We start from the raw sequence: 71,001 nt of genomic DNA on the forward strand, positions 1-71,001 counted from the left end.
GCTCCCACTCACTTTCTTGTAAACACAGGCTTCTCCATAAGTCTGCGTAAACCCAAACGCTTTGATCATCTCATCAAAGCGAATGTTCCAACTCCGAGACGCTTGCACCAGCCCATAAATAGAGCGTTGGAGCTTGCACACCTTGTTAGCATTCTTAGGATCGACAAAACCTTCCGGCTGCATCATATACAATTCTTCCTTAAGTAAACCATTAAGAATGTCGTTTTGACGTCCATTTGCCATATTTCATAATCATAGAATGCGGCAATCGCTAACATGATTCGGACGGACTTCACCTTCACTACCGGTGAGTAAGTCTCATCGTAGTCAACCCCTTGAACTTGTCGATAACCCTTAGCGACAAGCCGAGCTTTATAGATGGTCACATTACCATCCGCGTCTGTCTTCTTCTTAAAGATCCATTTATTTTCTATGGCTCGCCATTCAATGGGCAAGTCAGTCAAAGTCCATACTTCGTTTTCATACATGGATCCTATCTCGGATTTCATGGCTTCTAGCCATTTGTCGGAATCCGGGCCTGCCATCGCTTCTTCATAGTTCGAAGGTTCATCGTTGTCTAACAACATAATTTCCAAGACAGGGTTGCCGTACCACTCTGGTGCGGAACGTGTCCTTGTGGACCTTCGAATTTCAGTAGGAGCTTGATCAGAAGTATCTTGATCATCATCATTAACTTCCTCTCTAGTCGGTGCAGGCACCTCAGGGACATTTTCTTGAGTTGCGCCATTTTCCGGTTCAAGAGGTAATACTTCATCAAGTTCTACTTTCCTCCCACTTACTTCTTTCGAGAGAAGCTCCTTCTCTAGAAAGGATCCATTCTTGGCAGCAAAAATCTTGCCTTCGGATCTGAGGTAGAAGGTATACCCAATAGTTTCTTTAGGGTATCCTATGAAGACGCATTTTTCTGATTTGGCTTCGAGCTTTTCAGGTTGAAGTTTCTTGACATAAGCATCGCATCCCCAAACTTTTAGAAATGACAGCTTAGGTTTCTTCCCAAACCATAATTCAAACGGTGTCGTCTCAACGGATTTCGATGGAGCCCTATTTAAAGTGAATGCGGCAGTCTCTAAAGCATAGCCCCAAAAAGATAGCGGTAAATCGGCAAGAGACATCATAGATCGCACCATATCTAATAGACTGCGATTACGACGTTCGGACACACCATTACGCTGAGGTGTTCCAGGCGGCGTGAGCTGTGAAACTATTCCACATTTTCTTAAGTGTGTGCCAAACTCGTGACTCAAGTATTCTCCTCCACGATCTGATCGTAGAAACTTGATTTTCCTGTCACGTTGATTCTCAACCTCACTCTGAAATTCCTTGAACTTTTCAAAGGTTTCAGACTTGTGTTTCATTAAGTAGATATACCCATATCTACTCAAGTCATCAGTGAGGGTGAGAACATACCGATAGCCACCGCGAGCCTCAACACTCATTGGACCGCACACATTAGTATGTATGATTTCCAATAAGCTGGTTGCTCACTCCATTGTTCCTGAGAACGGAGTCTTGGTCATTTTACCCATGAGGCATGGTTCGCACGTGTCAAATGATTCATAATCAAGAGACTCTAAAAGTCCATCAGCATGGAGCTTCTTCATGCGTTTGACACCTATGTGACCAAGGCGGCAATGCCACAAGTATGTGGGACTATCATTATCAATCTTACATCTTTTGGTACTCACACTATGAACATGTGTAGCATTACGCTCGAGATTCATTAAGAATAAACCATTCACCATCGGAGCATGACCATAAAACATCTCTCATATAAATAGAACAACCATTATTCTCGGATTTAAATGAGTAGCCATCTTGAATTAAATGAGATCCTGATACAATGTTCATGCTCAAACTTGGCACTAAATAACAATTATTGAGGTTCAAAACTAATCCCGTAGGTAAATGTAGAGGTAGCGTGCCGACGGCGATCACATCGACCTTGGAACCATTCCCGACGCGCATCGTCACCTCGTCCTTTGCCAGTCTCCGCTTATTCCGCAGCTCCTGCTTTGAGTTACAAATGTGAGCAACTACATCGGTATCAAATACCCAGGAGCTACTACGAGTACTGGTAAGGTACACATCAATTACATGTATATCACATATACCTTTCGTTTTGCCGGCCTTCTTGTCCGCTAAGTATTTGGGGCAGTTCCGCTTCCAGTGACCACTTTCCTTGCAATAAATGCACTGAGTCTCGGGCTTAGGTCCATTCTTTGGCTTCTTCCCGGCAGCTTGCTTGCCGGGTGCGGCAACTCCCTTGCCGTCTTTCTTGAAGGTTTTCTTACCCTTGCCTTTCTTTAACTTAGTGGTTTTATTCACCATCAACACTTGATGTTCCTTTTTGACTTCTACCTCTGCTGATTTCAGCATTGCAAATACTTCAGGAATGGTCTTTTCCATCCCCTGCATATTGAAGTTCATCACAAAGCTCTTGTAGCTCGGTGGAAGCGACTGGAGGATTCTGTCAATGACCGCGTCATCCGGGAGATTAACTCCCAGCTGAGTCAAGCGGTTATGTAACCCAGACATTGTGAGTATGTGCTCACTGAGAGAACTATTTTCCTCCATCTTACAGCTGAAGAATTTGTCGGAGACTTCATATCTCTCGACTCGGGCATGAGCTTGAAAAACCATTTTCAGCTCTTCGAACATCTCATATGCTCCGTGTCTCTCAAAACGCTTTTGGAGCCCCGGCTCTAAGCTGTAAAGCATGCCGCACTGAACGAGGGAGTAGTGATCGGTGCGTGCCTGCCAGGCGTTCATAACGTCTTGTTCTGCAGGGAGAACAGGTGCATCACCTAGCGGTGCTTGTAGGACATAATCTTTCTTGGCAGCTATGAGGATGATCCTCAGGTTCCGGACCCAGTCTGTGTAGTTGCTGCCATCGTCTTTCAGCTTGGTTTTCTCTAGGAACGCGTTGAAGTTGAGGACTACGTTCGCCATTTGATCTACAAGACATATTGTAAAGATTTTAGACTAAGTTCATGATAATTAAGTTCATCTAATCAAATTATTCAATGAACTCCCACTTAGATAGACATCCCTCCAGTCATCTAAGTATAACATGATCCGAGTTAACTAGGCCGTGTCCAATCATCACGTGAGACGGACTAGTCAACGTCGGTGAACATCTTCATGATGATCGTATCTTCTATACGACTCATGCTCGACATTTCGGTCTTCTGTGTTCCGAGGCCATGTCTGTACATGCTAGGCTCGTCAAGTCAACCTAAGTGTTTTGCATGTGTAAATCTGTCTTACACCCGTTGTATGTGAACGTTAGAATCTATCACACCCGATCATCACGTGGTGCTTCGAAACAACGAACTGTCGCAACGGTGCACAGTTAGGGGGAACACTTTCTTGAAATTATTATGAGGGATTATCTTATTTACTACCATCATTCTAAGCAAACAAGATGAAAAACATGATAAACATCACATGCAATCAAATAATAATAGTGACATGATATGGCCAATATCACATAGCTCCTTTGATCTCCATCTTGGGGCTCCATGATCATCTTGTCACCGGCATGGCACCATGATCTCCATCATCATGATCTCCATCATTGTGTCTCCATGAAGTTGCTCGCCAACTATTACTTCTACTACTATGGCTAACGCATTTAGCAATAAAGTAAAGTAATTTACATGGCGTTTCTCAATGACACGCAGGTCATACAAAAATATAGACAACTCCTATGGCTCCTGCCGGTTGTCATACTCATCGACATGCAAGTCGTGATTCCTATTACAATAGCATGAACATCTCATACATCACATATACATCATTCATCATTCATCACAACTTTGGCCATATCATATCTCAAAGAACTTGCTGCAAAAAAAAGTTAGACGTCCTCTAATTGTTGTTGCAAGTTTTACGTGGCTGAAGTAGGGTTCTAGCAAGAACATTTTCTTACCTACATGAAAGCCACAACGTGATTTGTCAACTTCTATTTACCCTTCATAAGGACCCTTTTCATCGAATCCGCTCCAACTAAAGTAGGAGAGACAGACACCCGCCAGCCACCTTATGCAACTTGTGCATGTTAGTCGGTGGAACCGGTCTCACGTAAGCGTACGTGTAAGGTTGGTCCGGGCCGCTTCATCCCACAATATCGTTGAAGCAAGATAAGACTAGTAGCGGCAAGAAAGTTGACAACATCAACGCCCACAACAAATTGTGTTCTACTCGTGCAAAAGAACTACGCATAAACCTGGCTCTGATACCACTGTTGGGAAACGTTGCAGAAAACAAAAAATTTCCTATGGTTTCACCAAGATCCATCTAGGAGCTCATCTAGCAACGAGTGATCGGATTGCATCTACATACCTTTGTAGATCACGCGCGGAAGCGTTCAAAGAATGGGGATGAGGAAGGCGTACTCGACGTGATCCAAATCACCAGAGATCCTAGCGCCGAACGGACGGTACCTCCGCGTTCAACACACGTACGGTCAGCGTAACGTCTCCTTCTTCTTGATCCAGCAAGGGGGAAGGAGAGGTTGAGGGAGATGGCTCCAACAGTAGCACGACGGCGTGGTGTTGATGGAGCTGCAGTACTCCGGCAGGGCTTCGCCAAGCACTATGGAGGAGGAGGAGGTGTTGGAGAGGGAGAGGGAGGCACCAAAGATCAAGGTAAGAAGTCCTCCATCTCCCCACTATATATAGGAGGGCCAAGGGGGGGGGCGCCGGCCCTAGGAGATCTAATCTCCTAGGGGGGTGCGGCCAAGGGAAGGAATCCCTCCTCCCCAAGGCACCTAGGAGGTGCCTTCCCCTCCTAGGACTCTTCCCTCCTTGAAACCCTAGGCGCATGGGCCTCTTGGGGCTGGTGCCCTTGGCCCATGTAGGCCAAGGCGCATCCCCTACAGCCCATGTGCCCCCCTGGGACAGGTGGCCCCACCCGGTGGACCCCCGGGACCCTTCCGGTGGTCCCGGTACAATACCGGTGACCCCGAAACTTGTCCCGATGCCCGAAATAGCACTTTCTATATATAATTCTTTACCTCCGGACCATTTCGGAACTCCTCGTGACGTCCGGGATCTCATCCGGGACTCCGAACAACATTCGGGTTACCTGCATATACATATCCCTACAACCCTAGGGTCACTGAACCTTAAGTGTGTAGACCCTACGGGTTCGGGAGACATGTAGACATGACCGAGACGACTCTCCGGCCAATAACCAACAGCGGGATCTGGATATCCATGTTGGCTCCCACATGCTCCTCGATGATCTCATCGGATGAACCACGATGTCGAGGATTCAAGCAACCCCGTATACAATTCCCTTTGTCAATCGGTATGTTACTTGCCCGAGATCTGATCGTCGGTATCCCAATACCTCGTTCAATCTCGTTACCGGCAAGTCACTTTACTCGTACCTTAATGCATGATCCCGTGACCAGACACTTGGTTACTTTGAGCTCATTATGATGATGCATTACCGAGTGGGCCCAGTGATACCTCTCCGTCATACGGAGTGACAAATCCCAGTCTTGATCCGTGTCAACCCAACAGAACTTTCAGAGATACCCGTAGTATACCTTTATAGTCACCCAGTTACGTTGTGACGTTTGGCACACCCAAAGCACTCCTACGGTATCCGGGAGTTACACGATCTCATGGTCTAAGGAAAAGATACTTGACATTGGAAAACTCTAGCAAACGAACTATACGATCTTATGCTATGTTTAGGATTGGGTCTTGTCCATCACATCATTCTCCTAATTATGTGATCTCGTTATCAATGACATCCAATGTCCATAGTCAGGAAACCATGACTATCCGTTGATCAACGAGCTAGTCAACTAGAGGCTTACTAGGGACATGTTGGTGTCTATTATTCACATGTATTACGATTTCCGGATAATACAATTATAGCATGAATAAAGACAATTATCATGAACAAGAAAATATAATAATAATGATTTTATTATTGCCTCTAGGGCATATTTCCAACACTAGGTGCCTTGGGGAGGATGGACTCCTCCCTGGCCGCACCCTTCCTTGGAGGAAGGGCCAAGGCTGCGCCCCCCTCTCCCTTGGCCCTATATATAGTGGGGGGAAGGGAGGGCAGCCACACCTAAGCCCTGGCGCCTCCCTCTCCCTCCCATGACACATCTCCCTCCTCCTGCAGCGCTTGGCGAAGCCCTGTTGGAATCCCGCTACTTCCACCACCACGCCGTCGTGCTGCTAGATCTCCATCAACCTCTCCTCCCCTTGCTAGATCAAGAAGGAGGAGACGTCACTGCTCCGTACGTGTGTTGAACGCGGAGGTGCCGTCCGTTCGGCGCTAGAATCATCGGTGATTTGGATCACGACGAGTACGACTCCATCAACCCCGTTCTCTTGAATGCTTCCGCCCGCGATCTACAAGGGTATGTAGATCCACTCCTCCCTCGTTGCTAGATGACTCCATAGATAGATCTTGGTGACACGTAGGAAAATTTTGAATTTATGCTATGTTCCCCAACAGCAACTCCACCACTGCCATCTGAGCATCAGCGATCTTCGAACCTTTCTGAAAACATTCTTCCGCTTTTTTCCGATTGCCCGTAATAGTGATCACACCTTTGGGGCCAGGCATCTTCAATTTGAGATACACATAACATGGTCAGGCCATGAAGCGTGCATAAGCCGGCCTGCCCAAAATAGCGTGGTAGGCACTTTGGATGTCTACAACTTCAAATGTCAACCTTTCCTTGCGGTAATTCTTGGAATCACCGAAAACCACATCAAGAGCAATCTGGCCGAGTGATCCAGCCTTCTTCCCAGGAATGACTCCATGGAAACTCATGTTGCCGGCACTGAGTCTGGACATCGAAATGCCCATCCCTTTCAACGTCTCAGCATATAATATGTTCAAACCACTGCCACCATCCATCAAGACTTTGGTCAGTCGAGTGCCTTCAACCACTAGGTCGACCACGAGAGCTTGCCTCCCAGGGGTGGCAATATGCGTTGGGTGATCGGACTAGTCAAATGTGATGGCAGTCTGAGACCATTTCAAATAACTTGGTGTTGCCGAAGCAACCATATTCACCTCTCGCTTGATGACTTTCAGTCAACTTTTGCTCTCAACATCAGCAAAAATCATCAGGGTGGAATTGACTTGGGGGTATCCATCGTCGCTATCTTCTTTGTCCTCAATTTTGTTTGACTCCTTTTCTTTATCTTTGGGCTGCTTGCCCTGAAACTGCTGGATCAAGAGTCGACACTGTCGAGTGGTATGTTTCGGGTAAATGAAATTACCCTCTTCATCTTTCTTTGTGTCGATGAGGCATGGCAAGTCCAACACATCATTTCCTCCTGGTCTTTAACCTTTTTAGGTTTCCAAGGCCCTTTAGGTTTCCCTTTAAACTTTCCTTGGGTTAAAGCCAAGGCTTCCCCGGGAGCCGCTGGCTCGGCTTTCCGCTTCTGTTTCCGATTGGAATTGCCCCCGGGTTCTTGGGCGACTGACTTGAGTTTGCCACTCCTGAGCCGATCTTCATCTTCGCCATTAGCGTACTTGGTGGCAATCTCCATCATCCGATTCAGGGACATATCCCTAGTTCGACCGAATTTCAAATTCAGTTCTCTGTACTTGACGCCTTCCTTAAAGGCACAAACTGCTTGGTGGTCAGGCACATTCTCCACCGAGTGATGTAACGTGATCCACCTCTGGATGTAATCCCTCAAAGTTTCATTTGGCTTCTGTACACAAGACCGCAGTTCCGTTAGTCCTGCCGGCCGCTTGCACGTACCTTCAAATGTGGTGACGAACACTCGGGAGAGATCCTCCCAAGTGTAAATGCTGCTAGTGCTAACTGGTTCAGCCACACTCTGGCTGAGCCCTCCAACATGAGAGGGAGGTGCTTCATGGCCACTTCATCATTGCCGCCGCCAATCTGGACGACCACTCGGTAATCTTCAAGCCAAGTATCGGTCTTGGACTCGCCAGTGAACTTACTGACTCCAGTCGCCAACCTGAAGTTGGGAGGAATCACAGCGGCCCTGATGGCCCTACTAAAGCATTCTGGTCCCGAAACATGCACTCTGCTGCTGGTAGGTGCATCTCTGTCGTGAGCTTCTCGGTGAGCCCTGTTCCTGTCGACCAAACCCTGGACGAGAATGGATCTCGCGTCAAAGCCTGGCCCTCTGGGGTCGACTGGAATCCTTCGCCCACCACTATGAGGGTGCCTGTCATCCTGCTGGCGAGGCACATACGACCCGCTCCTCGGGGGAGGCGTGGGCACTCGACGTCGACCGTCACGATCGACTCGGTGATCATACTGCTCATGGTTCCCATACTGGTCACGCCGGTCCCCACGTCCCTCACGCCTCGAGGGTGATCTCGGGCTGTGAGCCGACTGGACTGTGTCCGCGGCAACGGATCTACTGTGAACCCTGTTCCGCGACTGAGAAACAGCGGAATTCTGATCTCCTGCTGCCCGGAGTAATGCTCTGATCTGCAGCAAGCCTCTGCCAGCCTCCGACTGGGAAGGCTGAATCGACTCTGCTATGCGAGCTGCAGCTGCTAAATTCTAAATCGGAGTTCGATATACCTGCGGGGGCGGGAAGAGCTGACATCGACTGGATTCGGGAATCCGTTGTCGCGCACGCTCGTCGAGTGCTCGCTGGAGGTTCTCCAGTCGAGTGCACTCGGCTAAGTTTGCCAGGCGCGCGTCCTCCAAGGCGCGAGCCTCGGGGGTCTCTCCAACGATAGGAGTGTGCAGTGCATCCATGTTCTGGCGGCGAAGTTCTTCTCTCTGCAGCGATGTGAGAGGCTCGGGAAGATACTCCTCATGGAGACGCGACGGGTCGCCTCCACCCGCGCCTCCGTCGGTACGGGGAAAACCGAGAGGACTGGGCGGTCCATCGACCATCAGAACCTCCGCCGCCGGATCGCTGCTGTCGCACTCGGATGCGGTCTCTGCGGAGCCAGTCGACAGGTTGAACAGGCCATAGAGGGATTCGTCGGGCTCGATCGCCGTGACCTAGGGGGTGCCGACTGACGCGCCACCGCGTGCCTCACCCACCGCTGAAGTCTCGACCGACCGAAACGCTTGCGCTGGCGGGAAACGGGGAGTGAGGACAACACAGGAGCCGACCGATAGGGGTCGACGGTTGCCGCAGGAGAACGCCGCAGACGCACGCGCTAAAGTGCGTTGCCCCGCGAGCAGGGAGTGCGTCCATGTCTAGCGGAGCCTCCTAGAGCCAAGCAGAGTCGTCGACGATGAACGTGAGTGCGCCGAGACGGATCTCGCGGCCCTCCACCGAAACTCCGCCGAAAACCATGATGATTCGGGTCGGAAAAAGTCGCAACTTATCCAACAAACGCTAAAACACCTCCCCACGGTGGGCGCCAACTGTCGTGGTTCTAAGTCTGACAGTAGTGTAGGGGGGTAAGTATGGAGAGGCAAGATCTTAGCTGTGGGGAAGTTGTAAGCACGCAAGGTTTACGAGTTCAGGCCCTTCTCGGAGGAAGTAATAGCCCTACGTCTCGGAGCCCGGAGGCGGTCGACTGGATTATATGAATATGGGTTACAGAGGTGCGAACCCTTGTCTCGGAGGAGGGGGTGGCTTATATAGAGCGCGCCAAGACCCCGGCCAGCCCACGTTACAAAGGGTTCAATGTACATTAAGGCAGAGCGTTATTGGTAACGCTAGTAATAAAGTGCTATGATGACCATAAAAGCTACTTAATGACCGACCGTTAGCGTGTGGAGTGACTTCAGGTCTCCTGGCCGTCGAGTGGTTGGATCTTGGTCGAGTGATTATTTCTTGGTCAAGCGTCTTCGAGTCTGTCGAGTGGAACACCTCCAAGTCGATTGAAAGGTGGTTTCTTCTAGAGATGTCCTTGGGTAGAGCAGTTAGGACAGGCCCATGACCCTACCCTAGATACATAGCTTCATCATTAGCCTCCGAATGGATCGAGGTTTGAGTGGGGAAGGAGTTGAGAACCCCTCCGACTCGTTTTTCATGCCGTGAGCATATCTTGTTCCGGATCAATGGACCTGAGTGATGACAGCAACTTCCTTTTCAGTCGCCTTGATCCATTCTTAATTCTTCGTCGAGTGAGTTTCTTCGCTTGTAAGGCTCCGAGTGACGGTGCGAAGGAGATCTTTGGTCTGACCAGTTGTTTGCTGCGCGCAGATTTCGCGGGATTCGAATTTTGGGAAGTGCGCGGGACGGGGGAGGCCGCAGTAATCGGATGGGATAGAGCGGAGCCACCTCGATCCCCGCGCCACCTTTTTCACCATGTATCGTGCGCGCGGTCGTTACGGGATTTGACAGAGCCGCCTGGGCCTACCCGTCAGCCACTCGGAAGCAGCCTGATATAAAGCACCGGACCGGAGTCTCCCGAACAGTGCATCTCATTTCCTCTTCTCTTCCTGACGCCCCTCCGCTGCGCTCGCTCTCGCCCCAGCGCCACCGCACCGTACGCACCTCGCCGGTGACAATGGGGAAGGAGAAGACGGCGGCTCTAGAGCGGGCAAAGAAGGCGACAGCGAGGTCGAAGGGGAAGGCGACCAGCCGGGGCGGATCTTCCTCGCGGTCCGGCCTGCCGAGGGGCTGGATCCAGGGTGACTGGATCCACTCGAGGATCTCCCAAGAAGACCTCGACGACTTGGCCGAAGGGGGGCTGATCCCCTACGACTCGGCGCGGCTTCCGAGGAAGGAATCTGAGCCGCAGCCTCGGGAGGGTGAGCGTGTCCTTCTTGCCACCCACGTCGGCCGTGGATTTTCCTTGCCCCCTCACCCCTTCTTCCGAGGGTTTCTGAACTTCTTTGGGGCACAACTCCATCATTTTACCCCCAACTCAATCGTTTATCTTGCCGCTTTCATTTCTTTGTGTGAGAACTTCCTGGGTTGCCGGCCTCACTGGGGTCTCTTCAAGCATATTTTCACTTGTCGCTCCTAGAGTGTTGAAAATTGCCTAAGCTCTAACTGTTGGAAATATGCCCTAGAGGCAATAATAAATTGGTTATTATTATATTTCCTTGTTCATGATAATCGTTTATTATCCATGCTAGAATTGTATTGATAGGAAACTCAGATACATGTGTGGATACATAGACAACACCATGTCCCTAGTAAGCCTCTAGTTGACTAGCTCGTTGGTCAATAGATGGTTACGGTTTCCTGACCATGGACATTGGATGTCGTTGATAACGGGATCACATCATTAGGAGAATAATGTGATGGACAAGACCCAATCCTAAGCCTAGCACAAAGATCGTGTAGTTCGTATGCTAAAGGTTTTCTAATGTCAGGTATCATTTCCTTATACCATGAGATTGTGCAACTCCCGGATACCGTAGGAGTGCTTTGGGTGTGCCAAACGTCACAACGTAACTGGGTGGCTATAAAGGTTCACTATAGGTATCTCCGAAAGTGTCTGTTGGGTTGGCACGAATCAAGACTGGGATTTGTCACTCCGTGTAAACGGAGAGGTATCTCTGGGCCCACTCGGTAGGACATCATCATAATGTGCACAATGTGATCAAGGGGTTGATCATGGGATGATGTGTTATGGAACAAGTAAAGAGACTTGCCGGTAACAAGATTGAACAAGGTATCGGGATACTGACGGTCGAATCTCGGGCAAGTATCGTATCGCTAGACAAAGGGAATTGAATACGGGATTGATTGAATCCTCGACATCGTGGTTCATCCGATGAGATCATCGTGGAACATGTGGGAGCCAACATGGGTATCCAGATCCCGCTGTTGGTTATTGGCCGAAGAGGTGTCTCGGTCATGTCTGCATGGTTCCCGAACCCGTAGGGTCTACACACTTAAGGTTCGATGACGCTAGGGTTATAGGGAAAGTATGTACGCGGTTACCGAATGTTGTTCGGAGTCCCGGATGAGATCCAGGACATCACGAGGAGTTCCGGAATGGTCCGGAGGTAAAGATTTATATATGAGAAGTCCTGTTTTGGTCACCGGAAAAGTTTCGGGTGCTATCGGTAACGTACCGGGACCACCGGGAGGGTCCCGGGGGTCCACCAGGTGGGGCTACCTGCCCCAGAGGGCTGCGTGGGCCAAGTGTGAGAGGGGACCAGCCCCAGGTGGGCTGGTGCGCCCCCCCCCCCACCAGGGCCCAAGGCGAAGAGAGAAGGAAAAAGGGGGAAACCCTAGGCTCAGATGGGCCTAAGGCCCACCTAGTGGTGCGCCCCCCTCTCTCCCCCCTTGGTCGCCCCCCTAGATGGGATCTAGGGCTGGCCGCCACCCCTAGGGGTGGAAACCTAGGTGGGGGCGCAGCCCCTCCCCTCCCCCTATATATACTTGAGGTATGGGGCTGCCCAACACGTGTGATTTGCTCTCCCTGTTGGCGCAGCCCTACCTCTCTCCCTCCTCGTCTCTCGTAGTGCTTGGCGAAGCCCTACTGGAGTCCCGCCCTCCTCCACCACCACCACGTCGTCGTGCTGCTACTGAATGGAGTCTTCCCCAACCTCTCCTTCTCCCCTTGCTGGATCAAGGTGTAGGAGATGTCACCGGGCTGTACGTGTGTTGAACACGGAGGTGCCGTCCGTTCGGCACTAGGATCATCGGTGATATGGATCACGACGAGTACGACTCCATCAACCCCATTCACTTGAACGCTTCCGCTTAGCGATCTACAAGGGTATGTAGATGCACTCTCCTTCCCGTTGTTGCTAGATTACTCCATAGATTGATCTTGGTGATGCGTAGAAAATTTTGAATTTCTGCTACGTTCCCCAACACTAGGGAGGCTTGGTGAGACACTCTTCTCTTATTTTTGGATGTTTCTGGATAAGCAACACCTTTAAATACAAATAAAAAGGGTTCAGGGTTCATTGCATAGTGGGCTCAGATTGGCCTTTCCTCGGTCATATAACCTACCCCCGTCATCTCTTATCACCAGACCAATCTGTTTATACAGGGGAGCTGCCCTGGTTATCACTCAACAAGAATGACCATCCAAGGACAAAACAACAAGTATTACATGATCAAAAAGGATCCTAGAGACAAGAGGGAGGATTCAACTTGATACCCACACGTGCCTCGATTACTCAAAGGCATACATATTTCAGCCACGGTTAATCATCATCGCCCTAGCACGAACGTCATTGATCAATTTAGCAGATCCAGTAGCATAGCTATAGGACCAGAGCATCCACATGTAAACCAGAGCATCCACATGTAAACCAGAGTATCACATGAGCTCCTATGATAGCAACTAAACATGAACAGCAGCCTGCGAACCCTAGAATAGCATGGATCCACAACTACAGAGCTCAAGCAGGAACCGATGCATGAGTAGGGCATAGAGCATCAACCAGATGAGCACCACATCAATATAGCCACGACCATGTCCCAAAGAAGAGGAACAGGAGGAAGATGGAGCTCACCGAGGGAGTTTGTAGCCGAGGCAGTACTCAGTGGGTGCCGGGGTTGCGCCTCAACGCCGTCCAACCGGCGAGGAACCGCATCAGAGTTGCGCCTTGCACCGTCCCGCCGATGAGCATGAACGGGCACCGAAGCGGCCAAGGACGCAAGGAGGTGATGTGTGCCACATCCAGGAGACTGAGCAGTGAGGGAAGGTGAGAAAGACATTATATTTGATGGGAAACGATTTTGGTCCTTAGTATAAGAAACTCCTAATTAATGTCAAACAATGAAATTCTTGGAAAAATGAATATGCTTATACAACGGGACATTTCTTCAGGAAAGCAGGCTCAAAATATAAACTCTTGCTGAGTGTTGTTTCCTCACATATCTCGGGTAATTCCTGGACGAAGAAACCAGAATCCAAGAGGGGAAGCATTAGTGCTTGAGGATGCAACCTGATACATATTCCTGCATAAGCGCACATGAACCCAGTACCAAACGTGTTATTATCATCACCACTTCTATGTAGAAAAACAAATGTAGCGTACAAAAAGAAATAATCTAGTTCGATAGAAGCGTCAGGACCGCGACGGTTTCAAGTGACTATTAAATAAATGGTTATCATAGTCTTAAATGTACTATTACTTCCATACAACTGAGAATCTAAATATTAGATAACAAGAACACAACATATACAGGTTTAACTCTTTCTCGAAATATGACATGGATTTATCAGTGGATGCTTTAGAACTCTCACGCCTTATTTTATTCTTAATAATAAATCCATTCAAGAAATATATTTTGTATTACTGATTCAATAGTTGTTGTACAGAAGCATATCTTACTCTGTTCTAAATCCATGTACCTCCATTTTAATCCAGCCACATTATTTCCTGTTCTTTGTAGCTGATCAACACTAATAGTTTATCCAGGCAAAAGAAAGATTGATATAACATTCGACACTCTAGATTCTCATTAACTATTCCAACAACAAATTTGACATCCATCATGGACAATCTATCTATTTTCAGAAACAGTGAGGACCAACTAAATCGATAGACGCACAGTGTGCAGATATTAGGTGTGCAGCAACAGAACTAAATATTTCAGTCAATAGTCAACATCGGTGATGGCTAATCGAAAATGAATTGTAAATGTCAGGGAAGGGGAAGGAGTTTGCAACCTAGTACTCCCATTGTCAAGGAGCAAGAATGTGTGGAGGCATTGGGGCTTCAATTATTCCTCTTTCATCTGCTCATGTGCCACCTCCGCCGCATCCCACAATACAGCTAGGCATGCGCAGAGGGTTCACACATCATCGCCTTGCCAGGAAACCTAGAGGTGACCAGGAGAGCAAAATTACAAAATGGTGGAGCTTCAGATTCACATGGTGCCAGCAATCTGTCACCACAAAAAATTGTACAGAAGTAGAGGGGGTTGGATAATCTATGACACAAGGCACACATGAAAGAAACACCAGTTTTGGCACAAGTTTCAGGTAAGGAAGATACTTAGACAGTAAAAACAACTGATTAGAGTTATTTCCCAGTTCAGATAAAAAAGAAAGAACCAATGATTGTTTACATACATCAGAATTATGTCTCAGTTCAGATAAAAAAGAAATAGTCACCGCTTGTTTCAATATAGCAGAATTATAGCTGATACAAAAATTGAGTTATTTCCCTTAAACAAAGAAAGGCCCATGAAACACACACTTTGATAGCAAGAGTGCTATTTATTTATCTATGCAAGCCTACAGCAGAACCATAATCCAAACATATGTAAAGCTCCTGTAAATGTTAAGGCTTGACATTTTTCTAACCCAAAAAATACATCAAAACTAATCCATCTTGGTCTGGGCTAACAAGTTTAAATCCTAACTAATCAGGGTAATCATTGTCCCAGCAATCCAGAACTACAAAACCCAAAAGAAAACCTCAGTGATCATGAAAGGCATGAATGATTGGCAAAAAGGGACAGGAAAGAGAGAGATACACACATAGTGAGAGAGACATGAGATTCTCACTGTAGAACCACTATATTCTGTTACTGCAGCTCTAGCTTGCTGCTCAGCCAACAGACGCGACACTGAGCTCTCACTGCATCGATGACTCCGTTGCTTTGCTGCATGATAAAGTATATGTCAAATCAACCGAATCATAGCAATAATCCAACTCAGTGTGGGAATATACCTGCAGTTTTAGATAAGAATGAAGCAGCCAAATATTAGTGACAATCTACATGCATATGTTCTTGAAACACATAAACTGAACACAAAATCTAAGCCCGCCTCTCACAGAGTAACATGGGCTAGCTAAGTCAAATTTAGAGCCGACGATGCTTAAGATCTAACCACAAAAAAGGAGGACTTGACCTGACTTGAACTATCTGCTGGGCAGCCGTTGTCTATCACCACCTCAAATAATGAAAATAAGCATGTTAATTGGCGATCTTGGAAGGTCGGGTTACTTCCAGTAACCACATCTCCATCATTTTTTTTGGTCTGGCCATGGCGTAGATCCGTCCATGTTGTACCTTTTCCATTTCCTTTTGAGTATTATATTTTGCCAGACAAAGCAAAGGCCATGCTTCACAGTAAAGCGCTAACAAAACAACAAAGACAAAGAAGAATCTCTTCTTTGGAACCTAGCCAGACCTGAAGATCTTTCTTTGACAGCAAGGTACCAACAAAACAACAAAGACCAAAAAAATCTCTCCTTTGGGAATCTAGCAGTGGATCATGAATATTAAAAGATATTAAATTTTCCGTGCAGCAGGTAGCAACTAACATAGTATGCACTTGAACAACGCAGGCACATAGCAACATAGAAGTAAGGGGATACCTGTAGGCCACACTTTATATGATGCAGGGATAGGCATATCTTTGATTCCAGGGAAGAGTCTTCAGGCAATATATGAGTCACATCTTCTTCTTCTTCCCCGCAGCTCTAGAGGACTGAAACTTTGCCCTTGGGATCCAGCTCCCCCTGCAAATGAACAGACAGACACACGTAATCGAATCTCGAGGGGATGAACAGATAATCTGAGAGAGAGACCGTGGAAACGAGGGAAGTGGAAAGGGCACTCACCGCTGTCTTCTCACCGCGGATCAGAGCCGACTCAGCGCGGGTCGTCTTCTTCCCGAAGATGCACGAAGATGAGGAGGCCGAGGCGAGCTGGTGGCCACCGGATTTGGTGGAGAGGCACTCAGTGGGTGCCTCACGTCGCCCTGCGCCTCTACCCCCGCCGCTTCGGGCCGCAGCCGTGCTCAACAACGCATCGCCGCGTCCGGGCTCGAGCTCAACCACGGCCGCCGCCGAACATGAGCAAACAAGGCGGTGCTTCCCGGAGGTGAAGGAGTCAGCGGGCCGGCGGCCAGCGGTGCGAGGGGGGCGGGGAAGAGAGAAAGAGCACGAGCTGTGGAAGGGGAAGGGGCGGCGGCGGCTCTAGCGGTGCGAGGGGGGGGGGCGGGGAAGAGAGGAAGAGCACGAGCTCTAGAAGGGGAAGGGGCGGCGGCGGCTCCCGTCCATGAACAGGAAGAGGGAGGATGAGGATTGGGGAGAAACCCTATGGGCATTGGGCTTTTATACCTCCACCACGCGAAATGACCGAAATGCCCTGGTGGGGGCATGGTATTTACATTTTGTTGCCATTACTATTCATTCCAGCAGTGATTGTCTCAGATCCAACAACCCAGCTTCCTCTAGATGTCGATCGGACGAACGAAAACGCATCAAAGAAAATGATCCAACGGCCGAGAGTCACTGATCTCTGAGGAGGCTTGTAGGAACATCCTTCTCTTATCTCTTGATTGCATGTTCGTTTTTTGTGTGTGAAAACCCTTGTAGGAGGGGCAATGGCTTCTTGCTATTGTCGGCGATCCTGTAATGCGTTTGTATGTCGACGAGGATCGACACTGACATGTCGAAGTTCATGAGTACCTCGGAGTCATCGGAGGTGTCTCTTGTAGTGAAGGTATACCACCGGTTCATGAGGAACTCGGGTAGCCTGACGTAATCCTCGCTGGCTCTGCAAAAGTGGTAGAGCAAGACGTGGTCGCGCATGCACCACTCTGCGTCACTACGAGGCACCATGGGTTGGGCCCATCGATTCGCCTTGCTCACTGTATGGTTTGTCTGGCCTGGTTTTCCCCTGACGCCAAGGCTAAAGGAAAACATGGCTGAAATTTTGATAGATTTAAATCATAATATTTTTTAATAATCGTTCCCAAATTCAAAAAAGTAGAGAAACTAAAACAATATTCAAGGATGAAAAGAATTATACATGAATTTTAAGAAATGAACACATTTTTTAAAATTATGGTTCTAAAAAATATCCATAAATTCAAAAAATGTTCGTGAATTGGAAAATAAAATTCATGAATTCAAAAAATGTTCATGACTTTTAATAATATCCATGAATTAAAAAATGTATGTGAATTCAAAAAATATTCATGGTTGAATAGCCATGAAAATTAAAAAAAACATTCACAAACAATTTTTTTCATGCATTTGAAAAAATATTAGAAGTTCAGAAAGTATATGAAAATTCTTAAGAAGTGTGTATGCTCCTCTTCTATGGCTGGAAGGAGACACTCCCTCGTGCCATAGATACATATGCACATGCTATAGCTTGTGTAAGTGTTTCTGGCCGCATATGCAATGTGCTCTGGGTAGAGAGGCCGCCCCCATTTCATATTAAGGTATTGCATGTTCGTTTTTTTTGTGTGAAAACCCTTGTAGGAGGGGCAATGGCTTCTTGCTATTGTCGGCGATCCTATAATGCGTTTGTATGTCGACGAGGATCGACACAGACATGTCGAAGTTCATGAGTACCTCGGAGTCATCGGAGGTGTCTATTGTAGTGAAGGTATACCACCGATTTATGAGGAACTCGGGTAGCCTGACGTAATCCTCGCTGGCTCTGCAAAAGTGGTAGAGTAGGACGTGGTCGCGCATGCACCACTCTGCGTCACTACGAGGCACCATGGGTTGGGCCCATCGATTCGCCTTGCTCACTGTATGGTTTGTCTGGCCTGGTTTTTCCCTGACACCAAGGCTAAAGGAAAACATGGCTGAAATTTTGATAGATTTAAATCATAATATTTTTTAATAATCGTTCCCAAATTCAAAAAAAGTAGAGAAACTAAAACAATATTCATGGATGAAAAGAATTATACATGAATTTTAAGAAATGAACACATTTTTTTAAAATTATGGTTCTAAAAAATATCCATAAATTCAAAAAATGTTCGTGAATTGGAAAATAAAATTCATGAATTCAAAAAATGTTCATGACTTTTAATAATATCCATGAATTAAAAAAATGTATGTGAATTCAAAAAATATTCATGGTTGAATAGCCATGAAAATTAAAAAAACATTCACAAACAATTGTTTTCATGCATTTGAAAAAATATTAGAAGTTCAGAAAGTATATGAAAATTCTTAAGAAGTGTGTATGCATTCGAAAACTCAACTTTTTAAAAATAATTAAAAAATGCTTCACAAATTTTAAAATAAGAAAATGAATAAGAAAAAAAGGAAAAATAAAATAAAAACATAAAATAACCCTAAAGAAAACATAAAGAAAAAACAAAAAGAAGCTTCAAATGGGCGGGTGGTACACGCGTGGGCGCTATTTGGCAACCCAGACGGAATAGGTTTCCCGGAAAAAGCAGAAAGGCAAGTGATATGAATTGGTCCGCTAGTCACGTAACAAAGTCAATGAGTGTACGCGTGGTAAATCCTATGTGATGCTCCTTTGCGTCAAATTGCACAAGAGGAACCGAGCTGGGTTGGCCCATTTAATGCTTTGTAAATAAGATGGTGGTTCCGTTTTTCAGGAACTTCTGAAGTGTTCCAGTCTGGTATGTTTACCGATTTTCCATTTTCTGTTTTTACTGTTTTTTTGGTTTTGGTTTGTTCTGTTTCTGTTCTTTGCTTTTCTTCTTTCCTTTTTTTCTTCCAAAAAGTCACAATTTTTAAAATATGTTTTAAATTAAGAATTCATAAATTTGAAAAATGTTCGAGATTTCAAAACGTGTTCACTTTTCTAAAAATAGTTTTCTATAGTATGCCGGTTTGCTACAATGAATCAGTTCGCTATAATAGACCCGTTTGCTACAGTGCTGGGCTCTGTCTACCAAAAATGGCTCACATTAGTAAACAAGACAAAAAAAAGTAAAAAAAGAGACAAAAAGTTACACGGAGCCCGGCAGCCGCCATCTCGTTTCCAGCCCACGTCGCAAATACAGGCCCGGCGCCTGAGGTCGGTAACCAGGCCGGGCTCCCCAGCACGTCCTCCTCCCGATATACTGCCTCCGCTTCCGCCGTTTGGCGTCTCGTCCGTCTCCATTCTCCAGTTCAACTCGGCTCACCCCCTCCGCTTGCGGCACCGCCACCACCCTTCGCCCCCTCCCCGCGGGGAAACCCTAGAACCTTCTGGAGGCCACCCCGAAATCTCGGCGCGGCTAGGGCTCCCGCTCGCTCCACCCCGCCCGCGGCGATGCCGCTCTTCATGTCCGACGAGGAGCTCCGGCTCCTCGGCGGGGACGTGGCCGCGGTCGCCGAGCGGGCCGACGCCGCCATCCGCGAGCTCCGGAACCAGGTCGACACCATCCGCGCCGAGGCCGACGCGGCGGCCATCGCGGCCGAGCAGACCTGCGCCCTCCTCGAGCAGCGCTTCACCACCCTCTCCGCGGAGGTCGATCGGTACCAGGCCGAGGCGGCCGAGCTCACCGCCGCCTCCGAGCGCCGCGCCGCCGACCTCGCCTCCTCCCAGGCCGAGATACACCAGCTCCGCATCCAAGCAGTACGAACCCTAGATTTTTTGGGCGGCTGATCATTTTGTTTGGTTATTAAGCTTCCTGCACTGACCACTTGTGTTGCTGATGTCGCAGATTGCAAAGGATGGCGAGGTCGAGCGTCTCAAAGTGGAAATCTCGGAGCTGCACAAGTCCAAGTGCCAGTCGCTTGAATTGATCGAGCAGAGGGACGCAGAGATACGGGAGAAGGATGGCGTCATTCAGAGCTACCATGATAAGATGGTGAGCTACCCTAACGCCCTCACACTTCTACTAGTAATATGCAGCAGTCATCAAACTGGTTGTAGAGCGAGTTGAGAGTACATGATCACCTGAACAAATTGCCGCTTGGTGCAATCTGATATGGTGGTGTGCGGGACAATGTAGTTTTTAGCATCATACATTGGTAGTACCGACTACTGGTTACTGGTTGCTGCTTGAGGATTTTGTTATTGAGTTTAACTATAGGTTTGTTTCTGCCTAAATGCTAATTAGTGCAGCTTGTTTCTGTAACTTGTCCTGCTTTAGAACAGATTTTTGCGCACCTCAAGAGAGAGGGAGAGAGAGGATTTGATTTGGTTTGGTTTGCTTAGCACCATATGGTGCAATGTACATGCAAAAATGCGCAAGCAACTGTATATTACGGACGTTCTTGCTGGTTTTCACCAGTAAATTTATTGGAATAACTTCTGACTTACTGGATGAATCATTTTCGTTAGTTGGTTATGACTTTATCGATCAGTTACCCATGGGGCCATCCCTTTGGAAGGCATGCATGTCCAAAAGTCAAATTTGCATTCTGAGCAATATATTTGATCTTAACTTGATTTGCTTGTAGGTATACATCTATATCTGTCTCTACCATACATTATTTCACGTCTTTGTTAAGTTTTTATGACACACCTGATTACTTATGTGTGACATCTTACAAAACTTCTCTTACATCTTAGAGGTTTGTGTTTTCTACATATTATCTCGGTGGAGCTGATACAGTACCTCCATAGACGGCGGCCATTATATGCTATGTAGATTTGACGTTAGCTTGGTAGATATTATGTTGTTTCATGAAGAGCTATTCTTACATTCAAATATATTGTAATTTGTAATAAATCATGACATGTAGATTTGATGTTGTTTCATGAACAGACTTAAAACGTTAGTTTTCCACCGTCTATATAACATAGCTACATCTGCTTTTCTTTTATAGCATTATTGCATGAACTATCTGCCCATTTGAAAAGCTGAATGTTCGATCTCTTGTCAGTTTAACTGAAGTGGAGCTATTTAAGAATTCTGCCATATCGTCAGACCTCTCACTCTTTCTTGAATAACTTATCTGTAGTTTTTCCATCAGACAATCTTGAAAATTTAAAAAATGTGATATGCTATGTAATATCTATTGCGTTTTTTCTTGCTGGCGGTATGGATATATGGGTTATATTATTTTTGCGCCTATCATGAGCATTATTTTATCTATGCACTCTAGCAAGCTAAGCCTTTTTTAAACTCAATTGAGATTTCATGCTCCTTTGTCGTGGAAAGACCTTTGCTCTTTTGTGTTTTATAGCATAAAATTAAGTGGGCATACCGTTTTTATCGTCTTTTCAGGTAAATCAGGCTGACTCTTCTGCTGGTAAAGAGGCTAGGATACACGAGGTTGAAGCTAAGTTAACTCACTGCCAGGCGACATGTAACCGCATTGAACAGGTATACATATAAAAAGGCTTAGGAATGCTTTGAACTTTCGAAGCAAGTTTTAGTATAATGTTCTACCAAGCCTTATTTCAGTTCTCTATAAATCTCTTGTACACCGCATCGTCTTCATCTGCTCTTTGGTTACTCATTGTTATACTAAGATTCAAGGAAGTTCCTGAGCAATTGTTTTTCATGGACCAATTGGTGTTTCTTATTTATTTTTATTACTTCCCTTATTAGGAGAAGGAGCTTCTTGAAAAGCATAATCTCTGGCTTGATGAGGAACTGAAAGCAAAAGTAAAGAATCTATCTGATCTAAGAAAGGCAAACATGGATGAGGAGTCTCGGATGTCAGCAAAGATTGCAGAGGTTACTTTCTTCTTATTTAATACTTGATGTGACAGATACAGGAAAGAAAACATGAACCTGATTTCTGGTTATCAGCTTGAAAGAGAGATTTCTGAATCTACAAGTTCCTTGAGGCGAAGTAAAGAACGGATTTCTGAGCTTGAGCAAAGAGTATCTTATATGGAAAAGGTATAAGTTCTGATGATTATGCTATATCTTTCATCTACCTTTTGCTATTCCCTAAAAAACCAGCTAACCTTTACTATTTCATCTTTTGTTGACTGTAGGAGCTACTCTCAGCAAAGGATGCTGCAGCTGCTAATGAGCAACGCCTTGGCGCTGAGCTTTCAACTGTATCCCCCCCCCCCCCCCCCCCTCAACCTCCGCTGTCTATTAAGTTTATCTCATCATATTACTTGTATCTAGATTGGCAATTGCCTTCTTAGTAGTATCAGGTATCCTAGATACTCTCCCAATTTGCTTTGCTCACTTTATATTTTGACGATTTGGAAATTGTCGAGCTCTTTGATAGTAATTTCGCTTTGGCACACGACACATAGTACTAGTCTTAGAAGGCATTGTAGATCTATGTTCATTAGCTCTAGTATAAGGAATTCAGCTTCACAGAAATTGTCTAAGCCAATTGAACCCCAAGTATGTTTATCTTCTTCTTGAGAAAAAGCAACAAGCATTGCACCTTGTTATATTGATATATAGGGGAAACATATTTGCCTGAACAAATTACTAAGCTAAGTCAGTGAGCAGAAACATTTGCAGTTTCTTAGCCCCGGCCTTGACCTAATCGGGAGTTTCATAGCTCATTGTGCCCATCTGGCCTGGCACCGCTGGGTCTCCTCACGAAATACGCAGGAGTCCCTCTGCTTGCAGTCCCACCATGCATTGAGCATGGTGATGGAGCTCGATCGTACACGTAGCGTAGCCAGACGGGATGCTAGAGTTATCTTTCTTGGCAAAGAATTGGCCAACCTCTGGCTGTGAATTGCATATCAGGGGCATGGGCTGTGTGTTTGTTAATGCTAGATTGTCTGTTACTCCCTAAAGTAGTGACCTAAAACGTCTTATAAAAGTTTACAGAGGAGTATCTGTTATGCCGTCATACATATTTGGTTTGCATGAGAGTCAGTCGTCGCCCTTGGATTTGAAGTTTGACCAATGAAAGTTGTGCATTTCTTTTGAGAAACAAGTTCAACTCATGGCTGGCTTATCTAATACCCATTATTATCTTGCCCACCTTGGCGTGCCTGTCTAGCCAAGTAGACAGCCAAATTTATTTGGTATGCCTGCTTAAGTGTTTTGATATGACTAGTGTCACAGCTTGATTGTAAATTCTTGTACTTGATATAGAAGTTCTCTACCTGATTAAGACTCATTCTTTACAGTTAGAAACGTTGCAATGATCCCATTACCTTGTATGTGTATGGTCTAGCCCCTTGCTGTTGGCAATTTGCAGTTATGAAGCGATGATGTTTTTTACAGTAGTGCTGTTCATCTCTAATAGTAGCTTTTGATTTGAACCCTAAAAAACAAGGTCATGAAACTTGCTGAACTTCACAAAGAAAGTTCTAGCGAATGGTCAAAGAAGGCTGGGGAACTTGAAGGTGTTATTAAAGCTTTGGAGGTGATGCCTTTGTGTATCTTCTTTGGATGTAATTCTCTGTCCCATTTTATGGATAGAAACTCTTATGCTCAATTGTCATTCTTTGTGCAAACCAGACACATTTGACCCAAGTTGAAGATGATTACAAGGAAAAGCTTGGGAAGGAGACCTTGGCCAAGAGTGATCTTGAAATGGTATATCTGGGGATTATTTTCTGTACCCAATTCAGTGGATTCTGTGAGTGGATCGTAGTGGAGATTTGGACCTTATTCTGTTTTCTTTTTTCCCTGCAGGAAGTTGCCAACTTAAAGCAGAAGATACAGAAGTGTGAACTTGATTTGGAAAATTCAAGAAAGTCTGGTGAAATGAGCCTTGTACCATTCACCAACATTGCAGCAGAACCCACTGATTTAAGTGATACACCCATGAAAGAAATGTATGGTTTCTAAAACTCACTGACCCTCTAGTCTAGTAAGATCTCTGAAGTAGGATCTATCACTGTGTAGGCACCAAGAGTGTATTTTCTTCTATTCTGCACTCATGCTTGCATGTAAATGGAAATCTCAGCCTTCTCTTTTCTGTTAAATTTGTTTTACTAGAGCATGTAGGTGCCATCATTAATGTGCATTCTGTTAAGTGGATTTTCGTAGTATTTGAGCTAGATCTTTCTAAATATGGTATCTGCTGTGTGTCACATCCAGTGTAAACCATCCTACTATGTTAATCTTTACCAATGTTCATACATAAAATTATCTTAAAAAATAAAAAATAAATGTTGTGTTTATAGATCAAAACTCGGTCCTAAGAGAGAACATTTTCTGAATTCCGCTTTGTTCTCTGTTTTGCAGGTCACTTTCTGATGATGTAAATCGGAATGACCTAATGATAGTTCCAAGAGTACCTAGTGGTGTTTCTGGAACTGCATTAGCTGCTTCTCTTCTTCGTGATGGCTGGAGTGTATGTTTGATGTCTTGTACTCATTATATTTTGTCCAACATTGCACGCTCTTCATATCTCAAATCAAATGTTGCTTGATAACCTGTTTTACATGATCAGCTTGCTAAGATATATGAGAAATATCAAGAAGCCACTGATGCTTTACGCCATGAGAGGTTTGGGAGGAGACATGCTGAAGCGGTTCTGGAAAGGGTACATTATTGTGCTTGTCAATATCTTTGACCGAATTTAAGCTCGTACATAGTTCCACATGATTTGACTAAACTGTGTTGACTGACACTTCGTCTATATGCAATTACTCCCTCTGTAAAGAAATATAAGAGCCTCTAGATCACTACTTTAGTGATATAAACGCTCTTATATTTCTTTACGGAGGGAGCACATCTTTGTTTCAAAACCAGTTGGATAACTGTTATGTTTGAGAAGCATAACTAAAACCAGTAGGATAACTGTATATGTTTGAGAAGCATAACCAAACCTGGACGTTTTATGTTTACTTTCTTTTGTTTTTGCTAGTTTTTTCTACATATGGTTTCTAGAAAGGGTGGTAATTTGAAGCAATTGTGCTGTAAAGAAACTATTTTCTTATTTATGTTATCGGTCAATATGAAACAATGGTGCTGTAAAAAAGGTATATTATATTTGTATGTAGTGGTCAATGTTTTAAAATTTCTACTGCATACATTCTGAAACAGCATCTATCAAGTAAGAAATGGACAAATACAAGAAGTTTCTCAATGTTGCCTCGTCTAACATTTCTCTTTTCCTTCACACTTCTTATTTTAGGATTAGTAGTGGATAGCAGGAAGTTTATCTGCGAAGTGCATAACACACACACCGCATGTAGTTAATATTCAATAATCACGTACTCGTACTTGTAATGCATCATCATTCCTGTTCAGGGAGGAAGCAACCATTAGCCTTTATTAATCTACTTCTTTTGTACTGCATCCTTTTCCTTTATTCTGCCTACTATTAGAGACTGAATTATCTTCTGTATAACAGGTCTTACATGAAATTGAGGAGAAGGCTGAACTCATCTTAGATGAGCGAGGTAAATTTTTAGTATAAGTACCATTTATGATATGATAGCATTGCAATGATGTTTGTTTTGTTATACAAGCTCAACCATTTGGACACACTATTTAAAGCTTGACCTTTTTCTCACGTCAGCCGAGCATGAGAGGATGGTTGAAGCTTATGCTCTAATGGATCACAAATTGCAGCAGGCATTGTTGGAGCATGATAATTTTGAGAATACCATAAGGAATCTAAAGGTATGCATGCATTATAACTTGTTAAGTTTCTTATAATGAGGTTTTAACATTATTGTGTCTTCCAGTCGGAGTTGAAAAGGTGGGAACGCGATCATTTTATTGCTAACAAGGAAATAGATGACCTGCAAAAACAAGTGAGTCATAGCCCTACATTCCTTTAGTTATATTCCTTCCATTCACTGGAATTGCGAAACTGTATTAAAATATGTACATGTGAAATCTCTAGCGCTAACCTCAATTATTAGTGCTATCATCTCATTGTCAACTCCCATTAATTATTGGGTGCATTGTTGGTGGGTAAGATTTAGAGAATCTTGAAGTGCTGGCAGTCCTGATAACTGATATCTCTATTTATGAGGCTCTCATGAAATGTCCATTCGTCCTCCAGTTGTTCTAAATCTGATCCATTCAAATCTAATCAAATGACACATGAATAGTTCCATAAGTTATCACTGAGAAGGTGCTTAACAGTGAATTTTCTGTGTAGTACCCCCACTCTGGAGTATCTCCTGACCGAAAAGAAATACTATATGGAATTGGATCGAACTCGCTTCCGTTAGATACAGTAGCAGAATGTTCGTCTAAAAGGAACAAGCATGGTTTGATACTCCAAATCTATCAAATACTCCCTCCGTTCCTAAATATTTGTCTTTTTAGAGATTTCAAACGGACTACCACATACGGATGTATATAGACATATTTTAGAGTGTAGATTCACTCATTGTGCTCCGTATGTAGTACTTGTTGAAATCTCTAGAAAGACAAGTATTTAGGAACGGAGGGAGTACTACCTTAGGGATGTTTGGGTTGTTGCCACACCTGGTGGTTATGCCGAAAATTAGGCAGACATGTCTCAAGTGTTTAAGTTAGCACATTTTTGGTTTGACTAACTGTTGCCACATTTTTGGTGGAACATTTTTGTTTCGAAGCATTGCCCTAGTTATGGCCGTCCTACCACTTAAAGTGTGGATGTTATCCAAACTTGTCTATTGTGAAACAACTGCAGTTTATATGGGGAAATTGCATGTTACTACTGGGTGTACTTACACACACGTCTGATATGCTACGAGCCTACGACGTGGTAGTATATATACTACTTTATCATTGAGTATGTTGTACAATATATATATATATATATATATATATATATATATAGATATATATAAATAAAGTCCATCCATTCCAAAATATAAGACGTATTTTGATTGTCTCAATTCATGCTTTACATATCTCTCATACACTATTTAGTCAATGCTCAGGCAACCATAATCATACGGAAGTGCATTTGGATATGAATCTAATGGCGTCTATTTAGTGTAACTTAACTACATACTATTGGACTAATTGTTGGTCAAAGTATGAATTCAGACGGTCAAACTACTCATGTTTTGGGACGGAGATAGTATATTGCATCGATGATACATCATTTATATATTTGAAGACTTGATTCGTTAATTGTATGTTGTACCTTCTGATTATTTGTAGGTCGCTGTTCTTTTAAAGGAATGTCAAGACGTACAGCTTCGTTGTGGTTCTAGTGTTCCCATTGTAGGTCATGGTGCTGCTTCTACCAGCATAAGCAATGGCATGTCTAATGCTGAAAACAATAACCATGCACATGTAAGCCTCATTTTGATCCTTACAAATACTATATTTTACCATCATTTCACACGCTTATTCTATCTGTAATGTAACCATCTGATAATCTGGGGCAGATGACATTTAATGATATTAATGGTCTCGTTCAGCAAAATGTTCAACTTCGAAATAAAGTTCACATGCTCTCTACCAATCTTGAAAATAAGGGCGTGGAACTCAGGGTATGCATGATGTTTAACTTCGCTCCGTATATCTGAATTTATATTTATATTCCATTTGTGAGTACCAGGCCATTCTGTTATTTCCATGGGCAAATGTCAAGCATCTTCCCTTTTTTCCTTTTTAGGAGAGCTTCCAAATCGAGCTGAAGAGAATCACAGTTGACGCTGCATCAAGAGTTGAAAAAGTTATGAAGAAATCTGAAGAACAAGCAATAATGATTGAATCTCTTCATAGATCTGTGCGTCTTACATATCTTGTCAAGACCCGGAATATCTTTTGACGTTGAACCCCCTGTTCTTCAAAATGTCATCCACAAGCTGCATGTGACATCAGCCCTAATATAGTTGACTTTTTTAGGTTGCGATGTACAGGAAATTGTGTGAAGAACAGCAGAAGACTCGTTCCAGTATCGAAAACATATCCAGTAATCTGCAAGGTTCGATCTGTTAACCGTATGTTGATTTCAGTTTAGACTGGCATGCTGTGGTGATGGAAGTGGTGTACGCAGTTAGTATATCTTACTGCTATAGTAACGTAGTATTAACTAGAAGTCATGGTTTTGTTTTTTATTTTCTAGATGATGGCAGAAAGGACCTGATGGTGCTGTTTGAAGGATCACAGGTGATCTTCTCAACAAGTGACCAATCATATGTACTACCATGCAGTTCTAATGATTGTTCTCACTGTGAACTCCATTTGATTTTGACCAGGAGATCTCGAAGAAAACACATGAACAAGTCTCTGAGCGGGCCAGAAAACTCGATGAAGAGTTGACCAAGTTGAGGTTATCCCCTCTGCTTTCTTACCTTGTTTGCTGTAGAAAAATGTTAGATGTAGGTAACATCTAGTATTTTTGTCTTTTCTCTCAATTGACAACAAGATTGATGGTTAGGAAGCAACATAACATCATAATAAGCTCTTTCGACATCTTTCTTGGGGCATTCTGATTTACTTGTGATTCATAACTTACCTTTGTATTTTTCTAGACAAAAACATATTTAAATGGCCAAACATTGTTACGAAAAAACTATGCGAAATCTGCTTGTCATGATATTTACTTGCCAACTGTGTTGAAGTTGGGTCTGCAGATTTGCAGACACATGATTCCATTTCTCACAACTTTTTACTACAGTTGTAGATGGCTACTTATACAGGCTCTTTATGTGATGCTCTTTCTGGCTTTACTTGAAATTGAATATCTGACCAATACTGGCTATCATTTTTTTAGGACTGAGCTTATGTCTTTGCGATCTGAGCGTGACAAGGCAGTGCTGGAAGCTAGTTTTGCTCGAGACCGGCTTAATGGGTTCATGGCAGAGATTGATCACCAGGTTCTTTCTTCATAACTCTTTCCTCACATTGGTGTGTCACCTTGAATTTCCAGTTACTTAGTACTCCCTCCGTAAACTAATATAAGAGCGTTTAGAACTTCAGATCACTAAAGTAGTGGTCTAAACGCTCTTATATTAGTTTACAGAGGGAGTAGAAGATAAGTGTACACTCATCCTAATCTAGTATTCGTACATACAGAGAAAGGAAGCTAATTCTGTTTCGCTCAGAAATGCGGAGTTGATGCATTTAGTAGTTGATTATGAAAAAAGACTCCGTGAAAGTTCAGATTCTATGCAAGCTTTAGAGGAGAGCTCAAGGAAACTGTCAATGGAGGTATGTTGGATTTTATCGCATCCCTTGAACAGTTATAAAATGCTGAACCCTGACACAAGTTTCCAATTTTTAGGTGTCTATTTTAAAGCATGAAAAAGAGATTTTAGTGAAGTCAGAGAGAAGATCTTTGGATGAAGTCAACAGTTTGTCTGAGAGAGTGCACCGTCTGCAGGTTTTTTCTCAATGTCCATTACTTTAAAATTTTATCTCATGGCTTCTTTCTTATGTTTTTTTTGCATATTTTACCATTTAGCTGCTGATATGATGGTGTTGCTGAAAAGATGAGATTTTTTGTGTGTTGCTGAAAAGATGAGATTTTTTGTGTGTACACCATCCTTTGTCCTTGTGTTATAACCATGCAAGTTCTGTTTTTCTGTACAACCATCCTTTATCCTTGTGTTAGTGATGCAATTTTCTATTATACCTGCCTATGGGCAGGCAACTTGACATTAGCATTTTCTGTTGTGTTATGTTATAAATGTATATAGTTTATTTTGCATGAAATAGCAAGTAATTTTAGCTTCTGTATTGATTTGTAATCTCAGCAAATCTAATTAAGTTCCATGTTCTTTGTAACATTGAAGTGAGTTTATATTGTTTGTAATCAGGGATCTTTAGTGTATTTTCTTGAAATTTCCTTTCACCTTTTCTTCTTCTGAGATACGTTGCATCGCAGGCCACCATTGACACAATACATACTACTGACGAGGTTCAAGAGGTATGTTGTGTTTAAGATCTATTAAAACGTTTGAATTTTGTGTGCCTCTTCGTTAACCTGTGGATAATTTAGAATGCAAGGTCCATGGAAAGGAGAAATCAACAGGAGTACATCAAGCGACTAGAGGTAATAGTTTATCTCAGCAGCTATGGTGCATTGCCACTTCTGCTTCAGGCTTCATAACTACCTTGGATTTGTTTTGTCAACATTATGATTGCAAGATATCAGAGCCTAGGAATATATTGCTTGATTTTGTTCATTCAAGTCTACATGTACGTGGTTATTTTAAATCTAAACGGTTTTGTAGAGAGACTGGGCTGAACTAAAAAAGGAGGTTCAAGAGCAACGAGATCATGTTCGTGTCCTGACACTTGACAAGAAAAATGCCTTTGAGGGCTGCATGAAGCAGGTAGAGGATATGAGACAAGAGTTACAGAGCTCATGGAGAGCTTCTAGTGATGCTGAGGCGAGGGCTGCTGTTGCAGAGGTTCGTTCAAATAAATTGTTTACCAAGGTTTTGAGCGCATTACCCGACTGTTTTAACTTGTATGTTTTGTAGGCAAAGTGTTCAGATCTGGAGGCGAAACTCAAATCAAAAAGGGTAAATACTAGCCAGTCCAAAACTGTGATTTTAAAGACTTCCATCCACCCAAAATCGCATGCTGGCAATAAGAAAATGTTGTATATAAGGAGCTGTTTACTTTGGGTTGTTGCAACGTTTGGTGTGCATATTTGATGGTCTGCCTAATTAATGAGCTGTTTACTTTGGGTTGTTGGAATGTTTAGTGTGTGCATATTTGATATCTGCCTAATGAAAACAGAGTGTAGACTGTTGTTTGCACATCTATATATTTATAATGGTTAAAAGCCAGTGTCTCCCAAGGAGTAACTGATGGCTTGTCAAGTGAACTAGTTGATTAGATCTGTCTCCTATTTAGTTTGTGTGGGTGCCCAGGTTCCTGTAAATTTTTGTGAAGAACCGTTTTTGCCAATGTATTTCAGTTCGGCCTCTCCCCTAAAAAGACTTGCTAAAAAAACTAAAAGTGCCAAAATTTGATTATATGTTGTGGTTCGTCTAATTCTGTTGGTTTCTGGAATGTGTCTTTAGTAAATCATCTCAACTTGACTATTAGTCCATTCTGTAATAGTGACCAAATTGTAATTGTCCCTAACACTGTAGTGGTTGTTATGTGATGCTTTGATGGACACATTGCCCTTGTAAGTTTGAGCTTCTTATGACAGTTGTTTTATACATGAGCAAACATTATCCTTAGTTTAGGTTGCATGTTGTTGATGGTGGAATGCCCAAAAAGGTCATTGTGAGAACTACGACAAAACAGCCTGCCTGCTAAAGAACTCTCCTACATATTATTGCATGTCTTATCAAGTGTACTTAGAAAACATGGAGTATTCTGGACACTTTTACTTATGTTATCTTCTTCACCTGATTTATTTTTTCTTTCCAAGAAAAAAATCTGATCCTGCTTTCTTATCTTGATATAGATCATATTTAGGGACGGTGGTCATGATAACTCAGCAGTAAATGAGGTGAGTTAGCTTTCATCTGCTATTGACCTATTGTTTATATACTATGGTAAAGGGTCAATGTGATATGCTTGTTTTTCTTCAAAAATGGATTCATGCCACTGGTATCTCTTTGAGTTCAGCACTGAATCTTGGCATCTGGAATATTTTATGCCCTCTATAGTCTATGTTCTACCACCTTCATGCAGCTTTTACTGGGCCATTTTTGGATTATTCACGTGTTTGGTGTTTTCATGTTCATTCCTGTAGGTGAATGATGAGCTTTTCCGGTTGAAAGAGGAGTTGGAAAAATGCAAGGAGGAAGCACAAGCAAATAAAAACTATATGCTTCAGGTTCTCCTACCATCTCCTGCAATTTTGCTAATATTTCTTTCCTATGAAATTAACCTTACTTATAAATACATTTGTTCGCTGACCTATTTTGCTAATATAATTTTGCTAATACTTATGTTCCTGTACAGTACAAAGAAATTGCAAACTCAAATGAAGTTGCATTGAAGCAAATGGAATCGGCATACCAGGATTACAAAACTGAGGTATTAAATATCTGTCTTTTTTTTTTCTTTCTATTGAAGTCTCACGTACTTTATTGGACGTGTGTTTAAAATTCTTCTACTTTTGGTAGTCCGAAATGGCCAAAAGAAGCCTGGAAGATGAGATCGCTAAGTTGAGAAGTAAGTTGTCTGAATTTGAGAAAAGCTATGTGATGAGGTGTGAAGAAGCTGCCAGTACAATTGAAGTTAAAGAGAAGGATATCACTACTCTTATGAATGACATTACGATCCTGAGGAATGAAGTTTCCCAGAAAGTGTAAGCAGTTGGACTCTCAATAAATAGGCATGGATGCAGTGTTCTTTTTTTGCAGATTTGGTTGATCCAATGTTTTAATTCTCTGACAGATCGCGGATTGAGAACTTAGAAGTTGAATTGGCTTCCTCAAAGAGTGCTCTTGATGAGCAGTGTAAGCGTTGGCGTAGCGCGCAAGACAACTACGAGCGGCAGGTATTACCCTATTTTCCTGTTTTCATTTCTTAGTAAGCTTAATTTGAGAATCTAAATGAATGTTTGTCCATGAGTATACTTAGAATACCAAGTGTCATTTTGTGTTGTTGCGTGTGCCATGAAGGGCAGTTATTATGGCTGGAGCCTCTTGGCCCCTTATCGTTCTTGGTCTAAACCATTTTCTCAATGGAGACTTCTCTACTGTTCATTAAGCAACAATCATTGTATCATGTGGGTACTCCTTTAGGTTTTGGTGTTATTGTTATTTGGATTAATTAATGTTGTTATAATAAACTCCAAAAAGTTCTATGCGTCTCTCCAACTGACTAAAATGTGGTGACATTTGTTGATTTGGTGTCATAAAACAACTATGCATGATGTTTGTAAATCTGTTTGCATGTTGGTTATCTAAGTTTCAAACAGTTTTAACCATGATTTCAGTGAGTATTGTGTAAGATTCTAACCTTCACATGCCTTAACATTATTAGCAGCAATCTGGTGTCATATAACAACTATGCATGTTGTTTGTAGGTCTTTTCTCATTTTTTACCTAAGTTTCAGACTGTTTTACCATGATTTCATCGAGTATTGTGTATTAAGATCCTTACCTTCACATTAATGGCAATAGTTAATCTAAACCATATAATTGCTCACTTACCTGCTACCAGAATTGAACCTATGGTAAGTATAGAACAAAATTAAGTTTGCAGAAATAAACTATGTTTGCAGGATTGATTCACCTTTCATACCTTTTCTTTAATGCCTACGACGAACCTGAATTAAATTTTTGCTGCTGGTATCACATATATTTATTATGTCTTCCTTGTAGGTTATCCTGCAATCTGAAACAATACAGGAGCTGACAAATACTTCTAAGCAACTGTCTTCATTGCAGCAAGAAATGGCAATGCTTCGTCAAACAGCAGATGCACACAAGGCTGAAAATGTAAACTTTGACACTCAAAATTCTTTGGACTCTGTTATTTTGTTTCGGGCTTTGGCTTTGTGGAGTACATACTATTCATATTTTGTCAGGCTAGAGTACGTACTATTCATGCTTTGTTAGGCCAAAACGGTTGATTAGTTTGTGCCTTTTGGCTTTTGGTGAATTTTACCTTTTTGGGTTAAAGTTTAGCTTGTGGCCAAGTATAAGTTGTGGCATCACCCACTTTTGTAGCCTCGATTGTACTATTTATACATGTGTTTTAGCCAAAAGCCCATAACGTATACCTGTAATGCTGTTACCTTTTTCCTTGAGAGGAGTATGGGGTTGCCATAGGAATCTGGCTTGCCAAGCACTCTTTTGTCACAAGTGGCAATTTGTGGTGAAACAGATGGACTTAAGAGTTTCTCAAGATTGACTTAAACATTGATCTATTCTTTTGGTAGTAGGTAATTGTTCTTTTAGGAGGAATTTGGTTGAGGCTTCTAATCCTTATTTCCGTATCTAGCTGGTTCATTTGAAAGACCTTGCTGCTATGTTGAAGCACTCCATTCAAGTTTAAGTAGTTAGTGTGCTTAATTCTTGATTAATTCTTCAGTTGCTGGTGATATTAGTGAGCTACATATCTTGACAGCAGGTGCTATTCTTCAGATTATTGCCCTACTCTGCAGATTTTGTTTGAAAAATACTCCCTCTGTCCCAAAGTAAGTGTTTTAACTTTCGTACAGCTTTACACTAACGCTAGTACAAAGTTGAGACACTTATTTTGGGACGGAGGGAGTATTACCGCTGTGCTCGTAGACTACATTTCTCCTAAAAATCCTGAAGAATAACTTCTAAGCCCTTGCTGCTCTGGTTTTGTTAAAATTGTCCTACCTGGCAGATACTTCTAAAATTCTGTACTCCAGGTCTACCTGATCGAGCAATATTGCTCATTTTCTTGGTTAGTGGGGGCATGTTTTGATTTCATATATGTTTAGCTGTTTAACTTAACTTATGCAATTGTGAATAAATATCGATTCTGTTCCCTTTATCTATGTTTACAATCTCTACATCATAGTATGAATTTGGTTGCACGGTTTCTTCTTGGGAAAAATTCTGTTGCATTTGTAGATTAAGCTGAGTTAGATGCATAAAAACAGTGATTTGCTTAGTTGCACCATCTTAGCTAGTTTTGTAAAAAAATAACATGTAATATTTTCAGGATGCTTTAAGAACGTCTGGTGAGCAAGAAAAGATAGAGTTGGTGAAAGAAAAGGATGAGGCCCTTCGGAAGTATAGCGAGCTAAATGATCAGGTTTTTTAGCTTGCCATTGTTACTATATGATTAGTCTTGTACTATGTAAGAAGTTTTTCTTTAGTAATGCTTATTTTTGTTAAAATCCTGCTGCTTATCTTAAGTCTAGATATTGGGTTCTCAAAATAAAAATATATCTGATTGGTTCTGGTAATTCTTGGAACAGTGTGTTTCTGGCAGTTCCTTGGTTGCCCATTTCAGTGTTGATCAGTTTCATGACCATATGGTTTAGTTATCTGCTTGTTATTCATTATGACTATCTTGGGTAACATTTTATTTCACGTGCAGAATAAGATTCTACACAACCGATTAGAAGCTTTGCACATTCGATTAGCTGAGCAAGAACGGGGTATTGCTGGACTTTCATCGCAACGAACCGACTCACATGGAGAGGATGATTTGCATGGCGTTGTCAGCTACTTGCGCAGATCAAAGGAAATAGTGAGTGCGGAATATTACTACATTATGTTATTTCTTGTCGGTGGTATTTATTCAGTTAACTATTTCAGGCGGAAACAGAAATATCGTTGCTTAAGCAGGAGAAATCACGGCTTCAGATAGAGGTATGTTAAGTTTGCCCCTCTTGCTCGCTGTTACTTGTTTAAAATACTTGCCAACTATGAGTACTGCACCGCGGGATGCACGATCATTGCATGTGGTCCTGTTCTTTCACTGTGCATATACGTTTTCTGTGCAAGCTAAGTTGCATGGTTTAATCAGTTTGTTTGTGTGAAGTGTGAACCAATATTAAACATGATTTCAGCTATATGACTACCGATTGCATGTGCTCCTGTTCTTTCACTGTACATATACATTTTTTTGTACTAAGTGGCATGGTTTAATCAGTTTGTTTGTGTGAAGTGGGGACCAATATTTAAACATGATTTCAGCTATATGATTGTCTATTTTATGTGATGGCATTTGTTTGTCTATTTTGAGAGAGAGCTGTCCCTTCTATACTTGATTTCTGCTATATGATTGGCAAATTATGTGTGATGTGGATGAAGCCTGGCAAATCCCTTCTGCCCTTAAAGCTGAAGTATATAAGGTCATTATTATTTCTAATCAGATGCACTTCATTCTGTTGCTTGTATAGCTGGAAAGTGCATTGAAGTCCAGCAAGGAGGCACAGGACTTGCTCCGCAGTCAAGCTGATAGTGCAAGATCATCAATGTTCAAGGATGAAGAATTCAAGTCGCTGCAACTCCAGGTGCCATTCTACCTTGTGAATTTTCAACACATTTGTACATTTCCTCTTGGTGCCTTATATATGTATCTCATTTTCCCTTTTGTTTTTGAAATGGATTTTGCTCAGGTGAGAGAAATTAATTTGCTTCGTGAAAGCAACATACAGCTTAGAGAGGAGAACCGGCACAATTTTGAAGAATGCCAGGTCAGCTAAATGATGGTGTATTGTCTATTTTGTTTTGGTATGGCCAATAGCTGTATGTGCTATAGTCATTCGTTTCTTGATTTTCTCTCTACAGAAATTCCGTGAGGAAGGTAACAAAGCTAAAATAGAGGCTGAAAGATTGAATAAAATTCTACTGGAGAAACAGGTATATGCTGAAGTGTGTACAAAAGATCTAGACATGAAGAAGACTGAAATAGCAAATCTCAACCAAAGGATTTCTGAGGTATGTTATTGGTCATTTTGCTACCATTGTATAGTCTGACACATCCTCAGATATAATTTTTTTGTATTAAGTACCAGTATATTGTTTCTCGAATCATTCTGAATATATCCGTCCAAGTGAATGTGCATGCTTACTGTCATGATATAATAAATTTCATCCGTCCAAGTGAATGGATACCAAGTAGTGGACTTGGTGATGATAGTCCAGTCAGTCATGTCACCCTAATTCAACCTCCCTTAAAATCTGGCAATCAAACTAAATGAAAAACTATATCCAAACAACAAATAATACAACAGACAGTTGGCTGAGCATGACGGCGCAGCCTTGATGCCCACTTGGGCAGTGCATGGGGTTGGATCTGACTGCAGGGAGCATGTTGAGCTTCATGGTGGCAACACAGTGAGGTTATTTTCTTATCTTTGGCAAAGATCAGTGCTCAACTAAACAACAAATTTGTACCATTGAGCCATCCCAGCCCCAGGCCTCCCAAATTGAACTCTTGGGATGCTCCCTGTAGGGGTGCAGAGCGGCGCCTGAACCCGTCCCGCTTCGTATAGAAAAGAGAAAAAGTTAGTTCTAGCTGGATCGGAATGTGCTAGTTCAATTTGTTCTAGCTTCAGTTGTTGGTGGGTCTTGGCGGGATGCTGCTTTGCACCCCTAGCTCCCTGGTCCCCTGGGACAGGCAACCAAACAGGCACTTGTTCTTGGACTTGAGGCAGCAAATCCCTTCAATGCTGGGCATCAGTTTTCTGCAGGCAACATTAAACTGTGTATTATGGGAAGTTATGGGGGCAGTCTTACCAAGGGAATAATGGGAGCGTATTCAGCAGTGAAAAATGTGTGCTTTCAATTTTGCTGTCATAGGTGGTGTTATAAGCGGTGGGAGTTGATTGATTTAGTGGCTTGCTGTGTGGCACAGAAAAGGATAGGTATTGGAAGAAAGGGAAACAGTGATGAGGTGCTCAATTTGTGCTGTATTGTATTTCTTCATTCAGATGGTCTAAGTTAATGTTTTCTTCATGCCCTAACATTATTGACACCAGTATATCAGATATTTATAGTTCGACTCTTCTGAAGTTGCAGTTATGTTCTGAACTTTTACTGTCTTCTGCAGTTGGTTGAAAACAGTAGAGGTGTCGATTTGAACACATATGAGACCATGAAGGGTGAACTTCAAAATATCAAAGTCAGTGGTTTTATTTTCTCTGTAGTGCCATAATTCTGAGATATCACTTTTAAAACTTTCTTTTAAAAAACATATGTCTCCCTTGACATTTCCTTCACAAGTACTTGAAATGATACTATTTTTCTATTTTGGGAGAGCATAGCAGCCCGCCCTTTTTTCCTTAAGCTGCACGCGATTGGTAGTGTTGTATCATATGTGCAAAACCCCATTTCAGTTCAGAAAGTAGTAATGATACTCTTTTGGACTACTGGCATAAATTTTAAATATCTTTTATTTTCTTGTGGATATAAGTGTTTTGCCATCCATGTGCAGTGTCTTCTTTCTAGAGTATGAGTACACACCTTAGCCATGTAATCCAGAGCCATGCCATCTAAGTGTAGTGTCAAGGAGACTTCTATTGATTGACATGCTATCTAAGTGTAGTGTCAACTGACTTCTATTGTTTATTTCTTGTGCCTAACAGTCAACCTTGAGAGAGAATTCAGTTGAGCTTGAGCGTGCAAAGAATCTTCTTTCCGAGAGGGACGTTGCCATAAGAAATTTAGATGAGAAGCTTGCTGGCTGTCAGTCTGAATTGGGAGCTAGGGAAAAGAAGCTGAATGATGTTGAGGTTTGAATTTATTAATCCTTGTGATACCAATATTATGACTTCATATTCTCAGCTGTATTAATATACCATTCTGTTCCATAGGCTAGCCTGAAATCTGAAATTGATAGACAGAAGAAGATTACCTTCACCTACAAGGTTAGGATCTCCTTTTTTTCTGTTGCAAGGTCAAGAGTTCAGTGCCATTTTCATGTGATATTATGTGACCCTATTTAATGATGCAGAAAAAGGTTGAAGTGTTAATGCGAGAGAAGGCAGATCTTATAAAAGAAAATAAAAGCCTTTTGAAGCAGATTGAAGATCTTAAATCAAGTAATTTGACGTTCTTTCTCTTTCATGTCAATTGATATCTGCAATTTTTCTAGTTCTAAATCTGATGAGCAGGTCAGAAAATGCCGATGGAAACATCAAATGTTCAGGCCGTAAAAGAGAAAGACATCAGGATACAGGTTAGCATGTTGAGCTTAAATGGCATTAAAACATTTCTTCCTGCTTCTAACTCGAATGTATTAACAGACACTGGAAAAAATCTTGGAGAAGGAGAGAGATGATCTCAAGAAAGAAAAGGCAAACCGCAGAAAGGCTGAGAACGTTTTCTACGTCGCTGTTCAAAATCTATCAAAGGTACATATCTTCCTCGTGCTCATTCTCGATGGATTTTCCCATTCGTAGTGCTTTGGCACATTGTCAGTTTACACATGATAAACAAACGTCAGCCAGTCATGTAATGTAGCATTGTTATAACTATTTTTTTATGCTTTTAATTTTTATCTAAAATATAAAGGCATATATTAAGAAAAGTCTAAAGAATCTTCAATGTTTATAAATCAGTGGACATTTTTTTAAGGCTTGATATGTTTTGCCTTCGTAAGTTCTTACCAAAAGGGTGTTTTTTTAACTGTCATCCAATTGATTTTTTCAAATATCGTTTACAGGAGAAGAAGCAAATAGAGGAATCGATTGAGAAGCACCGGCAGGCTGTGAAGGAGGTGATTGAGGTATGGTTTATCTTAAATATCCATTTATTTTCCTGTTGGGTATGGAATTCACAGTATATATACTTTAAGTACGGAGCTCTGCTCATTTTAGGGACCTAACACATTTATCCTTAATTATCTTCTATGATCATAATTGAAAGTCGATATGCATTTTCTGCAGCATTATTCTGGACAATCATCTCAAATCCCGTCTGGATCAGCAGTAGAGGAGCAGTTCCGTTCATATTTCCTTGCGGCTAAAAAAATGGAGGAGTCTCCTAGCCTGTTCCAAGATGGTTCAACTAGCCAGACACCACCTATTGAAACTCCCACTGTCGATGCAGCTGCGACAGGTGCTCCCCTCTTCATTCTTTCTATTCTTCCGAGGATGGGATATTAAGTAGTTGAAATAAATGTGGCAAGATCATAGAATCGATTAGGCGCATGCATTTGATAAATAGCCTGAAATTAATGGTTATTTATCGCAAAAGTTAGTATTAGACATTGTTTTGAAATGCAATATTATACTGAACTTACCAGGCATGTTACTTGGTGGCATAGGGTTGCAACTTAATCGTAGTTGACAATGGGGTTGTTTCTACTTTGTTACACATCCTTAAAGTATGGGAGTTAATAATCCATCTTCTTTTTCCTCAGGGCGGCAGGTAGCTACTCCGCCAAGGCCTGCTCAAGTTAAAGTGATGGAGGAGAAAGCAGTTTCTTCTTTGCCCAAGCCAAGTACTGAACAACGCAGATCAAGAAGGGTGCTCGTTCGGCCTAGTCTTGAACGAATTGAAGAGCCCCAGGCTGATGCGGCTACACCAGTTGTCGATGTTTCTGCAGTACAGGAGAAAGGTGGCACATCGACAGAACGAGGTTCCACAGTAGTTCAGGAAAAAGGTGGCCCATCACTGGAGCGTGAAACTTCTGGCAGTGTGTCTGTATTGCCTTCTGGTCGCAAACGTCTCGTGCCATCATCGCAGATGAGAGATGATGCATCACATGGAGAGGCTAATGATGCCAATCCTCCATCAAAGAAACCTAAAGAGGATTCTGTTCAGAGTTCCAGTGAGTTAAAAACTGATCAATCGGCCCCTGAAGATGTAACGACTGAGGCTCCTGTGGTTATCTCGATAGACAACCAAGATGTGCAACAACAGCCTGGAGAAGAGATGAACACGGATCAGGCTTCCATGCCAGTTGAAGAGGTTGAGGACATCAAGGATGACGAAGCGGGTAACAATGATGACATGGAAGAATATAGAGGTGCATTAATGGACATCGAAGGCCAGGATGCTGAAGTTAATATGGACAGTGATGCAACTGCTGTGGAAGATGTGCCGCTTAAGTCAGAGGCAGTAGTGGAATCGTTTGATGAAGACCAGAAACTCGAGGATGCGAAGGAAGAGGGCCAGATTACTACAGCCACCGATGCTGAGGATGAGAAGGAGGAGGGGGAGTTGCCGGATGAACCTGAACAACAATCAGATAGCAGTCCCCTGGATATTGGTGAGCAAGCAGGTGATGCTTTCAGGGCAGCATCTCCAAGTGGGGCAGCAGCAAAGAGCGACGCAGACATGTCAGAGGAGATTGTAGAAGGTGACGGTACTGCTGAACTTGCTGAGGTGGAGCCAGACCAAAGCCCTCTAGCACAGTCAGGCGGAGCGGATGCATCACCAAGCAGAACCACAGATGCATCCCCTGTACGTGAACCTTCCCCTTCAAACCCAGCCATTGCTGGCGCATCTTCTGAACAACAGAATCCCGGTACCGCAGCAGAGAGTGTGGGAAGAACAATCAACTTGACGGAGAGGGCAATACAAAACAGAACAAACAGACAAAACAGACTTGTACGGACGAGCACTCCACAGCCTTCCTCTTCCAGGGGTCGTTCTCGAGAAACCGGGCGCGGACGTGGACGTTCCCGGCGAGGTGGTCAGCCATAGTGAGGTGGAAAAAAATTGGTGTCGTCGCTGGAAACTTGTAGTTGCATCTTTTGCCCAACTACGTAGACTACTTTTTGCCATGAACTACTGAACAAGCTTTGCTGCCGGAGTAAAGCATTGCGTGACTTGTAAGCCGTCAAGTAAGCAAATATATGCTGCCCGACTCGTTTACAAATGGTATGCCACTAAGCGGCTGTGTTATGGTGCGCCCATGTGCGCTTGAATTGCTCTGTGAGGTCACATTACTAATTGCTACGTGAAACTTGGTCATCAATCGTGTCTAAGTTCACCTCACGCGTTAAATTCAGCTCTGTTTTGTTGGCGTTGCGTGCCAGTTGCTGGGGTAGGCGGTGGCTTTCTCAAGGACGCGTGTGGGTTGTTGTCCGTTCTGACTTTTTTTTGATACTTTACACTTTCGTTTTCCTTTTGTGTCTTAGGACTCGGTTTAACATATGAAGTACTGAGCAATAAAAATCTAAAATCTAAAAACTGAGTGTCAACTAATCCATCTAGAACATTAGACGCCTAGGAAAGCCGTTAGCAGGGCGACACAACTTAAGCCAGAGCCTTTGCCTAGATCACTGAAAACAACATCCCTTCTAACCAAGGATCAAATTCAGATTTTCACTGTGATTGGACCGAACAATGGGTCTTCTTTCATCTATACAAGCTTGTTTTTTGTGTGTGGCTAACATAGCAAGCTTCATCATGCATAGTACTTCATCATTAATTTATCGAACTAAAAAGAAAAATACATTGAACTGAAACACATTATTGGCAACAACAAAGCAAAGCGAGATATGCAACGGATGCTTCCTTCCTACGCATCCATGCATACCCCATACAGGTACACTCTCCAATCACACACAAAACGTCGACAGCGCGCTCGGACGCAGTCGCTGATACACGCATACTCATGCCTTGCCTATGTATAGCAGCTAGTTTTATTATAGCAACCAAAAGCTAGCGGAAATTGAATTGTAGCAGGCTAGCTACCCATCGACCGATGGGCGTAACGTGGACGAGTTCGATCCATTCATCAGGGGGACTCCGTGGTGGCTGCGGGGCGGAAGGGGTTGGGCACCTCGAACCCGGGGTTGGGCACCCAGGTGTCGTCGGCGCCGGGGATGAACTGCGCCCTGGCGGCGGCCGGGATGCTGTGGTCCAGCCCGCCGATGTCCGGCCTGTAGTGGGTGCCCAGCTCGTACCGCCCGATCCCCGGGATCAGCACCGTCCCCTCCTGGAACGTCTCCGGCCGCTTCACCGCGTCCTCCTTCGCGGCCACCGGGACGCCGCGCGCCGTTGCCGAGCCCGCGCACGCCGCGGCCGCCACCAGCGCCGCGAGGATCAGCAGGGAGGCCGACTTGCTGGCCATGTCAACGAGTGGCTAAGCTGCGACCGCGACTAGTGGTAGGCTGGTAGCCAAGTGAGCTTGCTGGCTGTTGCTTTCGTTGTGATGTTGATCGCTCGCCGCGCCGGGCTTTTATAGGGGCGTGGCGTAAAGGCTACGAGGAGCCCGCCCGCTGGCGCGCCGCGGGGTGGGAGCTAAGCTGGGAAAAGGCGGTGCGTTCAATTCGCATGCACGGCGCACGCTGCAACCAACGCCGGGCCGTGCGTTATTGTGCGCGCGCGAGTGAGCAAAAAAGGGCTTCTCCTAGGGTGTGAATGACGTCGACGACCATGCGGCGCGAGCGATCGAGCGATCGGACGCGGGAAAGGGCCGTGCGTGGACGACTGGCAGGGCGCGGTTGAGTTGGTTGCTTGCGCCGTACGTACCGTTCGATTGGGGGCGCGCGCGAGGAGGGAGGGACCCTGCGCGGCGCGGTTGTTGGTCTAGAAGCCATGCCAGGTCCGGAAGCTCCAGCTACCCTCGCCTGCTCTTTATAGCGCCGCCGCGATCGACCACGGGGAGGCTACTTATTTCCTTTCTCTTGCTATATCTCCCTTTTGCCACATTTGTGTGGGGTGTTTTCCAATGTAGCTTGGGCTTTGATCTACCTAGTCCACCTGAAACAACTGGCCCTGGTTGGAGAGTGGTCGAATCTCACTTTTATGGTCCGGAAAAAGGGACAGCCAAAGTCTTTTTTTGATTGCTTTGTGCCGGACTTGGTGGAAGACTCGAAAATGAGGCTTGTTTTGAGAACAGACTTCCCGCTGATCCCCATGGGATTATTTACCATGTTTGTCGCTTGGCTCACCTACCGGAGCGATTTGCAGACACCAAAGGTGCAAAAGGCGATGCACCGAGTGGATGAACTTGTGAAGAAAGGCGCGCGGGGGGTCTTCTGGCGATCTCATGGTTGGGCACCAACATTGTCGAAGAATAGCAGGTGAACAATTTCTGTTACCAATGACTCCGCGTGGAGTCTTTGATCGGCTGCATGTTTCGGTCCTGAGATCAGGATGAGGAACTGCTGAACTTGTGTAGCGTTCTGTGAGTTCCATCAATGAAGCTGGGGGAAACCCTTTTATATATTAAAAAAAACATATACATGGCAGTAGCTTTTTTTCCACAGGAAATTAGGAAGTGTATCGTCTATTCCTATAACTCTGACATACTTCCTCCGTTCGGAATTAGTTGTCGCAAAAATGGATGTATCTAGATGTATTTTAATTCTAGATACATCTATTTCCGAGACAAGTAATTCCGAACGGAGGGAGTACTACTTATTTATAAGTCGGCATTCTCCACCTCGATCTTTTTGGCAAAACAATGCAACTTCAGTTTCAGAGATGCGTGGCATCGAAAATTTACACATGATTTTTTTACGACCCTACATACATAATGTGCAGCAGATTCTTCCAAGCGCGGGAATCACTGTGCGTGCTATTTGGTGTTATCTTAAATCAAGCCGTTTTAAGTTTGATCAAGCAGGAAATTATGAACATCTACAATACCAATACAAGACTAAGTGGTCTTGTATAGATCAAAGTAAGGATTAACTTTTTTTTGTTCCTGCCCTGCAATCTGACATTTGACTTTGCAGCTACACTGATTATTGGTGTGAATCTACAGTAGAAATCTGATGGCAGGGAAGGCTAGAGCCTGGAGCCACGGCTCCATGGTCCTATCAAACTGTACAGCAGTGCAATCACGATCAATTTGCAACTCACAACAAACAAAAGACTGAACTTAATTATTATGTCCGAACAAATTAACCAGAATGTACAATGTCTCTAGTATGTTCTTTTTTTGCATGCCCACATGTGCTAAAATAATCAGATCAGACAGTAATTACATATATCGCACAATAAAATACACCCATATATCGGACCGCAGATACATCACATCAGCATGAAACTTCAAACCAGCATTTGACATACAGGTTAATTGGGCTGATTCAGACGTCACGAATCTGCTATCGATGCTATTCTAATGTACAAAGTCAGGCTGAAGCGGGTGGGTAACATTCTATTTTCAAGGTGGTGTTTACCTTATTTTGATCATTCTGTGAACGAATGGCGAAAGTATAATCCTCTCCAACAACATTGGCTAGTAAACCGCCAGCCACAAGCCGCAGTATCCAGCCATACTGCATGTTCTCCTCTTGCATGTTACTGACTCTATCCCACAGTCATCGTCGGCTCTGCATCTGTGGCTAGGGAACACATCTGGTATGTGGCACGCACTCTCCCACGGGGAGCCAACGTTCTGCCGGAAAATTGTCTCTGGACAGACTTTGGATGACAATGCGCTCGCACGAATCGGTTGGTTGCCGTCCTGCAGAGAGGTTCTCGATATCATTACGATGACAGTACAAAGTAAGATTAATGCTCCTACAAATAGGAGCTAGGGCATCATATGGTTTCCTAACTTGCGTTCTGATGTAAGCTGGTATGGGATCACCTTAACAACTGTCCAATTGGTGGGAACATCCAGTCGAGGAATTTTCTCGTGCCACGTGCTCATTACTGGAAGGGGGTGGCCCTCTGTTGTAAATATGTAATTTTTGTTCCTCAAGAATGAATCGTCGTAAAGGAGAAAAAGATATTTGCACCTGCAGAAGAGTTATCAACCGTCATCTCAACAGTGACGGGATCTATCAGCGCGAATGAGACAGTTTTGCTCCAACTGCATATTAGAAACAATAGGAAGATTAACAGCTCACGTTTCTGAAAGAAAGAAGCTGTGTTGATGATCTTCAAGGTTCATTGTTGAAACATCTCTGATACTAGCAAAACCTCCTTCCACTTTGGTGTAGTAATTAAGTGATCCAATTATAGCTTCACCCACTTCTAGGTACCAAGGATCTATAGAGATCAGTGGTGTTAGTGATCTGGACATCATATTATCTTTATCTGCTTGATTAAAATTTTAAGAAAAAAAATCGCCAACAATATTATTTGTCTGTTATTCATGATCATACCTTTAGTTGCTTGATAAAGATAAAATGTAGACTCAGCAAACTCTGGACGTAAAGGATAGTACTTCTCTGTAGGATGCAAAATTCCGTAGTCTAACAGATATCTGCAAAGTACAAAGCACGCATCAACAAAATACAGTGTAAAACCTGAAAGCAAGTTTTGGTCATACTCTTGTCAGTCTTGTGCATCATACTCTGAATTGATTTGAAACAGTCACTCAATATTTCCATTTTCCTTTACAAACTGATGGTCAAGAGGTACTTAGTTTTTAGTTATTAATACCTTTCAGGAAGGACGCCAAACCTTTGCCATACATTGTAAAATTCACGATGTGACAGATTTGCAGCAGCAACATCTCCTAGTAGTGTCTGGTGATGATGATAGCAGTAAGCAAACAATACAAGATAAAAAATTCCACAATAAGGTGATATATCAACCATGTACAGAGTCAGCAGACCTGAACACCAGGCCAGAAGGCCTGGAGGCTAGTTAGTTGCCAGTGTGTTGCTTCTCCAGTCCTGATATCGGCCTCATGGTACCTGAGAAGACAGATGATTATTACTGTCCGGTACAAGCATATTGCGGCGACAAGTAACTAGCATGGAATGGAAATTTTTGAATGAATATGGCACGAAGAAAGGGTGTACCATGGCCCATGTCGGAAATACTTCTGCACTGCTAGGTAAGCAGAGTGAAACATATCCCAGTACTCATCACTTCCAAAAAGGACATATGCCTTAATCAAATACTCGTAAAATGAATCAACTCCTGCAAATATGTTACGAAAGATCATCAATATGTCTCAAGCACATATATCTTCTAATTAGACAGAATTAAACGACATATACAAAGAAACACTTGGCAAAAAACAATTATGCTACAAATTTGACGTTGGTATAAGCGATACACCAAGTGGGCTAGCATAAGAAGTAGTACCAGCACCAATGCCTGACGAATATTCAATCCAGTTGCCAGACAAAACATCTAGTGTTGAGCCTACAAGATTCAGTGAGCTTCTCATGCTCCATAACTTGCGAAGAGCACGAAGAGCTGCAGCTTCATATCTAGGATCACCGGTCAAACGTGACAATGCACCCATTTCCAGGATAAGGGAGCCTGCAACAAATTTATGTATCTTAGCTACCACTACCAAGATACCCAACAGAATAAAGACTATTCCGCCACTCACCACATCCTGATGTGCTCGTTTCAGTTGTCTCATTCTCCATCACTCCATACTGGAAAAAGTAGTCATAGCATCAGAGATGATGTATGAATAAAATACAAGCTCAACAGCCATGTCAGATCATGATTAAAAGGATTGTAATATACGTGAGCTATGTAATATGTATGAGTTGAGTGTTACAAGTAACATCATACAAGGGTATCCAGAAAGGGAAACAAAATAATTGTCGAATGATTATCTAGTTTCCGCAGGAGGCTTGACACTTCTGTTCTGTGCCATAGAAGGAAGGGGCGTGCTGAATAAATGGAATTTATCAATACATGTCTTTTACTATTTATTTTATCCGGGAACGTGATTGTAGCGGTGTACTACTTTCTAAATCAGAAGAAAGGCCAAGGGTTTGTAAATGAACCTTAAGATTGATCCATGCATACGGCAATCCAGTAGGGGTCTCGAATGCTGGCAGAAACCGGCTGCCTAAATTTTCAGCAAGATGTAGCAGTTGGTTCTGATATACTCCATCTTTATTCTGACTGCTATAGTCCTTTGCAAGAATATGAGCAGAAATAAGCCCCCCAAGAAGTCTTATGTTACACTGGATAAGAAGGGGGAAAAAACCATGAAGAAGGGAAAACTGTGAGAAAATGATTGTTGCTTAAATCCTGGCAACATGTCATTGTTTTGTTCTAGTGGTGATAAAAATCAGATGGCATTACCTCAAAAAGATTAACTCGAGCATCAACGTCAAAAGTTAGGTTCTCTGAAAGCCAACTAACTCCTCTGTCAAATTCTGTTAGGTTACCTAAGACAACAAGACTGCATGAGCCAAAACAGAGAGGCATTACCTATCAATCTTATGGATACAATTTTCCTTTTGAAGAAACAACATAGCAATTCATATTCTTATCATCAAAAGACAGCACAAATCTCGAAGTATCCAGAAACATTACAACTTCATAAAGTGTACCTTGATAATGACTCAACTAGTGTCAATGCTGATCCATTATAATCCTGTGGCAAGTGCTCAAGCTACAAGAAGGAAGAAAGAGTTGATATTACGCCTGGGTATCTTTAAGCTTTTGTGATGTCAATTGGAAACTGTAAATTTGTCGATACATTAATACATTTAAGTTGCCAAGCTCACTGAGGGAGTCAGTGAAGCCTTTAGTAAGAGGCTTCAATTCATCATGCTGAAAAGGTATCAACACAGAAAACATCAGATTGGCCATGAACAAATGAACTGAATTTTGCTCAAGAATTCCTAAAATAGCTGATGAACATACAGGAAATGCATACGCCATGTAGTTGTCATAAGCATGATAAAACCTGAAATGAGTGGAAATGGATCAGTACTAGAATATGGAGATACAGAGATTATGGAGTGATTCATTGATCAAATGGGCTGATGCTCTGGGGACTGGGGGGTGCAAAATTATTGCAGGACTGAAATAGAGAGATTATGGAGTGATTCATTGACCACATGGGCCAAAACGTTGGTTACAGGCGTTAGTTCGAGATGTTGGCACTCGTCTGAACAAGACGAACAAAGTTCGCATTTTTATCTGCGACCCGAATTACAGGGGCTTCTGTCTGAAGACGGAGCTTACAGGACAGCTAAAATCATCTTCCCCGTACGACACAGAAATCCCCGCGACGAAATGGAACCTTCCCAGTCCCAAAGCTCGGATTAAACCCGACAGAAATCGAGCAGAGGGTAGCTAAGACAGGGGGGAGCGCTCACATCTCGACGACCTTGCCCCTCATGCGCAGCCTCCTCGTGCGCCCGTACCCGTCTCTGCTGGCCGCGGCCGCGGCGGGGGCGCCCACGGCCGCGGCGAGCGCCGCGAGGAGAAGCGCGACGGCAGCGAGCCGCGCCGGCCGAGGAGATCGCATGGAGACGGAGGTGGGACTGGGAGCCGGCCGATGACGACGGTGTCCGATGGGGATCAGGACCCCGCACGGCACGACCGAGAGCGGATGGTTCCCTCCTTCCGCCCGTGGATTTGGTGGGCGTATTCAGATCTCGTACCTGACGTGTTCTATGCTTGCGTGTACGTAATGGCACGACACGTTGTCTGCCACGTAGGATTCCCTTTTCTTCCTGTATATATTAACCTGAAAACTTTTGCGTGTGTTTGTGCACGCGCGCGCTTCACTGCGGACTTCTTTTTTTTCGGGAGAAATAGCATTGCATTACTCAATGACAACGTCTTTACAATCATAAAATGCTATTTTCACTACTTCATCTGGACCAGCTCCTAACCAAGTCAAGGTCCTGCCTTGGGTTCTAGCAAACTTAGCTAAGCAATCACTAGCTTTATTTTGAGATCTAACTATATGAGAAATACAAGTCTTCCTTAAACCCATTAAGTGCTTAATCTCTCTAACAATAGAAGAGTAAACTGAGCGATCCGCATCCAAGCTTGATATGAGAGAGATCGCTTCGAGAGAGTCCATCTCCACCACGATCGGCAACTCGCTTCGCTGCAAGGCAAGGGACAAGCCTTCCATACACGCGCACAACTCCGCCTCAAGGGAGTCTCTGCACGAAAACAACACCCTGCATGACGAGAAGTTGATAGCCCCGCGATGATCACGTAAGATCATGCCCGCACCCGCTTGTTCTGACGCAACAAAAGATCCATCAGTATTCAATTTGCACCACCCCGGCTCGGGCGTAGTCCAACTCCGTTCGTCCTGATCACCAACGCTTCTCCCCCTTCTCACTGTATTTTTCCATTCGATATAAGTTTTCCCTTTGGTTGGGTCAGCCTGTGGATTCTGCTTGATACCAACCAAGGACACCAGATAGCTTTGCAGAAATCTTAGAGAGACTTCCATAGGCGGGGCAGGCTTAGCATGAACTAGCTCGTTCCAGACAAACCAACTCCTCCAGAAAATCATTAGTAACATTGTTCGTTCAAGGTTTGTAAGAGGATCCAGGACGTGTAGCAGCCATTCTTTCCCGTTGTTAAGTATTGATGTGACATCCGGGAGCCTCCACACTCTGGCCATGGCCACAAACAGATCACGCCCAAACTGGCAGTGCACGAATGGATGAAAGTTATCCTCCTCTTCTGCTCCACATACCGGACACATACATGTGGTTTCCAGCCCAATACGGTGCTTGTGGGTAGTGCATCATTCGACAGGCGCCAAGCGAAGTGCTTCACCGTTGGGGGGCGTCACACTTCCATATGAAGTCCCAGCAAGCACGGCTTCCCGAAGGCGCAGAACTCGACGCCACCGCAGAATTGCGATGAGCCTCATCGAAAGCCAATTCGTAAGCTGATTTAACTGTAAAAATACCATGTCTGCCGGGGCCCCAAGCGATCACATCTCCCTCCATTCTAGGAGATGCACGAAATTTCATTATTTCATGTACATCTGCAGCCACAAAATATTCCCGAAGGATCTCAACTTTCCAAGACCCATTAGTGTTTAGCAGACCAGAAACAAACCGAATACGGCAACACCCTTGAGGAGAGATCGGCTTATATGAGAAGGGTCTCGGGATCCAGCTATCCCGCCACACCCTTATGCTTGCCCGTCCCCTACTCTCCATAGCAGCCCCTTTTTCAACAGTTCCAGGCCATGGCATATAGTCTGCCAAGATGATGACCCGTTCCCAGCAAAAACAACATCTTCCAACTTGCCATCTGGGTAATAACGTGCTTTTAAGACCCTAGCACACAGGTTGTCTGGCTTCGTTAAAAGCCTCCACGCCTGCCTAGCCAACAAGGCCTGGTTAAACAGCCGAAAATCGCGAAAACCAATTCCTCCTCTGTCCTTGGGCTGCAAGAGATGGTCCCAATTCTTCCAGTGCACCTTTCTTTTACCCTTTGCCGATCCCCAATAAAAATTCCGCACCATGCGTGTAAGATCATCACAAACTGAAAACGGTAACTTGAAGACGCCCATAATATAAGTTGGGAGCACTTGCGCAACCGACTTTATCAACACTTCTCTCCCCGGTTGCGCCAAGAGGCCATCCCCCCATTGTATCAACCGTTTAGTGAGCCGAGTCTGTAGATTCTAAAAACGCCCTTTAGACATCCGCCCCTCCGGTGTCGGCAGGCCCAAATATTTCTCCTCGAAGTGAAGGCTCGTGATATTAAGTACTGACCTTACTTCCTCCTGAACCGCTACGGGGCAAGCCTCACCAAAAAGAATGGAGCACTTGTTAGGGTTTAGGCACTGGCCCGCCGCCTTCCCGTACAAATCCAACACCACTTTAACCTCATCTGCTTGTTCTCTCGAAGCCTCAAAAAACAACAAAGTATCATCAGCAAACAATAAGTGTGAAACGCCCGGTCCTCGTCTAGAAACCTGCACCGGCGTGATGTCACCCGTAGCCACTTTGCTCTTTAGTAGAGCTGATAGACCATCTGCCACAAGCAAAAAAAGAAACGGAGAGAGCGGATCTCCTTGCCGAAGACCACACGTTGGCGCAAACGAATCCAAGAGGGTTCCATTAAGTTTGACAGAGTATCTCACCGATGTGACACACGACATTATCCAGTCAACCCATCGCTGAGAGAAACCCAACTTTTGCATCATTTGCCTCAAGAAGACCCAATCCACTCGATCATATGCTTTTGATAGGTCCAGTTTGTAAGCACAGAAACTTCTTATGGGATCCTTCTCCTGCTTGATATGATGGATACACTCAAATGCAACTAGTGCATTATCTGTAATCATTCTTCCTGGGATAAAGGCGCTTTGCTCAGGAGAGATGAGATCATCCAGCAAAGGCCTCATCCTATTCACTAGGCACTTGGAGATGACCTTATAGATAACATTGCACAGACTAATGGGCCTGTAGTCCGTGATTTTTACCGGGTTGGGAACTTTGGGAATAAGTACAATAGATGTAGAATTCACTCCCTCCGACATGACACCAGTGCTGAAAAAATCCTTCATCGCAGCCAACACACCCTCCTTGAGAGTGCTCCAATTCCGCTGAAAGAATCTAGCGGGGAAACCATCCGGACCCGGAGCTTTTAGTGGTCCAATTTGAAACAAAGCATCCGAGATCTCTTTATCTGTAAAAGGAGCACACAACTTGGTGTTATCCTCCTCGGTCACCACCGGGTTAATTAGTTCCAAAATAGGCGCTGCATTAAGTGTGGGATCAGCTGTGAAAATATCATGAAAATAACGGTTAGCCACTTCCCCCATAGAGGCAAGATCAGAGTGAACTACACCGACACTATCCGTCAACTCTCGAATCTTGTTCTTCCTCGCCCTCTAGACTGCTTTGCTTTGAAAATATTTTGTATTTCTATCCCCCTCCTTCAACCACGTGATACGCAATCGTTGTAACCAAAGCATCTCCTCTTGGTACAAAAGCTTGTTCATCTTGTCCGTCACTCTTGCGATATCTTGGCGGTCAGCGTTCATATTCATCAACTCCTCTAGCTGAGTGCGGGACTTGGCAATCTCTCTGGTGATATTACTAATTTTTTTGCTCCAAACCCTGAGAGTTGTCATTGTTTTAGACAGAGCGTCCCGCAACTGAGACATATTATGAACTCCCCCCACTGCTTCCCAGGCCTCCTTTATCACCTCAGGTAGTGACTCATCACGCTCCCAAAACACCTCATACCTCCTCTGCTTTCCACCTAGCGGCCCCGGATCGGCCGAACCCTTTAGGACAAGGGCCACATGATCTGAACAAGGCGAAGGAACATGCACCACTGTAGCATATGCAAACAAGTTCCTCCACGCATTAGTTGCAACTGCCCTGTCCAGCCTTACCTTCACATTACCTCCTCCTCCCCTCTTATTATCATATGTGAAGGGAACACCAACGAAGCCAAGGTCAACTAGGCCACAGGTCTCCAACGTATCCCGAAAAGCAATCATTTGTGGCTCTCCACGCGGTGTAGCAGATAGATGTTCAAAGTCCCACATGGCCTCGTTGAAGTCGCCGACTACAAGCCAAGGTAGGTCATTCACAACTTTTAACTGCTCGATTTTTTACCACATGATGTGCCTGTTTTCTACCCGTGGTTCACCATAAATACAAGTGATCCTCCATTGCGCCGACCCCTCCTGGACACGGACCACTGCATCTATAAAGTGTTTTTCTTTATCCAAGATCTCCACTTCGTAGTTCTCATGCCAAAAAAGAGCGAGACCACCACTCATACCATTACTGTCAACCCCAACAAAACCCTTCAAACCAATCCTCCCACACACCTTTTTTATTTTCTCAGCCTTATGTCTTGTTTCACACAAAAACACTATACTGGGGGAATGCGACTGACAGATAGTCGCTAACTCATGAACTGTCCGGGTATTCCCCCCTCCCCGGCAGTTCCAGCTTAAGACATTCATTGGGCCCGGCGGTCCCCCTCGAAGGAGGCCGCCTCTTTAGTCATAGTTGTGTCACCATCATCCCCATCTTCCCCTTGCTTCCTTCTCTTCACAATGGGCACCTTGCCCGGTGTAGACGTCGAGTCCGGCCCATTATTCGCCCCTGAACCACTCCCCCCTCCAACATCAGAACTGTGTTCGGGACTTTGCCCGCAAGGTTTGGCACTGGTTGCCCTCGCACCATAACAACACTGTCCACCCCCATCAGCCTCTTGCGGGCCGTCCGCACATCGTCATCACCAATATTGGGAGCTCCCAGCATGGTGTGCACACCACCCCCCACATACTGAACATCAACATCTACCTTTCTTGCCCGAGCTTCCTCTGAACCGCCCCTTCCTCCTGAACCTCCTACGCCTCCGCCTCCACCTCTACCAGCCCGACTCGCTCCCCCCACGCCTTGGCCTGCTGACCTCCCTCCTCTACCACGCCCTACACCACCTCCCGCCATGGCCGGTTCACTACTCCAATGCAGCCAATCCCTCCATTCACACTCGGCGGGATCATGAACCCCGTCCCCGCATTCCTCTACCACATGCCCCATACAGCCACAGAAAAAACAAAAATCCGGCAGCTTCTCATACGTAACAGGGTACCGTTTCATCTCCTTAAGGGTGATACTCACAAACCTCACCAATGGCTTCTGGACATTCAAAAAACCCTCACCCTTAAGTGGCTAGCTGGGTTAATCCTTCCCTCATTAACTACCACCGTAAACGGCGGCTCTCCGACCTTCTTGGCTACCTTCTCCGCCAACTCCCTCTTTCTTGTGAGCCCATCCGGCAAGCCTTTGATCCTCGCCCACAAAGGATACATATCCAATGCATATTCAGAGACGTTAGTGAATCCATCGTATTCCACAATGACTACCGGATCTGTTGTGGAATTGTCACAACAGATGTCCTTAGTGTGAGGACTTAGTCGCGAGGCCAACGCATCTATGTGGTAGCTTGAGAGGGGTTGGGCAGAATCGAGAGACGCAACACAAGACAAGGGTTTAGACAGCTTTGGGCCCCGGGAAACATCATCCGGTAATAACCCTACATGCTGTTTGTGGCTAGGTCTCATTATGATCATGAGGGAGTTGCCGGTAAGCCGGCTCTTCGTGTCTAGCTCTAGAGATTATTTTTTTGTCCCTCTTTGGGGAGCCCTGCCCCTCCTTATATATGTTGAAGGGGCGGGTTACATATGGAGTCCTAGTAGGACTAGGACTAGTCTATCCTTTCTCACAAGTTGAATACAAGTCCGGGTCTTGCTTCCTCGTAAAGGAAATATTTGTCATCCCTTTCCTCTTAAGCCGGCCCACCAGAGTATAAGCCGACCTGCTGGGCCTTGGGCCTTGTCGTCCGTCTGATCCGCCCGCCGGGTCTCCAGTGAGTCACAATGTCCAGGCGGGTTACATGTAAACCGCCATGTCCGGGCGGATCGCCAGTGAGTCGCCAAGCTCTAGCGAGGTCTCTGGTGAGTCGCCAAGCCCGGCTAGGTCATGATTCCGGCCAGGTCATACCGCGGGGTATATCCCCGACATTAGCCCCCAGTTTAATTTGGATTTATCCATGTTAAACTGATCCTGTAAAATAAACACAAGAACAAACTTGATAGGTTGTGCTTTGGGTTAAATATTTTCCTGAACCGACACCTGATCATCTTTAAGTCCTTGTCATTTCCTCCTGGATGCATGCTCAAAGATCTTATAGAAAATCTCTTTTAACAGATATGTCCAAACCTTGCCAATGCAAAAATCCAGATACTTCTTTTGAGAAATCCGGGTCAATAGGCCAGCTTCAGAACCAATTTGCAGACATTGGTATCTTATATTGTAAGAAATAATCCACTTGAATTGGCTTCCAAAGCGCCGGTTTAAAAAATATTGGTCTTAAAAAACTCATCTGACTTTCAGTCGGCTTGTAGAGCTTGCCGGTTTATCATTGCCAAAATATCCGGTTTGTAAATATTTATAGCACCGGGTCATAATTGTCAAGGTCCTCCATCCATTACCCGTTTCCAATCGCCCAGGCAATGACACTGAGCCAAGAACAGGTTCGGCCCTTTGATGTTGAAGGTAACTCCTTCGTCACAAGCCCATGCGTTCCTCATTGAATTTAGTAACACCACATGACTAAACGGCCTCATAGTATGAACCCGAAACAAGCACAACCAACGAACATCCTTAATCAACTCATCTACCTCTCCTGAAAGATTGAGGTCCTCCTCCTCCTCACCATGAAGCTTTAGGCCTTCAAACATGTCTTCCAACTCTGGGTCCGGGCCAAATTGATCCCATCCAATAGTATCCTCCTCCCGATCTGCATCTTCTTCCCGATCTGCATCTTTAGCCACAGCCCTCGCCGCCTCCATGGATCCAGCCCCGTTCGCACCCAAAGGCGCCCCAAACTTCCTCCCTTGTCCTCCTGCAACTCCCGCCTCCGCACTAAACCCTAGATCGCCTTGATCTCCCTTCTTCCCGCCCCCGATCTCCTGGGCTTCTGGTTCCGCCATGCAGCAACACGGGCTCGTTCTCGAGAACCAACCCTAGCGAGTTGTCGGCCAAGATCGCTAAATGTAATGCTGGATTTGTTGGGTGGACTCCGGCTTCACTGCGGACTTCATATTTATCTCCGGTCTACAAACGTCATATTTGCACACTTTGTGTGTGGAACATCAATCCATCATTCATGTTTTTTCTTAGGGAACCATCATTCATGTTCTGGTAAAGAGAACGACATTGGGTAAAACCTTTTTTTAGAAACTTCCGATCTATTCATTCTCAACCATGACGGTACAAAGAACAATAAAGGTAACAAAAATTACAACCATGTCTGTGGACCATCTAGCGACCCGTCATTGCCCCTCCCTCACTAGAGCCGGACAAACCTTGTTGTAGAGGACAGTCAGTAAGTTGTCGTGCTAAGACTCCATAGGACCAGCACACTAGAGCAGCAACCATCGCCGATGAAGAAAGTCGTAGATCAGATACCTGTAAACACTCAAGCGAGGACATGATCCAAACAGATCCATCGAAGGCCAGCACCGACCGAATCCGATGAGATCCGACAGAAACACACCTCTAAACACACTCTGATGATACTAGATGCACCACCGAGATAGGGATAGAACATGGGAGGATTATTCCTACTAAGGGACATCGCCGTCGCCACACAACCCCAACCTAGACGCCGAAACTAACAAGAACGAGAACTGGGTCCTTCCCACCAGCGGGAGCCTGAGATCCTCTGCACCTCCATGACCCAGAGGCCATCGGAGATGGGGCAGACCGGCGGCAGCGCCGATGGGAGGAGTGTTGACTTGGCTACCCTCGATTTTCTTTGTTATTTATGGGAACTCATATCATTGGGTATAAACCTCTTCATACAACAATCATCTTTCATGCATTTCTTCCACAAGAATACATAAAAACCCTATTAATGATACAAAAATACATCAATTGTCTCGTTTATGCTAAAACATATAAATCAATGATGTATCGGCTCAAAAAGATTATGCATCTAGGACTTGAGCTAGGGCCAGTTCTTTTGGCAGCTTAAAAATAAGCCACTTCATCCCTAGCTTTTACCACAAGCCGTCTCTTATATTTATTGGGGCTTCTGAACTAGTTATGAGATAACTAATTTAGAAGTCTCAACAAATTTACGAGGCGGCTTATTTTTTAAGCTCGGGAGAGTGAGGGACTTGGGCACTTCGTGTGCCTTTGCCATTGCATTTAGTGCATAGGTTTGAGTTCTCTATGGTGGCACGTGAAAGTGAAGTTGAGAAGCTTATTACTCTTAGGTGTTTGGGCACCCTAGAGATTGTTCCTCTTGGGTGCTTTGGTGCCCTAGATGGTTGGTGTCGCGGAGCTTAATCCACTAGTAGAAAAAGGGCCTATTGTCCCGGTTCGTAAGGCCCATTTGTTATGGTTCTCAAACCGGGACTAAAGGGTCGTTACTAAAGCCCAAGGCCTTTAGTCTCGGTTCTTACACAAACTGGGACAGATGGGCCTCCACGTGGCTGGTGCTGCGAGCCTAGGCAGGAGGGCCGTTGTTCCCGGTTGGTGGCACCAACCGGGACCAAAAGGCATCCACGCGTCAGCTGTTCAGGGGCTAAGGTTTTTGTTTTTTTTTCTGAAGGGGGGGGGGATTTGGGGGTTTTGTATGGTTAATTAAGGTGTTTAATATATTGTGTTAGGTAGCTAATTAATTAATAGAGAGAAGTGTCCTCTCTTATCTCCGTGCTTAGTCGATGCTACGTACTATACGTATAGAGAGGCCCTCGACACGCTAGCTAGTAAGAAAATGAAGGAAACCATTAAGTACAGAAGTTCGTCATGCATACCGAGAGAAGTGATCGACCTCTCCTTCTCCGAGAGATTGGTCGAACAACAAGTTTTCGTATTATCTATCCGACGCTAATGACTACATATATACAATATTAAGATCTCTTACAATATAATTTCCCCTAATTATATAAGAACTCAACTTCAACATGGTATTCTCCGGCTTTATTGATGACGTGGTCAAGAAAGAATCCCGCCAATTCCTCTTGAATTACTTTCATGCGATCTTCTAGTAGGAGTTCATTCCGCATCTGCCACGTCTAATTTGAAGAAGGGGGTTAATACATATATATGAATGAAACTCAACAGAAATGATGGTGTAATAAAATGAAATTATGAATATTATTGCTTACGCACTTCATATTGTCTTCTAGAGTAGCCCCGCTTATTTTTGCAAGTCGCGTTGTGGATGAACTCGCACATGTAGTATCCACAGTAATCATTCCCTTGTTCCTACCACAAGCACTTTACGAGAAATAGAGGTAAATCAAACTGATAATGAAGCATTATAAATGACATTGATGAAAGTAGCTAGAATCAACGGGAGATGCGCAGAAATAGCTAGCTAGTAGTACTTACTTTCGGGTATGTATATCGCAGCTCCCTCGGTAGTCCCGGAGCTTCTGCGGTGAACTTTTTCCAAACCCTGCAAGACAAAGAAAATAATTATTACTTGAGATATCACGAAATGAACAAAAAGTTGCCGATATGGTGCGATAATGATCCATTGAACTTACTTGTTGAGAATTTTAGTCATGTCCGCATATGTCTCGGGATCTTTTTGTCTCGAGTCTAAGACGATTACTAGTCCCTGCTCAAGCTTAATCTCCAGGAGAATATAGTGGAAGTTGCACACGCATGCATAACTCATCAATTAATTACATTACTATAACCTCGAGTAATAAGGGAAACCGAATATGCACAAGACAGTAACACTCACTTGAAGTTGTAAGGAAAGAGTATTTTATCTTTGTTTTGATTTATTACCAACGATTTGAGCAAGTTGGCCTCAGTGTCTTTGGCATTATTTTTAACCGCAAATTCATCTATGAGATTTGTGTTAATGAATCCAATATCATACATTTCTGCTTTTCTGCACTCGACGATCTTGAATCTGCATAATATAGTGATGATAATTATAAATACATGCAATGAAAGAGCTGAGCTATATATAGAGAGTTAATGACGGAAGTAGTACTTACAGACAATAGTAAGTGACCGTTAATTTATCGAGGGCCTTTTGATTGAAAAACTGGAAGAACTCCTCAAATGGAATAGACAACAGATCAATTCCAATGAGGTCGTGCTCCTCTTTAACTCTCAGCGTCAAAGTATTCGTCCCCCAGACTCTCTGCAGGTTTCCATGTACCAATCATGCAATCTTCGCATCATCGTTGTTAGAGATCTTTCATCTTTGACGAGAGGCTTCCTGTAATGGTATTTGTGTTCGTCCACCACCAAGAAATCATAATGCACATCGTCGAGTAGGTAATCTCCAAGATTGGTATAACCGGGCACCATCCTCTGATCATTAGCGACGATATCGCTAGACACCTTGAGCGGGGGGCACGATTGGTTAGCTTGTTCGCCGAGCTGGGCAATTTTTTTCCCAGCTCGTCGTTTTGCTAACCTTCGATTGCTGATAGTACTTCCCGACCGCTCCGCTTCGATATATACCCTTTCAGTAATGCGCTCATAGTTGGTTTTCGGCGAAGACTTTGGTGGTTTCCTCAGGGCATCGATAGTGCGCTTCGCTTTCACTGGATCTACCTTCTCCTCCGGAGGTGGATGTTTGTTTGCTTTCACCCCTTCAAAGAAGTTCGTCACTTTGGCTTGCACGATCTTCGCGTTTTCCTCCGGTGTCCTCTCATATGGTAACTTCTCTGGATTCTTCAGAGAAGGACCGAATCTGTATTGCCTCCCGCCTCTGGCTGTACTACTAGACGCCGGAGCAGATGGAGCAGCTGCGGCTGTCTTCTTTCCTTGCTTACGAGGAACGTGCCGGAGCAGCCGGAGCAGCAGCGGGTCTATTCTGCCCTTGCTGACGAGGTGGAGAAGGAGGAGGCTGGCTGCTCGGGCGCGCCGGCGCAAGCGGAGAAGGAGGCAGAGTGCCGCCACGCGCCGGAGAAGGAGGCTAAGTGCCCTAATCACTCGGCGGAGGAGGCGGAGTGCCCCGACTCGCCGAAGGAGGAGGAGGAGGCGGAGGCGTCCAGTTCGGAAGGTTGATGAGCTCCTTCCGCCATAGGCATAGAGTCTTCAGAGAAAAACCCAGCTGAGTCTCCCCTTCACTGGTAGGGTGGTCAAACTCGAGGTTCTCAAATCCCTCCGTTATTTCGTCCACCGTCACCCTAGCATATCCTTCTGGAATTGGACGGTAGCGAAAAGTTGCGCCGGGTTCAGGAGGTAGAACAGAGCCGACAACCGCCTTGACTTTGAAGTTCTGCCATTGCGTCATAAGGTGGCAATGTTGAGACTCCGTGATAGCATCCATGGGGTAGCTAGAAGGAGTCGTCAAGACATGCTCCGCTGAGATGGCGGGGTAGCTTCGGCAGGTCGCTTGCTGCGATCTGCTTCTCGTTCCTCTATCGCTTGTACCCTTGTGTGCAGCGCCTATAGTTGGGTATGCTCCACTTTCTTTCTCATCTCCTGGCATTTGTAACCTGCGTCCGGAAACCCAGCCTTCCACGGAACGGAGCCTGGTGTGCCTCGTGTCCATCAAGGGTGCTCAGGATTCCCGAGGGCCATTGTGAGCTCGTCGTTCTCTCTGTCTGAAACGAACGTCCCTTGCTGCGCTTCATCGATATACTCTTGAAGCCTCGTGATGGGTATTCTCAGTTGCTCGTTCGTCCAAACGCACTTCCCTAATACAGGGTCCAAGGTTCCGCCAACCTCGAAGAACCAAGTCCGGCAACGGTCTGGCCAGTTCAATGTCTCTGGTTCGACCCCTTTATCAACCAGGTCATTCTCAGCCTTGGCCCACAACGGCTGGGCTTTGAGGTAGCCACCTGACCCCGTGCGATGGTGAAGCTTCTTCTTCACATCATTTTTCTTGTTTGTCATTGACATCTTCTTACTCTTGTCCGATGTCTTGTGGGCCACAAATGCGGGCTAGTGATCTCTGATCTTCTCATATCGGCCGATGAATTCTGCCGTCTTTTCTTTGTCGACAAACAATGTTTTTAGCTCATTCTTCCACCTCCTGAATAGTTCTGCCATCTTCTTAAGAGCATGAGACTTGATCAATTGCTCTTTAACTGGCTTCTCCAGATCCTCCTCTGGTGGCAGGGTGAAATTTGCCTTTAGCGCGGTCCAAAGATCATCTTTCTGCATATCGTCGACATAAGACACCTTAGGGTCTTCCTTCTTAGGCTTTAACCATTGGTGGATGCTGATCGGGATCTTGTCCCTAACAAGAACCCCGTTGTCGGTGTCAAAACCGGCGGATCTCGGGTAGGGGGTCCCGAACTGTGCGTCTAGGCCGGATGGTAACAGGAGGCAAGGGACACGAAGTTTTACCCAGGTTCGGGCCCTCTTGATGGAGGTAAAACCCTACGTCCTGCTTGATTAATATTGATGATATGGGTAGTACAAGAGTAGATCTACCACGAGATCGGAGAGGCTAAACCCTAGAAGCTAGCCTATGGTATGATTGTTGTTTTGTATGTTGTCCTACGGACTAAAACCCTCCGGTTTATATAGACACTGAAGAGGGTTAGAGTTACACAAAGTCGGTTACAATGGTAGGAGATCCACATATCCGTATCGCCAAGCTTGCCTTCCACGCCAAGGAAAGTCCCTCCCGGACACAGGGCGAAGTCTTCAATCTTGTATCTTCATAGTCCAAGAGTCCGACTGAAGGTATAGTCCGGCCATCCGGACACCCCCTAATCCAGGACTCCCTAAGTAGCCCCTGAACCAGGCTTCAATGACGACGAGTCCGGCGCGCAGATTGTCTTCGGCATTGCAAGGCGGGTTCCTCCTCCAAGTATTTCATAGAAGATTTTGAACACAAAGATAGTGTCCGGCTCTGCAAAATAAGTTTCCACATATTGCCGTAGAGAGAATAATATTTACACAAATCTAATCTGCTGACGTATTCCATAGTGTGACATCGCACCACGGCCAAGCCTTTATTCGAATCGTTTTATTGTCCCACCTTAGCGTGTCATGCGAGGCGGTTTCCTTGGCACGTCTCGTCGAAGCAGAGATCGTGTCCCCTTATTCCGGGATTCTCATCAATACGGGCATGGGTAACCCAACCGCGCCATTGACTACGGCGCTTGGAGATAAGCGAGTTTTACCAGGCTGGTGGGGACACGTAGTTGCGTCCACCCATATAAGGGGATAATGATCCACCTTTTCACCTACGCCTTCTTCCTCCTTTGCCTATCCATTTTCGCGCACTCGAGCTCCAGCGCCCAAGTCCGCACTCCCCACCTCAACCTTCTCCAGCCATGTCCGGAGCGGGAGGCAAGTGGATGGTCTCCTCCGTCACGGAGGGACACATCAAAAAACTGAGGAAGGTTGGATACTTGTCTAACGACATCACGTACCGGCTTCCCGAAGAGGGGCAGCTCCTCCCCACCCCAAGGCCCCATGAGAGGGTAGTGTTCCTTCCCCACTTCCTCCGCGAACTGGGCTTTCCTATCCACCCATTTGTCCGGGGACTCATGTTCTACTACGGCCTGGATTCCATGATCTGGCCCCGAACTTCATCCTCAACATCTCGGCGTTTATCGTCGTGTGCAAGGCTTTCCTCCGCATCTGCCCCCATTTCGGCCTATGGCTCAAGACTTTCAATGTCAAGCCGAAGGTGGTGCGCGGCAACTAGGCGGAGTGCGGAGGCACCATGGTGGGCAAGATGCCCAACGTCTTATGGCTCGAGGGCTCCTTTGTGGAGACCTTGAAGGGGTGGCAATCGGGGTGGTTTTACATCACCGAGCCACGCGACCCTGAGTGGGTCGCAGCCCCCGAGTTCCGGTCTGGACCCCCAACGCGGCTCACGTCCTGGAAAGAGACGGGCCTGTCGTGGGGCAGCAAAGAAGAGGTGACTGGACTGCAAACATGCATCCAAACCCTGGTGAACAAGCAGCTCAAGCTTGTCAATGTAGTCCAGGTTATGCTCATCCGCCGGATCCTCCCGTGCAACAACGGGCCTTCAATCCGTGGGAGTTCAACCCGGCGCAACACCGAACTCTAAGCAGGCTCTTCGACACGATGTACAAAGATGCCTGGAAGGTGCTTTTCAAGGGCGCCGAGGCTCCCGCATCTGCTACCGAGGATCGCGGATTTAGCGCGCAGCGTCACGCTAGCGCGGTAAGTTGTTTGTACCTTTTACAGGGTATTAGTTTTTCATAGTTTAACTCTATGCGGGATCTAAGCTCCCTTACCTTTGACAGGATTGGCAGGCGAAGTCCGGATAGATCGACTGTCCGGCTCCTTTGCCCGAATGCCCAGCCGATGCCCGCTTGGCGAAGCTGCTGGTTCTGGCACCCTTTGTGGTGCCGGAGAAGAAGGCCACGAAGAAGGCCACGGGGACTCGAAAAAGTGCCCGGCGCCAGGAGGTGTCGGGTTCATCATCCGACGGCTCCAAGGCACATTCCTCCCGTGAAGACGACGAGGAGGAAGAAGAGACCTCTCCCCCTCCAGCGGGGGGAGAGAAGAAAAGGAAGGCCGCCCTCACTGGGGAGGCCGAAGGGTCCAAGAAGGGGAAAACCCTTCCTCCGGACTACTCCACCAATGCCGACGACAGTGGAGAGGAGTGGCCGCTCAAGGCCAAGCCCCTGGCGAAATCGTAAGTATCCGGATACCAGAGTAATTCATAGTATTCCTTTATTGCACAGCTTTCCCTTATGTCGAATATGATTATGCAGCCCACCCAAAGACCGGCTCGACGCGTCGTCGAGCGGTTCAGTGGACTCGTCGGATGTGAATTCACTTCCGACGGCTACCTCCCCCCGCCCTACGGACGCTGCTGAAGTGTTGTCCCAACAGGTTCCAAGCCAGGAGGAGGTGGTCCTGGAGGCGCCGCAAGGCGACCGCCCGGATTCCAGGAGTAAAGGGGATAAAACCCCCCAGGGCTCCAAGTCCGGCTCTAGGCCGGACACCGCTCCGGAACCTTCAAAGGTTCCAAAGTCCGGCGGGCAACCTCCTTCTAAGAGGAGCAAGCCCACCGTGCCGGTGACCCCCATCCAACCGGAGGCGCCGAACAATCTGTTGGAGGTGCTCAAAGGCGCCTCCATCGACGAGGAGCACCACACCATTATGAGTGCGGTGGTCCAGAAGGTTCAGTCCGCCAAGAGCGGACTGACTGAAGCTTGTGCTAGCCTTTTAACAGGCTTTGAGGTAAGTAAAGAATGTGTAAATAATATTACCGCATAGACAGTAGCCCCTGATGCTCTGTTTGGCGTTCGGGAAGAAAAGCCGAATAGAGGATCAAATAAAATTCGCAGGAGTCTAACAAAAAGGAGTCAATATGCGTATGCAGGCTTCTCTGCTGGCGTCCGCCGCACTGACCGCGGAAGTGGACACGCTAAAGCAGAACCTCGAGAAGTCCGAGCAAGAGCTCAGGCGTGCCAAGAAGCAGCTCGAGGACAAGGAAGGTAAGAAATACCTTGTTTTAAATATATAGAAAAAAGTGCAATTGCAAAAAATGATAGGATTATCGTGGCTATTGTAGGGGCCACATCTGAGGTGGCGACCCTTAAGCAAGTGCTGCTCGAGGCCGAGAAGAGGGCGGCCACGGGGTGCACCGAGCGGGAGAAGTATGAGGCCCAGGTTGGCAAGGTGCGGCAAGAGCTCTAGGCTCTCATGAAAAAACATGAGAGTTTGGAGCTTGAGTCAAAGACGCGAGCGTCCAAGCTCGCGGTGGCTATTGAAAATGCCAAGTCTACCAAGGCCGAATCCCACAAGACCCTTCAGGAGTTGGATGCGGTGAAAAAGATAGCGGCGGGTAAGGCATTCTATATGCAAAGCAAACACATAAACGTGAGTTACTTGTTACTTACCCGAATCCGGAGCTCTCCAGGAGCATTCACAGATCTTCCCCGTAGCGTGTCTGATGCTGCCGCATTCTATCGAGCCGAGGAGGGCAGCTCGACAGGGAAGGTGTTCTGGTCTCAGTATGCTGAGGCCGGACACCCCGTGCCCCTGAGTGACCAGCTGAAGCAACTGGTCGAGCTCCACAAGGCGGCCGAGCAGGCCATGAAGGGCCTCATAGTTCGGCTGTGGCTTGGAGAGGCTCTGCTTGGGAGCTATTTCGGGCTGGTGCGGCGGCTGGTGGGGGCCTGTCCAAGGCTCGAAGTCATCAAGCGCTCCGTCTGCATTGAAGGTGCCCGTAGGGCCCTTGCCCGTGCTAAGGTGCACTGGGGCAAGCTGGATGCTGAGAAGCTTGTGAAGGACGGGCCACCGCCGGGGAAAGAGCATCGCAAGCCTGAAAATTATTATAAGGATGTTCTGAAGGGTGCCCGCCTTATGGCGGATGAATGTTCCAGGGATGTAATTTTTGAGTAAAACTCGCTTGTTTTGTCCTGTGCGTTGAAAACTTGTTCATATGCGCTAAGCAATGCTGTTGGAATTTAAAATATTACCTTCTGTGCGGCTATTTATCAATTCTGAGAGATGGCGAGTCGTTGGCTTCTGCCCCCGTGCCGCTAGTGCTGGGGTATTCGGGGATAAACCTGAGCGCTCTTTTTCCCATGTTTGGGTCCTTCGAGGGAGGCACTCAGCACAACGAACAAGGCAATCGGACTATAATGCGTGAACACTCTCACTTAGCCATAGAATTCTATAATTTTAAATTTCGGCAAAGCCCCTGGTATTCGGAAGACCGAGTTCGGGGCGCTATCCATGCCTTGGCCGGACAGAGCCGACTCCTCGCTCTAAGCGGCATAAGTCTTTAGGGACTCGAAAAACCTCTCGAACAACGACCAGCTCTCGCTTCATCATGACAGTCAGTTTTAGCTTTCTCTACTGAGGTGCTCGACCCAGCTCAACTAGGGCACAATCGCAGTAGTTCTCCTAGTGCTACCTTAGCCGACATAGCGGAACGTAAGGCACCAAAACATAGGAGCCGGGCAAACCCAACTATTGACCCAAGACATGATTCGGAGTCGATGCATATAATGCTATAAGTTCGGGGTGCCGCACTTGTTAAAGTGTTCAGACTTCTCACACCATATTGAGGGGTACTAAAGCCCCTGGCGTATTTTGGCCGTACCAAAGTGTACGGGTGCAACATGTCGTTAAGGAACATATATTTGTAAAAAAAGAGTAATGCAAAAATAGACAAAAGCTATGCATTGTTTATTAAAAAGGGCTGCGATCAAAGCAGAACGATACAAATAATGCGATAAGCAAAAAGGTTGGACTATTTAACATGTTCGTTCCAGGGGCAGGCTGCGGAATGGTATGCGAAACAGGTATACTACTCGTGATAGAGACCACCTGGGAGTTCCGTAATGCGGCATGGCTTGTCTGCTTCCCTGGTTCTTGCATCGTTTGTGCGGCAATTGAACTGCCGAACAGGCCTTCCGAAGAATGGAGTCCTGAAAGTAAGAGAAAATTAAAAAATCAGCAACCCCTGGTGCGGTTTAAGCCGTGTTTCGGGCGTGCCGTGATGGTGCCCCTCCCCCTGTACCCATGGTATTTCTAGAGCGCAGTTATGTACGCGAAGCACTGGTGTCGCATTTTTGCGAGGGCTGGGGTTGGGGCCGCATTGCTACGCCTGCTCGGAACGTGCCAGGCGGTGTTGTTGTAGGTTACTCTGGGCGCGCTTGACAGTGTCCGGACGTTTAATGGCCGGACTAGAGAACTGCCTGAAGAGGCTGCTTTGTACTTCCGCTGCAAGGGCCGCCGTGTGCTCCTCCGTTCGGAGGGAGCGTTCGATGTTTCCATTAACCGTAATTACTCCTCGAGGGCCTGGCATCTTGAGCTTAAGGCATGTGTCATGCGGTACCGCATTGAACTTGGCGAATGCGGTTCGCCCGAGCAGTGCGTGATAGCCACTGCGGAATGGGACTATGTCGAAGATTAACTCCTCGCTTCGGAAATTATCCAGAGATCCGAAGACCACTTCAAGTGTGACTGAGCCTATACAGTTGGCCTCTACACCTGGTATTACGCCTTTAAAGGTCGTTTTGCTGGGCTTAATCCTCGAGGGATCTATGCCCATTTTCCGCACTGTATCCTGGTAAAGCAGGTTCAGGCTACTGCCGCCGTCCATAAGGACTCTAGTGAGATGAAATCCGTCAATAATTGGGTCTAGAACCAATGCGGCGAATTCGCCATGACGGGTGCTAGTGGGATGGTCCCTTCGATCAAAGGTGATCGGGCAGGAGGACCATGGGTTGAACTTTGGGGCGACTGGCTCTACCGCGTATACGTCCCTTAATGCGCGCTTCCGCTCCCTCTTGGGGATGTGGGTTGCGTATATCATGTTCACCGTCCGCACTTGTGGGGGAAAACCCTTCTGTCCACTGTTGTTCGGCGGCCGGGGCTCTTCGTCGTCATCGCTATGCATCCCCTTGTATTTATTTTCGGCATTTAACTTGCCTGCCTTCTTGAACACCCAACAATCCCTGTTGGTGTGATTGACCGGCTTTTTGGGGGCGCCATGTATCTGGCACAAGCGGTCGAGTATTCGGTCCAAACTGGACGGCCCCCTAGGATTTCTTTTGAATGGCTTTTTCCGCTGACCGGATTTATAGCCTCTGAATCCGGCATTAACTGTCGTATCCTCAGCATTGTCGCCGTTAATGCGGCGCCTCTGCTTGTTGCGACGCGACCTGCCACTACTGTCCCTGGTATCTGAATTACCAGGGTTCTTGGTCATATTGTTGCTACGAGCAAGCCAGCTATCTTCTCCCGCGCAAAAGCGGGTCATGAGTGTCGTGAGTGCTGCCATAGATTTCGGCTTTTCCTGTCCAAGGTGCGGGGCAAGCCACTCGTCACGGATATTTTGCTTGAAGGCTGCTAGGGCCTCTACGTTCGGACAGTCGACTATTTGATTTTTCTTTGTTAGGAACTGTGTCCAGAATTGCCTGGCCAATTCCTCTGGCTGCTGAATTACGTGGCTTAGGTCATCGGTGTCTGGTGGTCGCACATAAGTGCCCTGGAAATTGTCGAGGAATGCGGCTTCCAGGTCCTCCCAACAACTGATTGATCCTGCTGGCAAGCTGTTAAGCCAATGCCGAGCTGGTCCTTTAAGCTTGAGTGGGAGGTATTTGATGGCGTGGAGATCATCACCGTGGGCCATGTGGATATGAAGGAGATAATCCTCGATCCATACCGCAGGATCTGTTGTGCCATCATATGATTCGATGTTTACGGGTTTGAAACCCTCGGGGATTTGATGATCCATTACTTCGTCTGTGAAGCATAGTGGGTGTGCGGCGCCTCTGTACTGTGCTATATCACGACGTAGCTCCAATGAGCTTTGTCTACTGTGTTCGGCCCTACCGGATTTGTGTCCGGCGTGACAGTTATCGTCTCGAGTCGTGGGGCGCCCACGCGATCCTAGATCAATCTTGTTTGCCTTGCCTTGTCCTCCAACATATCTCGCAGGTCTGGCGCATTTTCCCGTGCCTTGGTACAGGGTGCGGCTTGAGTGGAGGGCTGAGAGGCCTCTCTGTCGCGGCCACGAGGTGGCCGGTCGGCCGTATCAAGTGCTGGTGATGTAGGTTTAAGTGCTTCCTCCTCTAATCGGGGTAGCAACCTGCGCTTTGGGTAGCTCTTGGAGGGGCGTTCGAGTTTATGCTCTTCGGCCGCAAGGACTTCAGTCCATCTGTCGACTAGCAAATCTTGATCAGCTCTAAGCTGTTGTTGTTTTTTCCTGAGGCTTCTTGCCGTGGCCATAAGCCTGCGCTGAAAACGCTCTTGCTCAATGGGATCCTCTGGCACGACGAATTCGTCGTCGTCGAGGCTTACCTCGTCTTCGGAGGGAGGCATATAATTATCGTTCTCGACCTCTCTGTCTGCCGCTCTCTCATGAGGGCTGGCTTCTCCATCCTCATGTGCTGAATCTTGCTGGAGGGGGTTTTCTTCGGCACTCTTCGGAGTATTATTATCTCCCGTGCTGGAATCACTGTATTTGCTTTGGCGGGATTTTGAGCGGCGCCGCTGACGCCGGCGCTTAGGCTGTTTCTTGGAGGGGTCATCCTCCGCTGTTCCATCGCCATCTCCTTATTTTGGGGTGTCCACCATGTATATGTCATATGACGAGGTGGCTTTCCAGGGCCCAATAGGCGCTGGTTCTTCATCGTCTCCTGCATCGGCGTCCATACCGTTGATGTCTTCGAAGTCGAAGTCGAGCATGTTGGTTAAATCATCGACAGTGGCTACAAAGTGGGTGGTGGGTGGGCTTTGAATTTCTTCATCGTCCGTATCCCAACCTTGCTGACCGTAGTCCGGCCAGGGCTCTCCTGATAAAGAGAGAGACTTTAGTGTCTTCAGAATATCGCCGAAAGGCGAGTGCTGAAAGATGTCCGTGGCAGTAAACTCCATGATCGGTGCCCAATCGGATTCAATCGGCAGGGGCGCAGAGGGTTCGGAGTCCAGAGAGGAGTCCGACTCCTTGGAGTCACGAGTCTCGCGGAGTGCGGGGCTGGTGTTCGGCTCGATCGCCGTTGGGATCGCAGCCCCCGAGGCGGCGTCCAACCACCCATCCTCGATCGTCGCAGTTGGCTCCAAATTAAGGGTCGAAGCCGATGCGGGTGCGGCCTCCAGGGCACTGTTCGGCGGCAGAGCTAGATCATGCTCGTCATGATAGTGCGGCGCGCTCGGCAGTGGCTAGAATCCGTCGAGGATCAAGTCCCCGCGGATGTCAGCCGTGTAGTTTAAACTTCCAAATCTGACCTGACGGCCAGGGGCATAGCTTTCGATCTGCTCCAGATGGCCAAGTGAATTGGCCCGCAGTGCGAAGCCGCCGAAGATGAAGATCTGTCCGGGGAGGAAGGTCTCACCCTGGACTGCATCGCTATTGATGATCGTAGGAGCCATCAAGCCTAACGACGACGACACAAAGGAACTCTCAATGAAAGCACCAATGTCGGTGTCAAAACCGGCGGATCTCGGATAGGGTGTCCCGAACTGTGCGTCTAGGCCGGATGGTCACAGGAGGCAAGGGACACGAAGTTTTACCCAGGTTCGGGCCCTCTTGATGGAGGTAAAACCCTACGCCCTGCTTGATTAATATTGATGATATGGGTAGTACAAGAGTAGATCTACCACGAGATTGGAGAGGCTAAACCCTAGAAGCTAGCCTATGGTATGATTGTTGTTCTGTATGTTGTCCTACGGACTAAAACCCTCCGGTTTATATAGACACCGGAGAGGGTTAGGGTTACACAAAGTCGGTTACAATGGTAGGAGATCCACATATCCGTATCGCCAAGCTTGCCTTCCATGCCAAGGAAAGTCCCTCCCAGACACGGGACGAAGTCTTCAATCTTGTATCTTCATAGTCCAGGAGTCCGGCTGAAGGTATAGTCCGGCCATCCGGACACCCCCTAATCCAGGACTCCCTCACCCGCACTGAGCAGCAAATGCTTCCTTTGTCCGGATGGGTTCAATCGGCATGCCATCACGCGCGATTGCTGTGATCTCAAACCTTTCATCCGAGCGCAACTTTTTCTTCGGGCCTCGTCTCTTTACCAAAGTTGTGCTTGATCCGGAGGGCTAGAAAAAAGAAGAAAGATGAGAGTTAATTAATATGTGTACATACCAAAACAATGAATGCATCAATTAGCTAGTCAGCACAGGCTTAACTAATATATATATACCTGGCCGGACTTGGTTCGATCACCGGAGCCGTCATCACAGTCTCCTTCTTGCACCGGCATTGGGTCACCGGAGCCATCATAATCATGTCCTTCCTCCTTCATTGTTTGATCACTGTAGCCTGCTTCTTCACCCTGTCCTTCCAGACCATCGGTGCCGTTGAGAAACGACAAGACGACATCACTTCCTTGTGCGATTATGTCCCCCAACACCGCTTCTGTTGCTTTGTCTTGGGGGTGCTCCATAGTTTCTGCAAATATTTACAACATGGCAATTATTATTCAAACATGACAGATGGATATATTAGTGGAAAACATAAAACTAGCTAGCTAATCACAATAAGGAATCATATTAGTGGCCTCGACACTGCTTCTCTAGGGTTTGGGTGGCCTCGGCAACGCTTCAAGGGTTTGGGTGGCCTCGACAACGCTTCAAGGGTTATGGGTGGCCTCAACGACAATGCTCTTTTAACTTGGTAAATTTGGGTGGCCTCGAGAGAGTTTGTCAGGTAGGGGCGCGGCAGGAGGGGGTAGGAGACC

General features: G+C 45.5%; 3 protein-coding genes across 4 annotated transcripts; 1 reads left to right on the forward strand and 2 right to left on the reverse strand.

The window, feature by feature from the left end:
* Nucleotides 1-19,713: 19,713 nt before the first annotated feature.
* On the forward strand, nt 19,714-41,694 carry LOC123128400 (nuclear-pore anchor). 2 transcript variants are annotated; one of them, XM_044548386.1, is made up of 48 exons: nt 19,714-20,189; nt 20,278-20,424; nt 21,790-21,888; nt 22,117-22,245; nt 22,321-22,413; nt 22,512-22,577; nt 23,774-23,863; nt 23,959-24,036; nt 24,136-24,278; nt 24,691-24,799; nt 24,899-24,991; nt 25,805-25,853; nt 25,973-26,076; nt 26,142-26,210; nt 27,562-27,696; nt 27,792-27,896; nt 28,022-28,135; nt 28,255-28,333; nt 28,475-28,518; nt 28,608-28,681; nt 29,126-29,228; nt 29,428-29,562; nt 29,636-29,734; nt 30,239-30,280; nt 30,353-30,406; nt 30,588-30,767; nt 30,840-30,881; nt 31,784-31,828; nt 32,075-32,158; nt 32,287-32,361; nt 32,451-32,635; nt 32,725-32,827; nt 33,657-33,773; nt 34,975-35,067; nt 35,356-35,508; nt 35,577-35,630; nt 36,164-36,277; nt 36,383-36,460; nt 36,555-36,704; nt 37,819-37,890; nt 38,354-38,500; nt 38,582-38,635; nt 38,722-38,809; nt 38,882-38,946; nt 39,014-39,121; nt 39,433-39,495; nt 39,656-39,827; nt 40,132-41,694. In XM_044548386.1, exons 1-48 carry the CDS (start codon nt 19,884-19,886, stop codon nt 41,418-41,420), a joined length of 6,090 nt encoding a protein of 2,029 aa, XP_044404321.1. In that variant the 5' UTR covers nt 19,714-19,883; the 3' UTR covers nt 41,421-41,694. The 2 variants fall into 2 exon arrangements, with proteins under 2 accessions (XP_044404321.1, XP_044404322.1); XM_044548387.1 differs by having other exon boundaries at nt 27,825-27,896.
* A 435-nt stretch (nt 41,695-42,129) lies between these two features.
* LOC123128401 (putative cell wall protein) lies at nt 42,130-42,888 on the reverse strand. The gene has a single exon (XM_044548388.1). It carries the CDS (start codon nt 42,793-42,795, stop codon nt 42,460-42,462), a length of 336 nt encoding a protein of 111 aa, XP_044404323.1. The 5' UTR covers nt 42,796-42,888; the 3' UTR covers nt 42,130-42,459.
* Nucleotides 42,889-44,538: 1,650 nt separating this feature from the next.
* On the reverse strand, nt 44,539-48,999 carry LOC123128402 (alpha-mannosidase I MNS5). The gene is made up of 15 exons (XM_044548389.1): nt 48,713-48,999; nt 48,255-48,297; nt 48,096-48,161; nt 47,939-48,000; nt 47,688-47,787; nt 47,384-47,566; nt 46,975-47,023; nt 46,722-46,901; nt 46,433-46,553; nt 46,243-46,324; nt 46,068-46,153; nt 45,788-45,888; nt 45,530-45,671; nt 45,268-45,418; nt 44,539-45,141 (listed from the first exon to the last, which is right to left on the reverse strand). Exons 1-15 carry the CDS (start codon nt 48,862-48,864, stop codon nt 44,914-44,916), a joined length of 1,746 nt encoding a protein of 581 aa, XP_044404324.1. The 5' UTR covers nt 48,865-48,999; the 3' UTR covers nt 44,539-44,913.
* Between the last annotated feature and the right edge of the window lie 22,002 nt (nt 49,000-71,001).

This window comes from Triticum aestivum, chromosome 6A (genome assembly GCF_018294505.1).
Source record: "Triticum aestivum cultivar Chinese Spring chromosome 6A, IWGSC CS RefSeq v2.1, whole genome shotgun sequence".
Lineage (NCBI taxonomy): Eukaryota > Viridiplantae > Streptophyta > Magnoliopsida > Poales > Poaceae > Triticum > Triticum aestivum.

Bases quoted from the DNA above. Each gene is read 5' to 3' on its own strand.
- LOC123128400 (XM_044548386.1), top strand. From the start codon at position 19,884: ATGCCGCTCTTCATGTCCGACGAGGAGCTCCGGCTCCTCGGCGGGGAC. The intron at 24,279-24,690 runs GTATGGTTTCTA...TCTGTTTTGCAG, and splicing joins GATACACCCATGAAAGAAAT to GTCACTTTCTGATGATGTAA. The intron at 38,810-38,881 runs GTAATTTGACGT...TCTGATGAGCAG, and splicing joins GATTGAAGATCTTAAATCAA to GTCAGAAAATGCCGATGGAA.
- LOC123128401 (XM_044548388.1), bottom strand. From the start codon at position 42,795: ATGGCCAGCAAGTCGGCCTCCCTGCTGATCCTCGCGGCGCTGGTGGCG.
- LOC123128402 (XM_044548389.1), bottom strand. From the start codon at position 48,864: ATGCGATCTCCTCGGCCGGCGCGGCTCGCTGCCGTCGCGCTTCTCCTC. The intron at 45,672-45,787 runs GTATGATCATGA...TGATCTCTATAG, and splicing joins TCTTTATCAAGCAACTAAAG to ATCCTTGGTACCTAGAAGTG. The intron at 45,142-45,267 runs GTGATCCCATAC...ACCTCTCTGCAG, and splicing joins CCAATTGGACAGTTGTTAAG to GACGGCAACCAACCGATTCG.